At 42.3% G+C, this 53,500-nt stretch overlaps 1 protein-coding gene across 2 annotated transcripts; it reads left to right on the forward strand.

The window, feature by feature from the left end:
• Positions 1-20,880: 20,880 nt before the first annotated feature.
• On the forward strand, positions 20,881-52,312 carry LOC138961909 (ribosomal protein S6 kinase 2 alpha-like). 2 transcript variants are annotated; one of them, XM_070333580.1, is made up of 21 exons: positions 20,881-21,042; positions 22,806-22,841; positions 25,189-25,305; positions 26,692-26,773; positions 27,971-28,051; positions 33,049-33,128; positions 34,224-34,330; positions 34,648-34,828; positions 36,209-36,279; positions 36,659-36,747; positions 37,287-37,454; positions 37,953-38,083; positions 39,127-39,177; positions 39,674-39,748; positions 40,413-40,502; positions 40,963-41,121; positions 41,578-41,739; positions 41,911-41,987; positions 42,330-42,447; positions 43,826-43,963; positions 50,653-52,312. In XM_070333580.1, the coding sequence occupies exons 1-21, from the start codon at positions 20,983-20,985 to the stop codon at positions 50,782-50,784; spliced, it is 2,205 nt and encodes a 734-aa protein (XP_070189681.1). In that variant the 5' UTR covers positions 20,881-20,982; the 3' UTR covers positions 50,785-52,312. The 2 variants fall into 2 exon arrangements, with proteins under 2 accessions (XP_070189681.1, XP_070189682.1); XM_070333581.1 differs by having other exon boundaries at positions 37,296-37,454.
• Positions 52,313-53,500: the final 1,188 nt, after the last annotated feature.

The raw sequence follows: 53,500 nt of genomic DNA on the forward strand, positions 1-53,500 counted from the left end.
CGCATTGTTGTGTATATTACAAAATTTGTCCAAGCTTGGTAATAATAATTTGAAAGTTTATTTAAAATTATTTGATTCTCAGGTTTTGCCAATTGCAATATATGGAGCTGAACTGTGGGGTCTTGAGAAATCTGCATTACAGTCTGAAAAAGTTCATTTATTTGCCCTAAAGAAATTTCTTGGTGTTGGATCACGCACACCCAACGATTTTGTGTACGGCGAGATGAATAGGTATCCCATTTATGTGAATGCTGCAATACGTTGTGTTAAATATTGGTTGAAGTTGTTAAGAATGGACGTAAATAGATTGCCATATAAAGTCTATAAAATGTTGCGTGAACTGGATAAAAGAGGTAAAAGAAACTGGGTGTCTAGCGTACGTTGTAAATTATGTCAGAATGGTTTTGGGTTTGTATGGATGAATCAAGGAGTGCAAGATGAGAACCGTTTTTTGAAAGATTTCAGAGAAAGATTGATTGATTGTAGATGGCAGGAATGAAATTTTCACGTTCAGAACAGTGATAGATTTGCGTTATATAGGACATTTTGCACTGTGCACGAAGTAAAACCTTATTTATTATTGAACATGGATAGCCATTTGAAAATTATTATGGCAAGATTCTGAGGTGGAATAACTGAACTATTTGTGCACGTTAATCGATATAAGAGATACGATGCGGATATGTTGTTATGCCAATTGTGCAGGGAACGTAAGGAAGATGAGTTTCATTTTGTGCTTTGTTGCCCCGCACTTTGTGATTTGCGATGCCAGTTTATTCCTGCTAAGTTTTACAGAAACCCAAGTTTACACAAGTTTTCTATGCTTATGGCATCTGTGAATGAAGGTATTGTTCGAAAGTTGTCAGTTTATGTGTACAAAGCATTTCGGCTACGTAGTGTTGTAATGTCTTAGTTCATGTAAGCCTACGATATATTTTATTTGAAATGTAATGTCTTAGTTCGTGTATGATTTATTTCATTTGATTTGTGTGCAAATGTCATTATGTCATTGTATATATGTTCACCCCCCTCATAAGGGGCTATGGCCTAAATGAGTAAACAATCCAATCCAATCTCTCTCTCTCTCTCTCTCTCTCTCTCTCTCTCTCTCTCTCTCTCTCTCTCTCTCTCTCTCTCTCTCTCTCTCTCTCTTTTTTTTTCACTCTATCACCCCCAAAATAACCGTGTGACTTGGAATAATAGGCCGTGAAAAGTAGGATATGCGCCGAAATGGCTGCGATCTGCTGGCCGATGTGAATGCGTGATGTATTGTGTAAAAAAATTCCATCTCACACGGCATAAATAAATCCCTGCGCCTTGAATATGTGCGCGATATAAATTGCATAAAAAATTATAAAAAAATAAAATAGAAATCCCTGCGCTTAGAACTGTATGGAAAGCCGTTTGGCTCATAACCATTACACGCGTAATAAAACATAAATACACGTGTAATAAATAATTGATACACGTGTAATAAATGATTAATGCACGTGTAATAATCATTTTTTACGCGTGTAATAAATAATTCATACACGTGTAAGAAATGATTAAATACGCGTGTAATAAATATTTCATGCGCGTGTAAGAAATGATTAAATACGCGTGTAATAAATATTTCATGCACGTGTAAGAAATGATTAAATACACGTGCAGGAAATAGTTTATACGCGTGTAAGAAATGATTAAATACACGTGTAGGAAATTATTTAAATACACGTGTATTTAATAATTACATACACCCGTAATAAACTTAAAACTTGAATCGGAAAATATACGACATGCAAAGCAACAACTCTCGTCTATTCTACTTCCGGTTCGCGCGCACAACAACCGACTTCATCTGATAAAACAAGTAACTTACCTTTCCAATGCTGTGCGAGCCTGGGCAAAGGCGTTAAATTGTTCTCGCAAACCTTCTAAGGTGACATTGACGTTTGCCGCTTCCGCCATCTTGAGCTGTAAGCGTGCAAAGCGAGGCGATGAAGACGCATAGAGTGTTTTTCATGTGGATTCCCAGTCCGAGTTTTTAAGTCGCTTAACCACGTGACTCCTGCATTTTTAACGCTTGTATGAAATATTTATTACACGCGTATTTATTCATTTCTTACGCGTGTATGAAAAATGTATTACACGTGTACACGTGGAATAAAAATGTCATACACGTGTACGAAATGATTAAATACACGCGTAATAAATATTTCATGCGCGTGTAAGAAATATTTAATACACGCGTAAGAAATATTTCATGCGCGTGTAAGAAATAATTAATACACGCGCAATAATCATTTCATGCGCGTGTAAAAAATATTTAAATACACGTGTAATAAATAATTACACGTGTATTTAAATATTTCTTACACGCGCATGAAATGTTAATTACACGTGTATTTAATCATTTCTTACACGAGTATGAAATATTTATTACACGTGTATTTAATCATTATGCTATTCCATAGCATGAGAAAAAAGATAAATTACACGTGCAATAAGAAATAAATACACGTGTATTAGTCATTTATTACGCGTGTATTTATGTTTTATTACACGCGTAATGGTTATGAGCCAAACGGCTTTCCATAGAACTGTACCCACGGAATACGCGCGATATAAGCCTCATATTGATTGATTGATTGACCCCCCCCCCCCCCCCCCCCCCCTATCTCTCTCTCTCTCTCTCTCTCTCTCTCTCTCTCTCTCTCTCTCTCTCTCTCTCTCTCTCTCTCTCTCTGAAGCGGAAGGTCTAAAAATATTTTTTGTGGCACACTGCCAATCTGTTATCAATTATGCTTCTACTGTATGGTGCGGTGCGAGCAAAAATCTGCTTAAAAAATTAAATTCCCTGCACAGAAGAGGGGCAAAGCTAATTGTTAATAACCCGTATCTGTCAACGTCAGAAAAGCTTAAAGCTGCTAGTTTACTTTCACTGCAGGAGCAGTTTGACTATAACATTGCAGTGTTAATGTACAAGGCACTCCATGGGCTAGCAACACCATACTTGAATGCATTCATAACCGAGGCTCCTGAGAGATACGGATCTGATAAATATCTACTACCAAGGACCCGTGTAGATCTATATAAAACTAGTTTTGCCTTTGCTGGGCCGTCAAGGTGGAACTCTCTTCCTTCGAATGTTAAAACTAGCAAATCTGTAAATATTTTTAAATCTTCTTTAAAAAAAACCCATCTAAACTGTTCTCTGTAAGTACACACCCGCGGTGACATAATCATGTGAATCTTACAGTTCTGTCTAATGTATACTATATTAATATTACTATATAATTATATTCACGTCATATTACATATTCATAGCATATAGTATTCATATTGTTTTACTTCGCATATTAGATTTTGTGTTTCGTGTGGCCGTGGTGCTTATGCTTATTTGCTGTACATTTACATGTTATGCCTATATGAATTCATTATATTATGTTGTTTATATGCGTGCGGATGTGTTAGTGTGAATGTAAAGGGCACGTTGTAAGATTAGGGCCTTGGCTTAAAATGTTTACCCTTTATGTCAATAAAATGTTCTAAGTCTAAGTCTCTCTCTCTCTCTCTCTCTCTCTCTCTCTCTCTCTCTCTCTCTCTCTCTCTTTCACTCTATCACCCCTCTCTCTCTCTCTCTTTATCTGTGTCTAGGCTGTCTCTCTCTCTCTTCCCCTCTCTCCCTCGTCTTCATTCTCTGTGTCTCTCTCCCTCTATCTCTCTCTCTATCTATCTCTCTCTCTCAGTCTCTGTCTTTCGCTCTCGATCTCTCTACCCCTCTCTCCCAGTCTCTCTCTATGTCTCTCTTTCTCTGTGTCAGTCTGTCTCTCTCTCTCCCTCTTCCCCCTCTCCCTGTCTCTCTTTCACTGCGTCTCTCTCCCTCTCTCTCTCCCTTGCTCTCTCGCTCTCTCTGAGTCAGTCTCTGCGCGTGTGTTGGTGTTGTATATACCGTAAATTACCTCGTAGGCCTAATTAAGCGCCCACTTTAAAGCAAGCGCCCACTAAAACTTTGTTACAAAACAAGTCATCCCCCACCCACCCCCCCACCCCCCCCCCCCCCCCCCCCGCCCCAAGCACAGTATTACGTGCTTGACTTTTCAGTTCGCTGAAAAACAATCAGAAACAACTGGGAGTGGGTCAGCAATCGCCACAGAAATATCTTGTGTGTATCACCGATACCGGTCGCTGCCAGACATGTCCTTCCGTCCAAGTCCCAGCCCTGTGCTGGCTCCACACTTTTCCTCAACTTTCTCATCTACCTTTTCTTGCTTAGCCTGGCGGCAAAATGAAAATAGCTCGCTGTTCAATCTCATTCGGTTCAAAATAGCCGTTATTGGGGGGGGGGGGGGGGGGGGTTCCAGGTAATGAACGAACCCATCCTTCTTTGGCGCACGGCACTTCCTGCATGATTAATAACAAAAAAATACCCTCACGATAATAATGCTGTTATGATCAACAGGAAGCGGGCAATATTTGTTGATATCGGGGGTGGAATAACCCTGGGGGCACGTGACATTTCCCTGTACAGCGCCCCGCCTGTTGTTGTCTCTCCTCGCTCGGTGCGCCGCTTCGGTCCCCGGGCTGCGGGCTGAAAATAGATGTCTCAGTGGCTGAAATCGATGACATAGTTTGTATTCGTGGCGCTGAGAGAGCTGGTTGCACGGGCCGGCCAGGGACTCAGCGCCCTCAGCTAGCAGTCTCCTTGTCGCAATATTGCGTGTTGGTATCGCTTTTCAGGCTCTATACCTATCTACCAACCTTGCCACTGTACGCCAGGATCTACCTACCTACCTAGCTACCCGCTGTTGGTGTATACTACAGCGACCAAAGACTGATATCAGGACGGGGACTGGGGCACGAGGGGGAACCTTCAGTGTCTCTGCCACACCGCGACCTATACTGACACGTACACTCTTAATCTTACACACTGTCGTACAGTGATCACCACCTTCCTCCTGCCTCTGCCACAGTCTTCACATCTGGGCACAACCTTCGTCCATCCCGGGACCTTGGTCTGACAGGTCAACACACCTGGACTAAAGCTGTGACACACTTGGTGACAGGACGGGTGACACTGCCCCTGGCCCGGCAGGTTGGGGCACGTTGTCACAGTCCTGTTGACTCCAAGACACATAGCAAGACTTACCGCCATACCTCGCAAGGCGCTGACACTCTGTGTGATCGGGACTGATCTTCTCTTATGTCGCGTTGTCTCCCTCCACAGAGTGACCAGTGCCACCTTCAGCATCATAACACAGTTCTCAGTGCGGGTCGAGATTTGACCCAGGGTGTGTGATCGTCACAAGGAAGAGACGGAACGAGCAAAGAGACAGTTATGGTCAAGTCAGCGGGAAAAGAACGGCCCCAGGTCAACGCCTCCGCCCAGGAATCCATGGAGTTGCAGGTGAGTCCACACACACACACATGCGCACACACACACACACACACACACACACACACACACACACACACACACACACACACACACACATTGGTATGTTAATCTGTCATAAACTTGTTAAAGCGAAAACACACTTTTCGTATTTCGAATCCAGGCAGGGACGGACACGTGTCAACTTTATATGCAGACTGAGAGACGGTGTCCATGTCCCACCCCCGTGTTACCAAAGTGGCACGTAAAAGACTTTGGTCATTGTGCCATAAATGCAGGTGGCTGATTACACCTAAACACGCACACATCTTGGTAGAACGACTCTGTTGCTGCTATCTTTCCACTGCGGGAGGAAGCGATCCGAATTTCCCAGCATTTGGACAATAGAGTAAATAAAATAAAAAGCCTATCAGTTTGCATTAGGCCAAAAAAAAATTAGGTGTGGTTACGGTAACATAGCCAAAAAAAATAGGGTAGGAAGGTAGGCAATCACTTTTTTTTATTTTTTTTACTTTTTTTCTAATGTGTACAAATTAAACCTACTTGACAGGGAAATAAGTGTGCGACTCGGGCGCTTTCGCTTTCATTGCGTTTTCTGCACGCGTTTTCTTGTTTTTGTGTGTGTTTTTTTGACCAATGTAATAAAAAGTTATAGGGTCGGCCCCTAAAAATAGGGTAAGTCGGGTTACCGTAACCACACCTATTTTTTTTTTTAGGCCTTACACAAAAAACTTTTTACAATTTTCGAGTTATCGTTCTCCAGTTAGAATCAAATTTCATCTGCAACCCCGGCCAAATGTGAACATAAAACTTTATTTTCAAGTCTTGGCACACCTGCCTTACTCACTGTAAAAACTATGTTTGTGAAACTAACATGGAAACCCTGCAGCGGAAGAATCCAATATGAAGGGGTGACCCACACAAAAATGCCACCCATTAAACTGCTAATAACTTTTACATGAGTTGAGCGAATTACATTACTTCACATTTAGTGAACATTAAAGGCTGCCATATTCGTAGCGTTCATAATTAATTCATATTGTTTACATGTGCCAATAATGTTATAAAACTGTTCCTAATGGGATATAATAACGATTGGCTGTAGCTTTCGAACACAGAAAAAAATATTTCAGTATTGCAAAGTGGTGTTGATAGTGTCGAATGTAAACAGAACATATGGTGCGCCAAATTGATATTACTATCGTTAACTGTTATATAGGGTTTTGAAACTATCGTTAACTGTCATACAGAGTTTTGAAACTATCGTTAACTGTTATGTAGAGTTTCGAAACTATCGTTATCTGTTATATAGAGTTTCAGAAACTCTATATAACAGCTGACGATAGTTTTATCAAAACGGCGCGTCGGTATCGTTCCCAAATGGGAAAACCCTGAAACTGCCATTGCAAAACTGTCTTTTTGCTACGAAATGTACATTTTAACTAGAAACACAATTTAAAAAACTACAACATTAGTTATTGACCGTTCTTCTGTTGTCGTCTTCTCAAATCATTGTTGAGTTTGTTTAATATTAGCTTTATCATATCACTGATTTGTACTTTCGGCCGTACCGTTTTCCGCGTCTGCGGTTTGAAGACGGTAGGCCTACTGAATATTCGCGGAAAAGACCATGACAGACGCACTACACAAAACAATGGGTTTTTTTTCAAAACAAACATAAAACAACGTGTTTCCCGAGTGACATCCCCCACTACGCGTTTAGGAAAACACTGCATGCTTTCGCATCGTGTTTTGGGTACTGGACGGGTGACAGTGACCGTTGCCCACTGCATGCATGCCAGCCGTATGTGTACAAACTGACCCGCACACAGCGCGGCGGGTCAACTTGAGCTGACACTGACCAATATTTCTGTGAAAACAGGAAGCGTGCTAGCTGTAACGAAGATTTGATTACTTGATTAAACGAAGCAGCAAAATGATGGACTTATCAGACGACAGTTAGTTGAATATGATCTACTAAATGCTGTAGTAATTTAGTGCAAATTCGCTCCAACGAAACGTTCAGCAGCCATTTTGCCGGCATCGAAACATCCGACCACGCCTTCGCTATTTTTAGAAACTCTATATAACAGTTAACGACAGTAATATCACTTGCGCGCACCATGCCGCCGTTTTGCGAAACCCTTGTTATCTGTTATTCATAGTTTTAGCAATAGCGCGCACAAACGCGCTATTGATATAACTCTAAATAACAGTTAACGATAGTTTCGAAACTCTATTTAACAGTTAACGATAGTTTCGAAACTCTATATAACAGTTAACGATAGTTTCAAAACCCTTTATAACTGTTAACGATAGTAATATCAATTTGGGGCACCATAAGAACAGTCTCAAACGCCATCTTTGGTTTACGAAACGTCACGAAGTGACGTCAACGGTCTAAAAATAGCCCAAGTCCTGGAGAACTGTTGCTAAACAATGCAATAAAGAATTAATTATGTCTCGTAATTGGTAAGGACTTCAAACCTAAAACTTTGCAGGAAGCTTAATTTATACATCCCCGCAACGATGGGAAAAGCCCTGGAAGTAATTAAACTAATTAAATAGGACTATGTCAGCCTTTAAACGTCAGCTTATAATGTATGTACTCTTTCACAAAGTTTCACTTTCGTAGGTCAACTAGTCTGACTTGTGTGTTCTTTTGAACAAATGTTCCAAATTCAGGGATCGATTCAACAGTAGGAGGTTCGACATTGAGCAGTATCCGTTCTCACCGGATTTCAACCTTCCAGACTTTCATCTTTTGGAATATCTGAAAGTCCAAGTATACAAAAGCACGCAAGATCATCGGTGACCTGAAGACAACAATTACAGCCTGGTTCGGCAATGTTCATTTAGAAAAGCGTTCGTGTCATTGACAATTCCGGAGTGGTTATTAGGCACACAATTTGAGGAGAAGATAACAGTCCGACCATTTGACCTGAAGACCGGAAACTGTATGGAAGGATCATGCACAAAGTTTATGCACACCTGCTGTGAAGATATTTGCTGGACTTAAAGGCACAGTAAGCCTCCCGTAAACCATCACAGATACTGTCAGGCTTTTACACACAGTACAAACACCCTTCCATTTGAACGCTCACCAAACGGGAACATCCTAGCTAGGTGCCCTCCGTAAAGAGCGACCAATTTTCAAAGAATTTATTTTTGCGTGGTTTATCTTACCCCTGAGCCATCGTGAACCCGTGTGATCAAGTTTCCCTTTTCACAATGTAGTCGTCAGTTATTAATTTGAATGCGACTCGCTGTGAGCTTATCTGCAATAGCACGTTATTAAGTACCTCGGACTATGCACGAAACAAACGGCTGTGGTTCACAAGAACTCTAGCGATGGCTTTTGACTGTTCAGAGGAACTGGCGATAGGTATAAACCGTCGTCTGCTACGAGAACCACGACCTTGCGTGACCCTAGCTGCTTCCGGGCTTTTCTTTTTTCAAACTTTCAAAACTTCGAATTTTACTGATTTTGTCTTGATGAAAAAGGAATTCTTTTATGATTTAAGAATGTTTGTGTAACAAGCTGTCAATTTATTATTTAGATTTTAAAAGTTAGGTCTAGCGCCAAAACGCACCACGGTCCCCTTGTCTCTGACACAATCCGCAAAATTAATTCTTTGAAAATTGCTCGCTCTTTACGTAGGGCACCTAGGATGTTCCCGTTTGGTGAGCGTTCAAATGGAAGGGTGTTTGTACTGTGTGTAAAAGCCTGACAGTATCTGTGATGGTTTACGGGAGGCTTACTGTGCCTTTAAATTGGCTGAAAAAAGGACCCCCTTCGTGTTAGTCACACGTGCAAGCGGCGCGCAAACATTATCAATGACATGCACGAATTCTTCCATTGGGAATGACCTGATCCTGCCTGTAATTGCTGTATTCAAGTCTCCGATTGTCTAAGGTTGCTTTTTAAGTACTTGTTCCATCAGATAAGCCCAAAGGTAACAATCTAGAGGGTTTAAATCGGGCTACCGACCAATGTCAAACCTTCTACTGTTGAGTCAATCCCGAGTTTTTCGAAAAAGCACTAAAGTGAAAACATTTGGCCTACAAGCTGTGTGAACTGATCATGCATAAGCAGACTTGAAGTTAATGTACAACAAAAATGAAGTAATTCGTTTAAAAGATGCACAAGTTAATAGCAGTTTAATGGATGGCATTTTCTTTTGGTCACCCTGTACATCGTAACATTAAAATGTCAGCACATGTCTCCGGAAAAGTCCAAGTTATAAAGGTTTCAAGATAATGGCAAGACCAAAAGTACATTCTATACAATGGTTGGGTTGTACGCGACCGCTGGAACAAATGAAACATAATGGTCAAACGAAAAATACACCGCGAAGGATAAATGCTGTTAAAAGCCATTTTTTGTGTGCTTAATCATGGCTTTTTTTGTGTGCAAAAAGCTCAGATTATGTTTGGGCGTAATGGGCCTTTAAATCACGCGATATGTTGAGCATGAATAGAAGATATCGATAACAAAAGTGTTCAACGACGATCGATCAGCAGCAGCACATTCCGGCTTTACGTTGTATACTAAGCCAAAGTCTTCTCCTCCAATGTCACTCCTTAGGTCAGTGGCCTTCCTTGCGGAGCGGCGTAGCAGACGAATTCTTGAAATAACTCCGTCGGGTTTGTATGGGTTGCGGAAGAGTGAATACCCTTGCCAAAACTTCTGACAAACATTAGAGGTGCCAAACCGGCACTAGCGAGGGATGTGTCGGAAACACGTGCTCCTGTCCCTGTGTTTCCGACACACTCCTCGCTAGAGATTGGCCCCTCCAACGTTTGTAAGAGGTTTGGCAAGGGTATTAACTCTTCCACATCCCTTACACTAAAACCCGACGGAATTATTTTCAAAATTCGGCGCTCGGGATCGATTGGTCCTGTGTTGGACGCCGGGTCGGGGTGATTTATTGTAATTTTTATTTATACAATGTTTTTTGGTGTTTTTTTGCGTGTATGATCTTCGTGTGTAAAAGGGTTGTATCTGTAGGACATGAAGCGCCATCATCATCATCACCATCACCATCATCATCATATCACCATCATATCATCATCATTTTTTTTTTACAGAAGAATACAGAATACAGAATCATTAATTGCACAAGGTTGGGAATTTGTGATGACATTGCGGTTGAGAAACATTTCAATCCAGCCATATACACCAACACACGCATCATTTATACAAACTGATCAACAACATTAATTTAAAAACAACACTGGACATCATCATATCATCATCTTCATCATCATCATCATCATCATCATCATCATCATCATCATCATCATCATCATCATATCATCATCTTCATCATCATCATCATCATCATCATCATCATCATCGATGCCGATAGTCAACTCTGATCGATGCGCGTGACTTTGAACGAAAAGAGCACTATACTACGTACATGTATTTTGCACACATTGCAGAACACACAGACTGGAGCTGATTCTCACCGGGATGATGTCAGCCGTTCTCATGTCACACATGCACAGCTCGCCGACCAGTGTACAGATACGCTGCTCGCTAGTGACTGACCTACAACTGATGTCTAGTTTAGTTTGCTTCAATGTTTCCAAGAAAAAGCAACTCTTCTACAACCCATAAAAACGCCACAGCAACAGAGTTATTTCCGAGCATCGTCCTATTGCGTTAAACTTTTTTCTCTTATTTTCTTCCTTTCTTTCTTTTTTTTTCAACTCAAACACATCCTTTTTTTTTATTCAAGAAAAATCAGGAATACAGTCAATGAAACCGGTTTTTTTAATTGTTATAGTTTTAATTTTATGCATAAAGACAAACTCGTATAACTAAATAGTCACTGTATCAAGCTTTAAATCTGAAACTGATTCAGCGCCGTAGTCCGGTCAAGGCAAGGATGGTTAGACCAAAGTTTTCATCAATTTCATTTTGTTAAATGTGGTCGCCACAGTGCCGCCTCAACTTTTGTTAAAGAACGGATATGACGTCATCAAAATCATTTATCGGAAAAATGAACAAGTACCTGACGCGTAATTATTCATTCAAATGCGAATGTACTGAAACATACACTCATACACACCATTCTTGATGAGAGAGAGAGAGAGAGAGAGAGAGAGAGAGAGAGAGAGAGAGAGAGAGAGAGAGAGAGAGAAAGAGAGAGAGAGAGAGGAAGCTTTATCATGCTCACAAAAGTACGTTGTTAAGGTGACGTAAGGTCTTTCGCCTTTCAATACTAGGGGAAAGGCTCCTAATATGGACCACTTTTTGTTTCATGCTAATAACTAGCTTGTTTTCTTGCGAAGAAGTTTAATTTTGTGTTTGGTAGTCATTCTCTCTTAGGTTAACGGTTAGGCCTAATTAGAGTGAAATATCTTTGATAGACATTCAGCAAAAATTAAATACAGAAAAAAATCACAAAAGGTCCATATTAGGAGCCTGGGTGCCTAATATGGACCAGTGAAGCGGCCTTCACGAATCACTGTAAAAAGCTCCCTATACTTCAAAATAACATGATACAACTTATTGTACAAGTCAGTCTAATTAAAATATGCTTTAGATTTAGCTGTTTCGGGTTGATGAGAGCATTATTTGAAGCCAAGTCAAGTATTTTATTGTTTTGGGCCCAGAGGGCTTTGAAACAAAGATATAACTTTAACAAAAAAAGGTAACAAATCAGACAGTTAATATATGTATACAAATTGAGCGGACAAATACAACAATACTATATAACCAAAATAAATTGGCAATATACACTTCCATACATACAAACAAAAAGAAAAGAAAAATATGTTTAACAAAATCAGGTAAGAAATCAGACAAATAATATGTATACATTAAGCGGACAACGATAATATACAGCCGAAATAAATTGGCAATACCATTATGCCATGCATCTTTTGTAAAAACACAAAACAAAACAAAAGCATGTATTATATACACATACATACCAATAAAGAAACTAGATGTAACGCAAACATACTAAAATCATAACATGGGCTACAAATCTTGCTAGCTTCATTAGTTTTATCTTAGATTTACAATTCATTAACTGTTCATATTTTAAACAATTTGGGTGAGATTGGTAATAAGGATTAATTAATTTTCTTCTTTCAGACACTATACTTTCGTCAGCACAAATGAACAAATAGTGAAACTCCTCACCTAATTCATTTTTATCGCACATATCACACAATCTTTCATTTCTAGGAGCATTAAAAAATCTGTGCTGATGTATTGGCAACTTATGATTGCTTGTTCTAAATTTTGCTAATTTAACTTGGAATTTCCTAGGCAACCAAAGCAAATACCTTTCCAGACAAAAATCCTTTTTATATATTCTGTAATTAAAACACAAGCTGTTGGCATTCACGTCAGTGTTCCATTCCTGTAGGAATTGATCTCTTAGCCTTTGTTTTACAACGTTTTTAAAACCTGAGACGGCAAGACTCTGAGTTGTCCATAAATATGATAGACCCAACTTTAAACATTGAATTGACATGCGACAACCAGGGCAATTTAACGTTTTGTACATGGTACAATCTCAAATGTAGTTTTAACATTAAACAAGACATCTTATTCGCACCATCGTTCATTTCTTTCATCAGTTTATACCAATACACCAGTAACTGACATTGTACCTCAATTCTAATTGGGTAACGACCAAGCTCTCCGTAAACCATACAAGTGAGTGTAGTTTTATATACATCAAGAAGCATTTTTAAAAATCGCAATTGAAACCTTGACAATATGTCTTATGAATAATATCCCCACACCTCACAACCATACAGCAAAATTGGATGTACACACTTCTCAAAAAGATCCAATTGCACATCAATTGGTAAATTTTGTTTTTTACATTTTCGAATTGACGAGAACATTGCACGGTTACCAATCAAACATTGACGTTTCATGGCATTATGAAATTTGTTATTATAATTAAATAGTACACCTAAGTACACATAGTCCCAAACTACTTGGACAGGTACTCCATTCAAGACAAAATTTGGGATATTCCGTATTTTCCCCCGCGAAAAAACAACTATTTTTGTCTTTTCAATATTTTTGCTTAGTTCCCAGTTTTTACAATAACGATCTAGTCCATCAGCACACCAGGAAACTAAAGAAGCTTATCAAAAACAGAATGAAAATAAGTGAAATTATCAACTTCCACAAAAAGAAGACTTTTTGTTATTTTTTTTAAATCTCGAGTGCTAGTTATAGGTTATTTCCAGCAAGCTTCTTAATGAATTAATGAAAATAGCCTTTAGCTTTTTACATTTAGTCAAGTTTTGACTAAATGTTTTAACATAGAGGGGGAATCGAGACGAGGGTCGTGGTGTATGTGTGTCTGTCTGTCTGTGCGTGCGTGTGTGTAGAGCGATTCAGACCAAACTACTGGACCGATCTTTATGAAATTTGACATGAGAGTTCCTGGGAATGATATCCCCGGACGTTTCTTTCATTTTTTCGATAAATACTTTTGATGACGTCATATCCGGCTTTTTCTAAAAGTTGGATAAATGTAGTAATTTCGCCTTACGCGACTTGTTTTTTCTTCGATTTGTTGAAGGTGGTCCATATTAGGGGACTCGCACATACTTTGAGATTTTGCAAATATTTTCTGTTTGCAGTAGAAACTCGGGGTCAAACCTGCTAAAATGTAACAAATACGGTCTTACCTGTCATATATAGCAATTTTTGTGTGATAAAAGCTTTGGCTGCGGACAGAAACGAGTCCGTTTTAGGCGGCAAATTTACAGTGAACGCTGCCAAAAGTGAGAAAAAAAATAAAAAGCCTAACGGTTTTGAGATTTGTGTTTCTGCAACTGTTTTGACATGTACAAGTTATCCAGAGAGGGTGAATACAGCGAATAAAACTTTTTTGAGCGCTCTAGCGCCGTTAGTTTGTCAGAACAGGAGGTGGTCCATATTAGGAGCCGGTCCATATTAGGAGCCCTTCCCCTATATGACGTCACATTTGTGTTCCAAACTGAAAAGGAGGTTCTAAGAAGCTTGTGTGGTCGTAAGAGCGGGATTTTCATTCAATGGATTTTTTTTTAAACTGAGCTCATTTTCAACGACAAACACAATAAAGCAATGTGTTTGGTTTTTTCGTAATCAGTAAATGATAAGGAATAGAGGAGTTTTGATGTGTTCAATATTATGAGTCTTGTTTTAAAGTAGCGCAAAATCGGGCAGTTTTATTAAGCATAGTTGGAATCAAACACTATCAAACTGTATATTTTGGATTCAAGAAGTTATAAGGAATCCAACAATTAATATAAACTTGATTTTGTGGATTAAATTCAAATAAAAAAAGCCAAACAAATTAAGGTACCAAGCTGAAATACAGCCCCATACGGCAATGTATGTCTCTGCCCATACTGAGTCCGGACAGAACCAAAGACTGGTAAACAAATCGATGAAATAGCTTTTATAATGCAGTTGTAACAGTGCCGCCTCAACTTTCAGTAAAACGAAAATATGACGTCATCAAACAAATACTTCAAAACATCGGAGAAAAACGGCACACACACACACACACTAACACACACACCTAGGGAGACAAACCTGCCCGCCGCCCTCGTTAACTCATTCAGTCAAGTACATTGTATTAACTGAATGTAAAACAACTGAGGATCGAACCGACACCGACCCTATAATTGTTTTGGCCTTGTCATTGGAAACAAACATTTCACTTATTTGTATTTTTTCAGTTACTGATGTTTGACTGAGATGTAGGGGGGGGGGGGGGGGGGGGGGCGGGGGCTAAAGACACTGAGAGCACACTCCATTGGAAATAATAGTGGCCGCTACGTCAGTATTTCAGTTCCTACATGGCAATATTTTACGTTTTGCGTTTGAGTCTTTCTCGACCCCTGATGATGTCACTGAGTTTTCGGAAGCCGTCAGTTTCGCAAAAATCGTAATCCCTGACCTTAGGCTTTGCTGATGACCATGACGCGACGCGATTTTTGTGGACAGGTGAGGCTGATTTCAGAAGACTGTACTATGGCAAACGTCCTCATGTCTAGGTGGCTAATGTTATGCAATCGCCGGAGCCGGGCATGATCAGTCCTGAGTGTCATGCGGGATCATAGAGGCAAATCATATGACGGTGTGCATGGATTGCACTGTAACGTACCTTATTACTTCCAAGGTACACCGCGGCATATCGCATATATGAGGGCCCCAAAGGGTTTAAAATCGTGATCGTGATTGGCGTTTTTTGACCTTTCTGTGACCGTGATTGCCGAAATTTCCATTTCTGTGATCGTGATGGGACTTTGCCCGTGATCCGTGATGACAAAAAAATCAAGTCTCGTGATCGTGATCGTCATTTGTTTTCGTGATCGTGATGAGCATTATTGCAAAGCATTTTATTTTCAACGTACATTTTTCACAGCTGTATCACTCTATGATCCTCTATTCGTCAAGGAGCCAATCCCAATTGAAGGGAAGCAACAACACATTCAGAAATATGATTTTGACAGCGATTGCTTCCCTTTAAGAGAACCAATCACACAAAAAAGAGATCCAATCAGAAGGCAAATTGCAAAAGTCTGCCAAACTTCATCCAATGGAAGGGCTTCGTGCAAAAGTTTTGAGTGCATTCAGTCAAATTCGAAGATCAAAAAAGGCGTGCAGCGGTACTGTCATCGAACTTCTGTTATATTTTGTGGATTCAAGCCAGACTAAAGCAGGCGGCGAGAATGCCTTCCTTGGTGGAAAGGTCAGGCTACGGGTCGGTCTTTCCGAAGACGAAATATCAAGGTATGTTGATCTATGTTGCTCTATGACTGTTCTGAATGTGGGCAAAGATCTTGAAATTTGTTCAAGATCTTTGAGTTTGAGTGAGATCATTGACAATGTCGACATTGCCACGTCCGGCTGTCACTCGCTCAGTGTGACATCGACTGGCTCGAGATCGAGTCTGCGTGTAGCCAAAACCGTCCGAAACTATAAATGTGTTTTTCATCCCAGCAACGTGGACACGCTTGGCATAGATTCTAATTGTCGCTTCTTTGCATTAAAGGCCAACATCCAAAAGAATTTTTCTCCTGGAGCGACCTAAACTTGAACCCGTCGCTCTTCTTGCATGTCTGTTTACTTCGTGTTGCACGCAAAAATTGCGCGACTTCCTTGCCGCGTGGATTGACGAAGCTGTTTTATTCTCGTGACTGAAAACACTGCAGTGCGTGCAGTTTTATTCTGTGGGTTCGACAGATCGGTCCAGTAGTTTGGTCTCAATTGCTCTACACACACGCGCACACACACACACACACACACACATACACATACACACACTGGCACACACACACACACACACTCACACACACACAGGCACACACTAGCACACACTAGCACACACACACACACACACACCACACACCCGCTCGGCTTTTTGTCCCCTCTGCCTCACTGATTTGGTTTTGTGTTTATTTCGTAATTATTTTGTTAGTAAATAGTGAACATTGCTTCAATGCCGAAGCAAAAAACATCATTATTGGTTGTAATTTGCTACCAATTTTAAAACCCGAATATCGTATTACATAGTAATTTTGACAGCAGTTCAAATGTGTACATTTACCAGTTCCATTCAGCAGACCGTTTCAGGTCTTTGTGACTGATTTCTGGCCAGGAATTCATCACGCTTTCTGTTGTTCATTCGTTTCCTGTGACATTGATCAGCAAAGTGTGTGTGTGTGTGTGTGTGTGTGTGTGTGTGTGTGTGTGTGTGTGTGTGTGTGTGTGCCTTTGGTTATATCGGTTTTTGTTGTTGTTGATGAGTACGTAACAAAATGTAGTCAGTATAATTATATACGTTTGCACCATACCTCATCTCCCGTGAAATATCAACAGAGTTCGAAGTTTCAGTTTGTCAATCTGTATAGTATGATTTGTTTTCAAATACGTTTTGTCTTTCTTTCCTTGTCCTGGTTTGTTTACAGATCATCGTCATTTTTTAATCTCGGAAGATCTAACTAGTGTTCTGAGCATCGCCTAAGTAGACATCAACAAGCATGTACATACTTGAATGATCTTGCCGTTGTCTATCTTTTGCGATATCATGTCCATTTGTGAAAAAAACATGAAAAAGTATCCAAATAATTATTTGACAAACGGAATGCCATACATTTCCACATCGCAACATTATTGAATATTTGTACCAGTTTCAATTTGTCTGATAGATGTTGAATGACACAGAAATAAAACGATTTCTTCGTGAACTTCCATTTAATATATCAGGTGTACGATACATCTACACAGTTGTGTGTGTGTGTGTGTGTGTGTGTGTGTGTGTGTGTGTGTGTGTGTGTATGTGTGTGTGTGTGTGTGTGTGTGAGTGTGTGTGTGTGTGTGTTCTTGAACATAACTACACCCATGTGTTTATGAGTTACATAATTATATATATGCGTTCAGTCAGTCTGCATGTTTCCTTTCACAAAATAAGACACAACATCAAAAATGAATACAGATTTGATCTGCAAGGAGGAAATATCAAACCAACCCACACCCCAAACCTAAAGCAGCTCATGACAAACTTTTGAAACACACTTTGCAAAATAATACTCTAATTTCTAACCAGCTGCATTACACGCTGCCAACAGAGAGAGAACAAGTCGCGTAAGGCGAAATTACAACATTTAGTTAATCTGTCGAACCCACAGAATACAAGAAACTAAGTCCATCTCACGATGAACACGAGCCGAAATCATATGCACTCGACTTGTGAAATAGAAAGAAATCAAATACGACGAAGAGAAGAAAAAGTTTGAAAGTACCATTGAACTTCCATGTCGGCGTGTGGCTGAGCTTAAAATAGGAATGTTGTTGCAATCTGTTAGGCACTTTCCCTTTTGACAGGTAGTTTTTGCATGTACAGCAAAACACGGCCTTTTTTACAAATCCTAAAGACTGTCGGAAACTTCGCATGCTCTCTTGTGAACGCCATGTGAAACATTGATTCTGAAACAAAAATCTATGGCATGAATGACAATGGAAAGACGGTCTCTCTCTGATTCCAAGTTCATAATGACAGTTATAAAGTGCTGAATTTAAAAAATCTGTAGATGAAGTAAAATCATTTGAATGTTGGCTTGTTGAAACTTCATAACAAACAGCCACCTCGTCTATATCATTATCTGAAAGAATGCCAACTTCCTTTGAAACACCAACATTTGTATGGAAAACTTCTGTTTCTGTCATCTTTGATATCATTTGACAACTTGGACTGATGGCATCTTCCAGAGATATATCCATTACTTTCAACTTGCGCCTCTTTGTATTCCTGTAAGCCTGCCACTTATTTATAAAAAGAAACGTTTGATACTTTTACCAAACAGTTAGTATAATGCACGATTTACCTGTATTCGTCTTTAAATTCTGCAAGACTGAAGCGAAAGAGGTCTGTCTCAGTTTTGTCGTCAGTTTGTTGTGTACATTTACACACGCACAACGAACAACACATGCACAGGCCCGGGGGAAGCTCTCCTTTCTTATGTCCGACGATAGACGTATACATGTAGTTTACATGTTTATTAGTCATCTATTTGATAGATTGCGTGTATGATATGACGGAGAGTCGCATCGGTTTGATGCCGTGAACCCAACCGTGGCTGTGGCTGTCGTTTGAAGTAGCCTACTTCTTTATAAAGATTCATTTACATTCTACTTCTGACCAAGGCATGTTTGGTACCTACTGAATCCTTGTTGCGTGTAGTTTTACGTGGCACGTTGCCCAAAGTTGTATTCTTGAGGAGCATAAAATAAAACGTGTTACAAAGTTATCTCAAAACTCTGCAGTGACTGCTCGCGCAGCAGGTCAGCTAATTATAGCACGCAGCCTCCACAGACAGCTTTCGAGCCGAGACCGTATGAGTCGCCGCTCCTGCGGCTCGTCAAAAACTACACGCACTGCAGTGTTTTCAGTCACGAGAATAAAATAGCTTCGTCAATCCACGCGGCAAGGAAGTCGCTCGATTTTTGCGTGCAGCACGAAGTAAACAGACATGCAAGAATAGCGACGGGTTCAAGTATAGGTCGCTCCAGGAGAAAAATTCTTTTGGATGTTGGCCTTTAAGCTTGGATTTATTTTAGCGCCTGTAAACTTTGATATCAACAATGAGTTAACTTCAGAAACAATGGCGGGGAGACGTGCCAGTTTGGGTCACTTGATCCTCATGTCAAAGACGATCAAAGTCATGTTCGTTGGGGATTTTGTCAGGCATGCTACTTTTCCGGTAATTGCCGGAAATCCGATAAAGCCGTTTTCAAAATCCAGTAAAGTCAAATTTATTCCGGTGAAGTTGAAACATTTCCGCAAAAACGATCCGTGTGAATATCGCGCAACGCGACCGGGCGCCGGTCTCAATGAAGCCATCGCACAGTAGTGTTGTTTTCACCAGTTTGGAGGTGTGTTGAATGGTGGTGGGGGGAGCCTAAAATGGGATTTTTAACAAGATCACAACACTATTACAGCCCTGAAAATGATGCCCAGAATGCACCAGATTGCACAGATTTTAACCGGGTTTTTTTTTTAATCCTGGGGGGCATGCCCCCGGATCCCCCTAGTTGGCTCGCCTGCTTCGCAGGCTCAGGCTTGTGGCTTCGAGAGAGAGAGAGAGAGAGAGAGAGAGAGAGAGAGAGAGAGAGAGAGAGAGAGAGAGAGAGAGAGAGAAAACAATGAAAACAACATTCTTGTTACCGATTACAAATCATATGTATTTCTATGTGTGTATGAAAGAGAATTAAAAAAAATAATAATAAAAAAGTTCTCACTTTGTGTTGGATAAACAATAGATCCAGAGGAGCGTGTGGTTGTGTTTACTTTGACACGTGCTTTCTGTACATGCAACTTTTACCGTGACCGTGATTTGCCACTGGTGTTCGTGATCGTGAAAACAAAAATCAAGGTAACTGTGATCGTGAAAGCTAAAATTTCCCTTCCCGTGATCGTGATGATACTTTGGGGCCCTCATATATAGGCCTAGATGCCAAGCACTGACACACCTACACGCGCACACGTTCTCAAGACCACCTACCCTGACGCACCCGCGGCGTTCTCAAGGACACACATACACGCGCACACACATTATGAAACAGTAACTTGACACACACACACACCGCACGCATTGTGTAATGGGGCCAAGGCCACCCACGATCGCGGCGTAGGAAAGCAGGAACCGAGACTATCAGTGGCAAGGTGCACAAAACACTTGTTTTGCCTCGCTTTCACCTGGCAAGCCACACTGCAGCCTAACAACTTGTTCGCACGCCCACGCACTCCATCAATGATCAATGCAGCACGAGTGTGTATTTGTACGGAGCGCGGAGTTCATTCAATAATCCACGAGACGCAGTGCCTTACCCGACAAGAGTTTGTCACGAGGTGCACTGCGTCGCGTCTCCTGCAGGGGGGGTTGTGGAATGCTGCTTGGCGCGGGAAAGCACGCCAGGAATTTTTGGCGAGCTATTTTACGTCACAGGAAGTGAGACACGAGCCTCTCATTCGCCTCAAGTCGCCATCTTGTATCACGGAGGCTTCGGGTTTAGGAACTAAACCTCACGGAAACCTGTCAAAATTCCGCTCTTTTCTCCAAACATGCCTCTGGCACAGCTCGCAGACCCATGGCAGCGCATGGAAATGGCCAAGGAATCGGAGGTAAGGCGGACTATCGTCTGCTTCCTTATGGACTACATTCGATGCGGAAATGTCGCTAGGACTCAGCAAGTGTCTGTGCAAGTGTCCGAAGTCTGGGTTGCTAATGTGACTACCGGCTACAGGTCTGCGGGAGAACGCAAAACAAAAACAAACATTCGTGAAATTACGGCTCTCTTCAACTTACGACAACGCTCTCTTATGTTAGCATGTTGTGCGGGCAAGCAAAGTAATTGATTTGGAGCAAAAGTTTTTGGAACTGCGATTGGGATGTAAGGTCACGATTGCCCCGATTTCAACAGTTGCTAAAAAAAATAAATAAAAAAAAATAATGTAAATGTTGCAAGTCACAGTGTAACCTTTGTGCTGTTGTAGTTCCTTTTGGCGTTTGCCTTCATATTGAAAGTTGACACGAAGCCTTCACTGCAGCTTCCTCAATCGTTTCCGTCAAATCAGTTGTATCCCTTGTTGGGAACTGAAAATGAAATGTGACTCGCTCGAGTCACTGACTGACTGTGAAGCAAGTGAGAAATCACTGAGTTTAATTCGACACACTTGACAGCAAGAGGCCTCTTCCTTAGCCTTTATAGAGTGGCTTATATGTACATACAAATCATAACCAGACCAACACTGTTTTGTTGTTGTGTTCTCCCTGAAACGTTTTTTTTGGCATAGTCCTGAAATTAACCCCGTGAAAGTGATGTCCCATACTAAAAGAAGAGAGCTCTATCATTTGAGATTCACTCAGGGTAACAGTAAACTCGCACTGGCTTAAATCATCACTGGGCAAAGAGTACCATTGAGTATGATTGACAGGGCATTGCAAATGTACTGGAGCTGTTAAAGTGTTAGAATTCCTCTCAGTCTCATAAGATCTTTCAAACGTGGTCTTACTCCACTAAATAAAGAATTGTCATTGCCCGCTTAGCATTCATTGCCAAGAAACCTGTTGTGAACTACAAACTGTTGTCAGTCGTACATGAGTGGACACATTCTGAGTGACACTGACAGCAGAAACATATTTTGCTGATTGAGTCACACACTTTTGAAAGTTTGCCCAAGCAGATGTTTAATTGTTGTCTTGTTCAGGCCTGGGAATGATACACCTTTTGTCGTATTTACGACGAAGTCCTTTTTTAATTGTGTAAGAAAAGAGCCTCCGTGTGCCCTTAAAAATGCTTAAAACGCAAAATGTTCCCGTCAGTACGCCCAAACCACTTTCACTCATTCCCAGGCCTGCTTGTTGTGTGAGGCTGTGACAACTGAAATGGAATGTTTCTTTCTTCACTACTGCAGGATTTGTATTGCCGAGAGACATGTTGTAATGCATTACAATGACACCCGCTATTTGGGGGGGGGGGGGGGGGGGGGGGGGTACATTTGTGATTGTGTTGGTTATAAATCATGTGTGTTTGTGATGTTGTTAGTTGTAAATGTGTGTTTGTGGTGGTGTTGTTAGTTATACTTATAGATGTGTGGGTCTGTGATGTTGTTAATGTTAGTTATAAATGTGTGTGGGTCTGTGATGTTGTTAGTTATGAATGTGTGTTTGTGTGATGTTCTTAGTTATAAATGTGTGCGTCTGTGCTGTTTTTAGTTATAATAAATGTCTGTGATGTGGGTAGTTATAAATGTGTGTGATGTTGTTAGTTATAAATGTGTGTGTCTGGGATGTTGTTAGTTATAGATGTGTTTGTCTGTGGTGTTGTTAGTTATAGATGTGTTTGTCTGTGGTGTTGACTTATAGATGTGTTTGTGTGTTTCAGGCGGGCAGCACAGAGGATATGCTGGTAGATGACCAGGTGAGTCTTTAAACAGCACTTTAATGGCATAAACTGAGCAGTAAATTACAACAATGTTGAGAAATATGAATTATGATGTAGATATATTATAATTTTTATAATATAAATTATAATGAAATAAAGTAAAATATATTTTATTTTTCAGATCAATTCAACTTAAACATTGTGGAAGACCTGTCATAGTGTCAAACAATTGTTCATTGTTATTGTTACCTTGATATTTTTATGACCAGATGTTTAAACTCATTTTACTAAATTACTGATGGTGATAACTGAATGTATTCCTGTTTTAACTAAACTACTCTCCGACCCCAACCCCAATCAGCTAGCTAGTACAGTCTAACCTGCCCTAGCGACCACCTCTTGAGAATGACCACTTGCCCAAAACGACCACCTCAAGTTCCACTGTACTGTAGCTGCACAGATGTGGCAGGGATGGTATTAACTAGTAAATTTCCGGTGCTTGTAAATTTTATATAAAATGCAGTGCCGTTCCCTAACTAAAAGAACAATAGGTATACAGGGATGCAAAATAGCCGCCAAACGGCGAAAAAATAGCCGTTTTTACTTTTTGAAATCGCCGTTTTTCATGCACAATCGCCGAAAAAAAAGAAGAGGAAAAGTGTAAACCGAGCATGCCTCTCGGTGTTTATTCTCAAGCGGGCGAATCCGAAAGCCGTATTCTTAAACGGGCGAAGCTGTAAACCGTTTGTCATTTCCAAACACGTGAGCGCGGGCGCGTTAACTTGTGCCTTCCCGAAAAATGGATTCGTGCATGAAGTTCGTTGAACGCGGGTTTGAAAAGAAAATCAAGGAAAACGCAAAGAACGAGTGGAAATGGGAGTGGTTGGACAGAAACGTCAACGAGCAAAGAGTAGGCGATGTCATCCGCAAAATTGAAAAAGCCGGAAACGCATTTTGTGTGGCGTGTTCAAAACCAGTGGTGTATGGCAGCCGCGGCTTTGTGGCATGACTGCTAAGACACAACCATTTTTTTAATTGTCTGTCAGAGACAAAGTTTTAAAGTTTCAAATACATCCAAAGCAAAGGGATTTTTACAGTTGCCATTACAGGCTTTGTGACTTGCCAATGCCTTCTTGTCAGTGCCATGGATTGATACAGCTTGCAGAAACGAGTGAGTCAACATATCTCTGTCTCCCTGTCCCTCTCTCTCCAAGTAATGTCATGTGGCTGCTTTGTACAAGTATATGATTGTCCATATTTTCAATGATCAGTAGACAGAACACTCCAGTCTAATGACTGTTCATTTGGTACAAATATTAGTGGTACTAAACTCTATAGTCTATAAGCAGTAATTTTTCTAAAGTAAATTTAGTAAAACAGTAAGTATTGTACATTATTTTAGACACTGAATATAAGGTTTTTTTTAGGGTAATATTGCCGTTTATGCATGTTTTTGGTCATTAATTTGTTCATAATGCTTCAGCTTCAGGGGGCGTTGCCCCTGGACCCCACTGGGGGCCTTCAGCGGCCCCCAGACCCCCGCCACTTTTCCTCTTTTTTTTTTTTTTTTTTTTTGCATCCCTGGTATAAGGTCAGTTGGAACAGGACTGAATACATATACTGTGGGTTCAAATTTCCTCAATACAAAACAAAAAAGTTCAGTCTGAAGGGCAGACAACCATCCTGGGGTCAGAACAATGCATTAGATGCAGACAGTATATTGGGACAGGTATTGGTAATACCCTGAAGATAATTATGGTGTGATACATTGACTCCAACAAGCCACCATTGGGTTTGTCTCGTCAAAGTATCGAAATACGATCATGATAATCAGAGATGAGAGATCATGCGTGTTTTCCAAGCCCTGAGACTTTTCGATGTGAACTTGGGATCTTTTTCATGCGTATGTGTGCACATGGGGGTGTTCCGACACCGAAGAGAGTCTGCACAAAGTTGACTCCAAGAAATAAATCTCTTGCCGAACATGGGGATCGAACCCACGTTGATAGCGACCAACTGGCTACAAACCCAGTGCGCTACCAACTGAGCTACGACCCCCGCCTTCATCAGATTTAAAGAGTATGTGTCAGTGAGGGAAGAACAACACAAATAGGATAATGCAGCACAGCATTGTTCTCAGCCTTTTGGCTTTAGTCACTGATGCATATGTTTTTGACCTGTTTTGATTGTTCTGGCTGGTAGACCACCTCATAGTTTTGACAAGCAGAAAATCTTGAACTTTTTCGTATCCAGGACATTTGGACCTATACATGTTAAATCCAGGTCCTGGTGAACTATTGTCCTTGAACTGTGGGCACTACGCTGACACTGAAAGCAGTGAAGGGTAACTTGTGACGTGACATTTGCTGTTGTGATGTTTCAGGGCGATGACTCGACCAATGAGGTGGAGATCACCAACCTGGCCAACAAGCTCGGGGAGAAGGCCGACCCCTCGCAGTTTGAGCTGCTCAAGGTGCTGGGCCAGGGCTCCTTCGGCAAGGTACAGTACGCTGATCCACACACTTGCTCAAGTTGCTGTGCTCTCTCTCTTTATACGCCTGCTCACCAATACCATACTGTGTGTGACATTGACTACATGCACACTTTGGCAAGGTATACTACTCTGCTCCACACTCTCACTGCTCTCTCTCTCTCTCTCTCTCTCTCTCTCTCTCTCTCTCTCTCTCTCTCTATTTATACACCTGCTTACCAATACCAGGGATGGCCAAATCTCAAAATTTTAACTCGCCAGACGGATGAGTAACTTTCAGAAAGTCACTAGCCTGCCAGAAATTTTGCTGGCCCAGTACATACCACACAACTATTTATGACTGTTATATATTTCTTCACACAATTAAAACAGCAGTGACACGCACAGGAGCCTAATTTTTGTTTCACTAGAACACGGCCATGATGTTGCAGACGACAGAAGTTCCTGCAGTGTTTATGTGGCTTTAAAACTTGATAGTAGTTAGGCCAACAACAAAAAATAGTCTGTTTACGGTATCCCGACCGACCCTATTTTTTCGCCCGACCCTAGACATTTTTTTGGCATTTGGGAAAAAAAAATTAAAAACATAAAAAGTGTTTTTTTGGCAAAATAACTTAAAAATATGTTTTTATGGGGGGGGGGGGGGGGGGGGAAATCCCGACCTACCGACCCTATTTTTTTTGCCTTTGACTAGAATTTTCACTGGCCAGCCGAGCGAGCTGCCAGGCGGTTTCTACTAAGCGAAAGTTGAAGACAATAAGAAAGCATGATAAGCTTTGTCATGTAAGACTCCTGCAGTTGCTTGCTTGTGGTCTCACACAGCCTGTGGTCTTGTACAAAACAGACTATGGTCTTATACCAAACAGACTATGGTCTCGGGCAAGTAGTGATGATGGGTGTGTGCTTGCTTGTGGTCTCACACAGGCTATTGTCTCGCACAAAACAGACTATGGCCTTGGTCAGACAGTGGTGATGTGTGTGTGCTTGTTGTGGTCTTACACAAGCCTGTGGCCTTGAACAAAACAGACTATGTTCTCGTACAAAACAGACTATGGTCTCGGTCAGACAGTGATGGTGTATGTGTGCTTGCTTGTGGTCTCACACAGCCTATGGTCTTACACCAAACAGACTATGGTCTCACACAAAACAGACTATGGTCTTAGGCAGATCGTGATAATGTGCGTGTGTTTGCTTGTGGTCTCACATGGCCTATGGTCTCGTACCAAACGGACTATGGACTCATACAGAACAGACTATGGTCTCAAACCAATCAGACTATGGTCTCACACAGCCTATGGTCTCATACAGAACAGACTATGGTCTCATACAAAATGGACTATGGTGTAGGGCAGACAGTGATGATGTGCAGACAGTGATGGTGTTTTGGTCTTGCAGGTGTTCCTGGTGCGTAAGATCACGGCAGAAGACGCCGGCACCCTCTACGCCATGAAGGTGCTCAAGAAAGCCACTCTCAAAGGTCAGTCGGCATGCTCATGTTAATCAAATTGTATGTGTGCTGAAACTGCAAGGACGAGTGTGTACACAAGGTTCATGCTCACATTTAGGTTTAAAGTAGATATGAAAACACCTGTCAAGCTGTGCCAAGCGAGTACTTCACACAGTGCAACACTGGTTTTAGATACAACTCTTTTCATAATGACTAAATGAGTCTGATTCTTAGTAACTTTGTTACATGGTAAATGCTTGAGTGAGTTAAAGCTTGAAGAGAGTTTGTGCAAGTTGCATGCATTGTTTCAGTTCAAGATTGTCTAAAAGATGAAGAAATAACAGATAACATTGACATTTTAACAGAGTTATAGATTGCAATCAGGGCTTGCCAAATCCCATTTCCCGTAACCCGGGGAAAGGTAAAAATTGGCCGGGAAGTACACATTCCCCAGGTTGCTTTCCCGCGGGAAAGACAACAATCGTATCTCTCAAAATGCACATTGGATGATTTTTGTTTACCTTAAACACGTTCCGCAAAGCCTGTCCATTCACAGATAAAAGAAAACAGTATTTGCGATGTCTGCTTCGTTGCCGAGTCTTTGGTTTTGTCGTCTGCTGTGAAACAAGAGAGTTGCTTCCCTTCCTGACAAATCGAAAATGTATTTTGATTCGCGAAATTTGATTGGTCCGTACTTGGAATTTAGCCAATGAATGAGCTGTTTACAATTATACATCCGGAAGGAGGTCAAATGTGTTGTTTGCAAGAGACACGTTTGCAAGGATTTTTATGTGATCGTCTTTCTGTTTTTTAGTGCGTCGTGTGATTGTAATGTCGTTAATAGAAAGGTTCGGATTCATGAAAACGAACAGAGGGAGTAGTGACTGTAGTGCAAAAGAAGAACCCTGCAAAAAACTGAAAAAAGATGAAGTGTACGACCGAGAGAAGCGATCGAGGCAGTTTCTCCCTTCATGGAAGGATGAGTTTTCAAGGTGATTTTTTTCGAAATGTACGGGAAACCTAAATATTTGGGGGGAAATGTAGAAATTGGATTTACATTTCCCTGGGAAATACAGAAATTTTAAAATTTGGCAAGCCCTGGCAATGGGTTGAGTTATACACACTGATTTCAGTTCAAGATTGTTCAAAGGTGGAGATGAAGAAATACCAGATAACATTGACATATTAACAGAGTGGGTTGATGCAAGTTGTACAAACTGTTTTCAGTGCGTGATCGCCAGAGAACCAAGATGGAGAGGGACATTCTGGCCGATGTCAACCACCCCTTCATTGTTCGACTTCACTATGGTAAGCCTGCAACATTGATGTCTCTACCTGGCCCTAGTTTCTGTCTTGTGTTGTAGTTTCAGCTCAGTAAGTGAGCCTGAGGCTTTCTGTGTCAACATGTGTATCTTTGTTATTTTTGATGCCCTTTTCTTTGTCACTGAATTAACTTCCTGGCTTTGTACAACTGTGTGAGTGGAGAGGAGCATTGTGGTGTGATGTTTGTGTGTTTGTATGCACATGTGAACTGAACAGAGAGATAGTTGAGCCATGAAAGGACTGTCAAAATGCATTTGTGGCGTGCTCTAGCAACAGCAGACATGTTTCACTTTCAATATTTGCTGGCTTCTTTCCATGCTGTTGTCTTTGGTGTTGTGGTTTTTCTGCGATTGAAGCTTTGGATAATAGAATTTATGTTAATTGTTATGGTATGTTATTTTTTTGATAACCTCCCCCGTGCAAAAAACCCATCTCACTTACCACCCACACCCCCTCCCCCATATGTACTGTTGAGTCAAGTTGTGGGGGAGGAAGGAAGAAGTGATTGTTTGCTGCTAGACAATGAAGAGGCCCCAACACACCCACACCTCCCCCCCCTCACACCCACACCCACACACAACCCAACCCCCCCCCCCCCCCCCCCCCCCCCCCCCCATATGTACGGTTGAGTCAAGTTGTGGGGGAGGCCAGGAAGGAGTAAGTGATTGTTTGCTGCCGGACAATGAAGCTCCCCCAAGGCATTCCTCCCGCTAAGTCTGGTATTGATTTGTTCAGCGCCAACAGACAACCGTTCAGCTAAGCAGAAAATGAAGTTGACAGCAAACCTTTAGTGGCTGGCCTTTGTGGGGAGGAGGATGAAAGGAAATTGAAACACTTGATCTCTTTACCTTGTTACTGCAGACAAGGACACTTGCTTTGATGGGCTCTAAAATCTGTAGAGCAGATTTGATTTTTGAACGTCTGTTTTGATGGATTGAGAGAGGCAGACTCGTTGTCTCTACCTTATTACTGCTGTAGTAACCCTTGTTGCCGGGTTGTATAAGGAAAACTTGATCTCTAGTTACTGCTGTAGTAACACTTGTTGCTGGGTTGTATATCACTATATGACAGACTTGGTCTCTAGTTACTGCTGTAGTAACACTTGTTGCTGGGTTGTATAAGACAGACTTGGTCTCTAGTTACTGCTGTAGGAACACTTGTTGCTGGGTTGTATAAGACAGACTTGTTCTCTAGTTACTGCTGTAGTAACACTTGTTGCTGGGTTGTATATGACAGACTTGGTCTCTAGTTACTGCTGTAGTAACACTTGTTGCTGGGTTGTATAAGACAGACTTGGTCTCTAGTTACTGCTGTAGGAACACTTGTTGCCGGGTTGTATAAGACAGACTTGGTCTCTAGTTACTGCTGTAGTAACACTTGTTGCTGGATTGTATAAGACAGACTTGATCTCTAGTTACTGCTGTAGTAACACTTGTTGCTGGGTTGTATAAGACAGACTTGGTCTCTAGTTACTGCTGTAGGAACACTTGTTGCCGGGTTGTATAAGACAGACTTGGTCTCTAGTTACTGCTGTAGTAACACTTGTTGCTGGGTTGTATAAGACAGACTTGATCTCTAGTTGAGTCACTTGAGAAAAAGTGACTCTATGTAATCGGTCAGTGTTAGTCTGTCCGGCCGGCCGTCCGGCCGGCCGTCCGGCCGGCCGTCCGTAGACACCACCTTAACGTTGGACTTTTCTCGGAAACTATCAAAGCGATCCGGCTCATATTTTGTTTAGTCGTGACCTCCAATGACCTCTACACTTTAACGATGGTTTCGTTGACCTTTGACCTTTTTCAAGGTCACAGGTCAGCGTCAAAGGAAAAATTAGACATTTTATATCTTTGACAAAGTTCATCGGATGTGATTGAAACTTTGTAGGATTATTCTTTACATCAAAGTATTTACATCTGTAGCCTTTTACGAACGTTATCAGAAAAACAAGGGAGATAACTAGCCTTTTCTGTTCGGCAACACACAACTTAACGTTGGGCTTTTCTCGGAAACTATAAAAGTGACCGGGCTCAAATTTTATGTGAACGTGACTCCCAGTGACCTCTACACTTTGACGTCTGCTTTGGTGACCTTTGACCTTTTTCAAGGTCACAGGTATGTCTTGAAGGAAAAAAATTGAAATATCATATCTCTGAAACTATTCATCGGATTTGATTCAAACTTTATAGGATTATTCTTTACATCAAATTATTTACATCTGTATTGTGTTGTGAATAGCAATTTCTTCCTGTCCATCTGATGCCTCATATAATATTCAGAACTGCGAAAGTGACTCGATCGAGCGTTTGCTCTTCTTGTTACTGCTGTAGTAACACTTGTTGCTGGGTTGTATAAGACAGACTTGGTCTCTAGTTACTGCTGTAGTAACACTTGTTGCTGGGTTGTATAAGACAGACTTGATCTCTAGTTACTGCTGTAGGAACACTTGTTGCCGGGTTGTATAAGACAGACTTGGTCTCTAGTTACTGCTGTAGTAACACTTGTTGCTGGGTTGTATAAGACAGACTTGATCTCTAGTTACTGCTGTAGTAACACTTGTTGCTGGGTTGTATAAGACAGACTTGGTCTCCAGTTACTGCTGTAGGAACACTTGTTGCCGGGTTGTATAAGACAGACTTGGTCTCTGGTAACTGCTGTAGTAACACTTGTTGCTGGGTTGTATAAGAGTTAAGACAGACTTGATCTCTAGTTACTGCTGTGGGAACACTTGTTGCCGGGTTGTATAAGACAGACTTGGTCTCTAGTTACTGCTGTAGTAACACTTGTTGCTAGGTTGTATAAGACAGACTTGATCTCTAGTTACTGCTGTAGTAACACTTGTTGCTGGGTTGTATATGACAGACTTGGTCTCTAGTTACTGCTGTAGTAACACTTGTTGATGGGTTGTATAAGATAGACTTGGTCTATAGTTACTGCTGTAGGAACACTTGTTGCCGGGTTGTATAAGACAGACTTGGTCTCTAGTCACTGCTGTAGTAACACTTGTTGCTGGGTTGTATAAGACAGACTTGGTCTCTAGTTACTGCTGTAGTAACACTTGTTGCCGGGTTGTATAAGACAGACTTGGTCTCTAGTTACTGCTGTAGTAACACTTGTTGCTGGGTTGTATGAGACAGACTCGATCTCTAGTTACTGCTGTAGGAACACTTGTTGCTGAGTGTATAAGACACACTTAATCTCTAGTTACTGATGTACGAATGCTTGTGGCTAGATTGTATAAGGAAGACTTGATTCTGTGTTAATGCTGTTGGAACACTTGTTTCCGGGTTGTATAAGGAATACTTGATGTCTTGTTACTGCTGCAGTAAAGTTTGTTGCTGGGTTGTATAAGAAAGACTTGATCTCAAGTTACTGTTCTAGGAAGACTTGTTGCCGGGTTCTGGTAGGGATGGGCAGTGCTTCAGACAATATCATAAGAACGTGCAGAGCCGTCGAGTGTAACTAATATTGTAAGAAATTGATAAAAGCTTTGTCATAGCAGCTGCAAAAGTCACATCCACTCCTATAAATCAAATGTGTAGGGAGGCTCTCAAATTAACCTTGGGCTAATGCTGAAGACATATGTCGGTATGAGTGTTCTGTCAATGAAGGCAACGCTGTAGTTGTCTGAATCATTAACTGAAAGGGTGATAACACGAACACTCATGAACGAATTGGTCTTGCAACAAGCTTGGCTAATTTGCGCTGTTGAGGTGCACAGTATTTTCTCAAAACACTTGGACATGATGCTAAAAGCGAGCGGTTGTTAACTGCTATCACATCTGGTCAGGGTGGCGGTTGCTGGTTCTGACTTTCTCCCAAGTCTTACTCGGTAATGGTGGAATTGTATTTTCACACTGCACCAGTTTGCATGGGGATTGTTGTCACAGTGCAGTCAGTCTCTGTGTGAATAGAGGCGATAACGTACTGCCAACTCGACTGCTGTTGTTGCTGGTTCTTCCTTTCACCCTCGTCTCATTAACGGTGCTAAATTTGAATTGTATTTTCACACTAGGCCAGTTTACAGGAGGTTTGTTGTCACGGTGCAGTCAGTCTCTGTGTGAATAGAGGCGATAACTTACTGCCAGTTCCACACCGTTCTCCACACTGCGTCCAGTTCACTGGATTGCTTCCCCCTGCTTGATTGATCCCCGCCTTTTTTCTCCTTGGGGAAATTGTTTCCCCGCTTCAGACAATTGGGTGTGCAGTCCAGGGGGACCACCTCCCTTGATTGGTTGCTGTGAACTAGTGGTACTTGATGACTGGTGCTCAAATAGTGGGACTTGATGACCGGTGCTCAAATAGTGGGAAATCGTCAGCTTGCATGTCACTTGCACTTTACTTTCACAGTTTTCATCAGTCGGCCAAATGGAAACAAGATGAAAGCACAGCAGTTTGGGTAAAGGAAAGATGAAGAAGGAACTGATAAGAGTATGGTGTGTTGTCGAGTGTTCCCCTCTGCAGTCATGCTTCCTACTGTATACCTCCCAAAACTAGGGTGGGGGGGGGGGGTCTTATGAGGGGGGTTCCACTTTAGCTTGTTGATATCAGCTGTGTGTGTTGTGGAGAGTTGTGTAACTGTAAGGCTGCCATTCAACTGGGCAAGAGCTCTTGTATTTTATGTTAGCTGCTTCCTTGTGGGTAGTGCACCCGGCACTTTTCACTTATCAACTATGAGAGAGAGTGTGATCGTTGTGTGTGTAATACATTTCCTGTGTACGCTTTCAAGGACGAGGTGTCCTGAATGAGTGCTTTGTAGCTGCAGGTTCTGAGCTTGTTGTGTTTCGTTAGTCACCATGAACAACATATTGTGCCGTGTTCCTTGTGGAATGCAGTGTACTTTGTAGGACACAAGAACATGAGATAGCTGGGGGGTGGGGATATGGGGTGGTTCCTTGCTTGAATGAGGTACACAACTGATACATAAAGTTGTGTCAAACGCTTTGTTGAAAAGACCATGCTGACTGTCTTGTTGGTGTGATGTGCAGCATTTCAGACGGAGGGCAAGTTGTACCTGATCCTGGAGTTCCTGAGGGGTGGTGATCTCTTCACTCGTCTTTCCAAGGAGGTGAGTGGTCACTCATAGTTACTTATATTTTCTCACTATTCCTATGGTGGTGGTGGGGGGGGGGGGGGTGGTTAAGTCAAGGGGTGGTGATCTCTTCACTCGTCTTTCCAAGGAGGTGAGTGGTCAGTCTTATTTGTTCTGTTAGAGGGTAGAAGTTGTCAAGCGTTGTGAGTATTAATGGGTCTCTGAAGCCATGAGCTAAGCCCTCCATCTGGTGACGAGCCATTGTGTGGGTCAGAATCGGAAAGTAGGGGGGGGGGGGGGGGGGGTGAGGTGAGTAGATTTTACGAGGGATGTGTGTGAAAGTCTGTCCGGCCAACACACTCCACAACAGTAACGGGGGGGGGGGGGGGGGGGGGGGGGGGGTCTCAAGACAGCTGTCCCATCAATTGACAGCAGCTGTGTGAGGGGTGCCTGGTGTGTGTCCAACACAGGGTGTGCCAGCACTGTGACAGGCTGCATGGTAATGAATGCACCGCCCTGAATGCACCGCCCTTTGTTGACCAAGGCTTACACACCCCCCTGGGTGCCTTGACCCTGTCACAGGGCACCATGGCCATTGTTTCTGGGCTGTGGCTGCACGGCAGGGGTTCAGGGCTGGACTGTGCACAGCTATGCTGCCATTGTGCAATGGTAAAGATGCAGTCCTTGTCCAGCTATTTGTTTAAAGAGATTAACTGCTGTGTATGAAGCTTGAACAGCATGAACAATTTCTGCAGTTTACAGCACTTGCAGATATTTTTTGCTGACAGGTTGAGTGAGAAGGAGAGCGGGTTCAAAAATTTCCAATGATCAGATGAACACACACACACCACACACACACCACACACACACACACACACACACAGACACACACACAAACACACACACACACACACACACACACACACACACAGCTGTTTCACCCAGTCTGTGAGTTACACTATCAAAAGGACATCAAGCGTCATTGTTGTTTGGTAATGTTGCGTGACTTTTAAACATGTTGTAGTGCTGACTGTCTGGGCATTTACTGTCATTGCTGTGTACTAATATTGCGTGACCTGTAGCCATGTTGTACATGTAGTGCTGACTGTTGTGTGTGTGTGTGTGTTACAGGTGATGTTCACGGAGGAGGACGTCAAGTTTTACCTGGCCGAGCTGGCTCTGGCCCTCGACCACCTGCACAGTCTGGGTATCATCTACCGCGACCTCAAACCTGAAAAGTGAGTCGCCCACCTTCACTGTGAGACAGTGGTGTGAGATGTGTGATAGATTGCTGAAAGTGGATGATGTGGATACCACAGCCAGTATTACTGTACTGTGGTACCCCCCTTTTAAGACATCCAAAGGCGAGAAAATCAGGTCTTAAAAAGGAGGGAGTCTTTGAATGGGTGTAAAGTTGCTGAGGTTATGAGCAGAAAATCTTAAAAGGGAGGGTGTCTTAAATTAGGAGATCTTAACAGGGGGGTTCTGCTGTAACAGAAATAATGCCATCATGCTGAAGACTACATGTGTCTGCGTGTGTGTGTGTGTTTGACAGCATTCTGCTGGACTCTGAGGGTCACATCAAGCTGACGGACTTCGGGCTGAGCAAGGAGTCCATCTTCGACGAGAAGAAGACTTACTCATTCTGCGGCACCGTGGAGTACATGGCACCGGAGGTGGTCAACAGGAAAGGTCACAGCACCGCTGCGGACTGGTGGTCCTACGGTGTACTCATGGTCAGTATCCTGCCACACTGCTTGTTGGGCTTTGGTCATAGGGGCATAAATGTGTGTATCTGGGCAGGTATAGAGTTTTGAGACGAGCATTTGGCTTTGCCTTAGCTGCTAGGGTTGGTGTAACTTACCACTCTTCGTATTAGTCTGCCTTGTAGGTGAGGACAGATGTCCAGAACAGCGCGGTGCAGTTTCCTTGAATGAGTGTGCAGTGTTTGATATAGAACTGCCGCAACGGTGTCTGAGCTAAACGTTGGCGGGTACTGCTCACGACACAGCACTGTAAGCACTCATCCTCCCTTCACCTCTCTCGCCACCATCCGACCTACCCTTGGTCTCCTAACTATATAGCTACCGGAAGTGATGTCTCATACTGAACGGATTTTTGGCTCACGTAAGTGTAGCCTATGCGATCGTAACTTTGTCTGTCTGTGCGTGCGTGCGTATGTGCGTGCGTGCGTGTGTATGTCTGTGGTAGAAACTCTAACATTTGAAGACGTCACATTACATTGACGTCACATTATGACGTAAGAGGGTTAGACATCACGCGAAGGAAGTACTGAAAGTCTCGGTCATTATTATTTTGAGCGGGCCGAGACTAGTTGGCAGTCGTGTCCCTGTAAGTAGGCTACATGCAGACAGACAGATCTAGATCTAGTGTCTCGCTTTCTTGCACAGTTTCACCTCTGCTCTTTCTGTGTGTGTGTGTGTGTGTGTGTGTGCGTGTGCGTGTGTGTGTGTGTGTGTTACTGTTTGTCGATTTCTTACGTGAGCCTTGATGGCTTCGCCTCTTGTTGAGTTTCATTCAGTGTAAGGACAAAGCTCGCGCAGCGCTAAATCTGGATGTTGCTTGTATACGACTGCTTTCTAATGTCTTTGCCGTTAGCTATCTGGGCAGATATAGTTAGTGGAAGCTCCTGTCACATGCTGACAGGAGAGTGAACATTTTGAGATTCACCAACTCTGGATGTTGCCTGCAGGTGACTGCCTTCTATCCCTACTGCATGATGTTCAAATTTGATACACACAAAACGTTATGACTTTGTATTCTCATTTTTGTGTGTAGAGCATTTGTTGTTGATTTTGTGTAGTGCATTGGTGAAGGTATGGTGTTTTAGTTTGAGATGCTGACTTTGTGTTGCTGTCTTGGTGTAGTATTTGTTGTTGATTTTGTGTGGTGCATTGGTGAAGGTATGGTGTTTTAGTTTGAGATGCTGACTTTGTGTTGCTGTCTTGGTGTAGTATTTGTTGTTGATTTTGTGTGGTGCATTGGTGAAGGTATGGTGTTTCAGTTTGAGATGCTGACTTTGTGTTGCTGTCTTGGTGTAGAGTATTTGTTGTTGATTTTGTGTGGTGTGTTGACCAAGGCGTTTGGTGTTTCAGTTTGAGATGCTGACAGGCGCCTTGCCCTTCCAGGGAGCCAACCGGAAGGAGACCATGACACAGATTCTCAAGTGAGTGCACACACCAACTTCTTGTTCGCTAACCTTTGGACAGCCTGTGCAAGTGGAAATCTGCTTGTTTTGTCTCTGTACATGCTGTGATACGGAGACAAATTCATACTGGAGATGATCTTTCTTAATGATCACACTTATAAAAATGATTTGTGCCTTTGCCTGGCATGCAAGTCACAGTGAGCGTGTATTTCAATGTCTAATGTGTGCTCTTTGTCTCTGCCTTGTATTCTGTTGCGCACTCTTTCTCTATTCCCATCGCCTTGATCCCATTTTTGGTTGGAAAAGACAGTATGATTATATGTTGATGAAAAAAGACAGTATGATTGTAAATCAAAGAGAGAAAAGACGGTATGACTGACAGCGTTCTATGTTACAGGGCCAAGCTGGGCATGCCGCAGTTCCTGAGTCCTGAGGCCCAGAGTCTGCTGAGAGCTCTCTTCAAACGCAACCCTGTCAACCGTCTGGGTAGGTCATTTTTTTCCAACCCTGTGATTGCTTCAGCTGCTTTTCACTCTCTGTTGTCATTCTCTGCTTGATTGGAAATATCAGGTTTTAGTTTGTTTTAATGATCAACAAAATCAGTGTGTGACATGCTCTTACAGTTTTATTAATATTACTTCCCTAAAAAAATGTGTTTTCTCCTTTTGTTGTTTGTGCAAAAAGATCTCATTACTGTTTGCATATGTGCACACATACACAAATTCATTCACGCAAATTCATTCACGCAAGCACATACACACACTCAGACACAAAGACAAACACACACACTCACGCACACACATACACTCGCACGTATATACATACACACAAAATCACAAACACAAACACACACACACATACACACACACACACACACACACACACACACACACACACACAAACACAAACACACACACACATACACACACACACATGAACAAACAAAAGCATAAACATAAAGGAAGAAAAAGTGTTAACTGATCAAATTGCTGATGTGTGGCGGACTGGTTTCTACCTTCCCCCAGGATCTTCAGCTAATGGGATCGAAGACATCAAGGCTCACCCGTTCTTCTCCACCATTGACTGGGACAAGCTGTTTGGACGCGAGCAGCCCCCACCCTTCAAGCCCGCCGTGGTGCAGACTGACGAGGTCTTCTACTTCGATCACGAGTTCACCTCTAAGACTCCCAAGGGTAAGCTACACAGCTAGCACTGTGTGTGTGTGTGTGTCGTGCAGACTGACGAGGTCTTCTACTTCGATCACGAGTTCACCTCTAAGACTCCCAAGGGTAAGCTACACAGCTAGCACTGCGTGTGTGTGTGTGTGTCGTGCAGAATGACGAGGTCTTCTACTCTGACCACGAGTTCACCTCTAAGACTCTCAAGGGTAAGCTAGACAGCTAGCACTGCGTGTGTGTGTGTGTGTCGTGCAGAATGACGAGGTCTTCTACTCTGACCACGAGTTCACCTCTAAGACTCTCAAGGGTAAGCTAGACAGCTAGCACTGTATTGTGTAACCCTGAAATATGTACTGAATGAGATGCGGTTTAAAGCTGGCCCTAAAAAAGTTGAGATCTCAAACATCTCGGTCCCTTTCGATCAAATATGGTTATGGGAATGCCTTTACCTTTACGGTGCAACCATAGATGGGTGTGGGTGTCACATTGCTACCATAGTTGTGTGTGTTACAGACTCGCCAGGCATTCCGGCCAGTGCCACAGCGCACGAGTTGTTCCGTGGATTCAGCTTCATCGCCCCTGCACTGCTGGGCGAGACCCCGGCGCCCGACGAACCCCTCGACAACCAGATCAGCCTGGCCAAGGTCAGTCCCGCAGTTATCGCTGTCACGATCTGCTTTAGCACACTTTGTGGCAGCAAAATACAGTGGAACCTCCCTTTTTACACCTCAAAAAAGACGCGGTGGCCTAGTGGGTTTCCTACCCCTGCCGCGTCTGTGGGGTTAAAGGTGGAGATTTTTCCCATCTCCCGTGTCAACTTTTGTTTGGATAACTGCTAGTTCCTTATCCCTCTGCGTGTGTACCAAGTGCGCGCCGAAAAGATCCTGTTATCCCTGTCAGAGTTCGGTGGGTTGTAGAAACACAAAAAGCGTCGTATGGCTGCCTAAATGGTGGGGTAAAAACGGTCATACACGTAAAATCCCTCTCGTGCAAAAAACATGAGTACGTGGGAGTTTCAGCCTCCCTCCAAAAATAGGAGAAAAACAGGTCTTGAAAAGGAGGGAGTCTTAAAATGAGTACATTTATGCAGAGAAAATCTGATAAAACAGGGTCTCAAGCAGGAGAAAGTCGGGTGTTCCACTGTAATACTGTTTCATTCAGTCAGCCGGAGAGCAGTGAGGTATGCTTTCGCACAAACCACACGTGTAAAGCTTCTGCCCCAAACTGAAGACTGGCGGCCTTCCTTATACAAACCTTGTTTACTTGTAGTGTTCATTTACTGTTTATGTCACAATACTTATACAAACCTTGTTTACTTGTAGTGTTCATTTACTGTTTGTCACAATATACAAACCTTGTTTACTTGTAGTGTTCATTTACTGTTTATGTCACAAAATTTATTTAATCCAAACACAACCTGTACTCATTTCCTTCAAAACTTCATTTTCAAACAGATTTGTTTTAGATTGTGTGTGATTAAACTGCCGTGAAAAAGTTCTGTGAGAAAACCTGTGAACATAAGGTTTACTTTGTGTCAATAATTAAGCGTTCCCTGTTTTTTTATTTGGAAAACCTGAGAATACCTTCAAATCTAATCAAGTTTTGGCAGCCTTTAGCGGGAGGGCAATATAAGGTGTGCATGTCATTGATGAACAGTCAGGGTCAAGAGTCATGTTTTTTGTCACAGCTTCCAGGAGTCAAGGTTTCAAGCTTCACAGATGACTATGAAATGAAAGAGGTATGTGCTCCCCTGAATGTGTGGGGGGGGGGGGGGGTTGTGTGTGTGTGTGTTTGTTTCTGTTTTTCTGTGTGTGTGTCTTTGTCCATGTGCTTGTTTCTGTGTGTGTGTCTGTCTATGTGCTTGTTTCTGTCTGTGTGTGTCTATGTGTTTGTGTGTGTGTCTCTGTCTGTGTGTGTGACTATGTCTCAGCATTTGTGTGTTGTCTATGTCTCTGTGTTTGTGTGTGTGTCTCTGCCTGTGTGTGTCTCTGTGCTTGTTTCTGTCCATGTGTGTCTATGTCTTGGTTTGTGTGTGTGTCTCAGTTTTTATGTTTCCTCTGTCAGTGTTGCTGTGGTGATACTTGGCTATAACTATCTGTGTGAACATTCCAAATGTAGATGTTAAGTGTACAGTGTTTTCATCAACACTAATTTGCGTCTAATCACCTTCATTTACTGCGGATGATGTTAAAACTATAAAAGGAAACTGTTAAAGCTGTGTGTGTGTGTTTCAGGACATAGGCATCGGATCATACTCTGTGTGCAAACGCTGTGTGCACAGGGCGTCAGGAATCAGCTACGCTGTTAAGGTGAGACTAGTACCACCATCTTGATACCTTCTTGTCCCACCCCTGTCCTCTCAATCTCTCTCACATGTATCTCTCAGTGTTGTACACAGGGCGTCGGGAATCAGCTATGCTGTCAAGGTGAGACCCACCATCTTGATGTCTCTTCTTGTCCCAGCCCTGTTCTCTCTCAATCTCTTCCACATTTATCCTTCAGCTTTGCCCCACATGCAATAGTTATGGTGAATGTTTATTGCTTGCAATTCTATTTTTTTGAAACAATTGGATTGTGGTGTATAACAAATTGACCAAGTGAATAGATCAGTCTCGGTGCACATGAAGTTAACTGTAGCAGCAATGTTGGCCAACTTGACTGTGTTTTCATTTGACGCACGTGGTACACAGAACAGCACTGTGGTTACACAGTGAAGGCCAGGCTATGTAGGTGTGTGAAGTGTCTGTGCTAGGTTGGAATGAGACAGACTCATGTCAGTGACTTTTGCAGAAGCTTATTGAGAATTGTGCATACACTGTGCACGAATGGAATCCAGTAAAAGATCATGAGTGATCAGGGGATGCAAAGGGGTAAATTTTTCTGCAGACAGTGTAGTGTGCATGTCTGTGTCTGTGTTCGTGATTGTGTGTGTTGTGGATGTTTGTTTCTCTAACAAGTGTGTGTGTGTTCCAGATCATGGACAAGGAGAAGCGCGACCCGTCAGAAGAGGTGGAGATCCTGCTACGATTCGGTCATCACCCCAACGTTATAACATTACGAGACGTGAGTCAACCTTTCTTGTACCGCTTGATTTATGCTTATAGTATTTGGCTACTGTCTCCTCTTTTGTTTCTCATTTTATGAATAGTACTTTGCTCACATCATTGTGAAAACAAACCTTTAACATGGTAACAGACTGACATTTCACACATGTCATGGACAATGGGGGAATGAACATTTACAAGTTTGATTGAACATAAGAGTGTGTGTTGGATGTGCATGCATGAAAGAGTGGGTATGTGTCTGCATTGCAAGTGTTTGTGTGTGTGTTGCATTTAAATGTCCTATTTACCTGTGACTCTGTGCTATTTACCTGTGACTACCTGTCCTATTTACTTGTGACTACCTGTGCTATTTACCTGACTACCTGTGCCAAATACCTGTGACTACCTGTCCTATTTACTTGTGACAACCTGTACTATTTACCTATGACTACCTGTACCATATACCTGTGGCGTGGCAGGTGTACGACAACGGCAGCAAGGTGTACATGGTGACGGAGCTGATGAAGGGGGGAGAACTGCTGGACAAGATAATGCGACAGAAGTTTTTCTCTGAGCGTGAAGCCAGCGCGGTGCTGGAGGTGGTGGCTAAGACAGTGGAGTACCTTCACTCTAACGGGGTGAGTAGCAGTCTACCCTTGCCATGCCATTTGCCTACTTTAAGCTCTCTTTTATACAGAAACCACGCTTGTAAAATGAAACGTATTCCTGTAACTGAAATAACGAGAGGAAGTATGTGCGGAAGGCTAATAAACATTTGGAGCGGTATTGACTTTGTATGCATCCTCTCACCATATGATTCACGGATAATTATGAAAGGAGAAAACACATGATTTTTTTCTTTAAAATTATTTCTTTGTTATATTTTGTTTACTTCACATCAAAAATCTACAACTATCCAGTGAGACAGCATTTTGCATGATTTACCTGTGTTTACCAGCAAGGTGTGTCTGTGTGTACCTGTAAGGTGTGTCTATGTCTGTGTGTGTATCTGCAAGGTGTGTACCTGTGTGTACCTGCAAGGTGTTTATGTGTGTACCTGCAAGGTATGTCTATGTGTATACCTGTGTGTGCAGGTGGTGCACCGTGACCTGAAGCCCTCCAACATCCTGTACTCGGACGACAGCGGCTCACCCGACAGTCTGCGCATCTGTGACTTTGGGTTCGCCAAGCAGCTCAGGGCAGAGAACGGTCTGCTCATGACACCTTGCTACACAGCTAACTTTGTCGCCCCTGAGGTGGGTTACTGTGTGTGTGTGTGTGTGTGTGTGTGTCTGTCGGTCTGTTTGTGTGTGTGTTAATGTGTCTGTATGTGTGTGTCTGTTTTTGTGTGTGTGTGTCGGGGAAGGGGGTAGTCATGTAATTTGTGTTAGACTGAAGTGTGTAACATGTGTGCTTGTTGTCACCAGGTGTTGAAGCGACAGGGTTATGATGCGTCGTGCGATGTTTGGAGTATGGGTGTTCTGCTCTACACTATGTTGGCTGGGTGAGTCTTGTGTTCTTGGTCTCCATGGCCACTAACTGCCTTTCTACCTTTTGTACAAGATGATATTCTGCAAGCGAAGTGCGAACTTTCTCATACCTAGCTTGTTTTTCTTAAAGGCTTTGTGCATGGTGCGGTAAAGTAATTCGCTAAATACATTTAGGGGTTATTAGCATTTTAGAGGGTGGCATTATTTTGGGTCACCCTGTATATTCCAGCACCAAAGAAAAGGCCAAGATATAAGATTCAGCAAGAACACAATTCAATCAAATTGCAATGTCCATGCTTGTGTTACTGGTGACTGCAAGACAAGAAGAGTGGTGACGGGTGAGGTGTGTGTTTCAGCCACACACCCTTTGCCAACGGCCCCAAGGACACGCCCAAGGACATCCTGGCGCGCATCGAGGAGGGCAAGTTCACGCTGGTCGGGGGCAACTGGGACTCTGTGTCACCCGCCGCCAAGGTAACACCAACACTGCTTCACAGCTTCTGTCTTTTGTCGTTGTGTGGTCTTTGTACCCCTGAGAATTACAGGAACAGTGTGACAGTTTTAGCAGCCATAATGGTGTTGCACCATGGTCAAAGTTAAGCATATCGGCCCATTGCGAAAAAGTGTAAAGCCACAATAGAGATTTTCTTAGGAATAGCTAAAAAACAAAAATTGATAACATGATGACGAAATAAGTAAATGTTTGGTGAGTGATACTGTAGCCATTTTATTGTGTGTTGTCGGTGAAGAGTGTCTGAAATACAAGTAGGGAATTCTGCATGGTTGATAAGGATCTGGTTCGTTACTCAACTCTTGCTCTTATAGTTATACTATCAGCGTGTCATAAAGGCTGCCTGTTTGATAAGGATCTGGTTTGTAACTCAACCCTTGCTCTTATAGTTATACTATTAGCGTGTCATAAAGGCTGCGTGTTTGATAAGGATCTGGTTTGTTGCTCAACCCTTGCTCTTATAGTTATACTATCAGCGTGTCATAAAGGCTGCGTGTTTGATAAGGATCTGGTTTGTTGCTCAACCCTTGCTCTTATAGTTATACTATCAGCGTGTCATAAAGGCTGCGTGTTTGATAAGGATCTGGTTTGTTACTCAACCCTTGCTCTTATAGTTATACTATCAGCGTGTCATAAAGGCTGCGTGTTTGATAAGGATCTGGTTTGTTACTCAACCCTTGCTCTTATAGTTATACTATCAGCGTGTCATAAAGGCTGCGTGTTTGATAAGGATCTGGTTTGTTACTCAACCCTTGCTCTTATAGTTATACTATCAGCGTGTCATAAAGGCTGCGTGTTTGCCTCCCTTATGATGAAACTCTATCAACAAATTTCCAATAAAGACCCCTCCATTTTACTACCAATTTGTTGGGACATGTTCAAGGTTGCTAGTGGGAGGTTTTACTGTATCAGTGGAAGGATTGTGGTTGTACTGTGGTGTTACAATTGGTATGAATGGTGTGTTCTGGAAGGATTGTGGTTGTACTGTGGTGTTACAATTGGTATGAATGGTGTGTTCTGGAAGGATTGTGCTTGTACTGTGGTGTTGCAATTGGTATGAATGGTGTGTTCTGGAAGGATTGTGGTTGTACTGTGGTGTTACAATTGGTATGAATGGTGTGTTCTGGAAGGATTGTGGTTGTACTGTGGTGTTACAATTGGTATGAATGGTGTGTTCTGGAAGGATTGTGGTTGTACTGTGGTGTTACAATTGGTATGAATGGTGTGTTCTGGAAGGATTGTGGTTGTACTGTGGTGTTACAATTTGTATGAATGGTGTGTTCTGGAAGGATTGTGGTTGTACTGTGGTGTTACAATTGGTATGAATGGTGTGTTCCACAGGACCTGGTGAAGCGCATGCTGCACATCGACCCACACACACGTCTGACGGCCACCCAGGTCTTGAAACACCAGTGGGTCTCCAAGAGACAGCAGCTACCCCAAAACCCTCTCAACATACAAGATGCACAGCTCGTTAAGGTGATTGTCTGTCTGTCTGTCTATCTGTCTGTGCGTTGAAACACCAGTGGGTCTCCATGAGACAGCAGCTACCCCAAAACCCTCTCACCATACAGGATGCACAGCTCGTTAAGGTGATTGTCTGTCTGTCTGTCTCGGTCTTCTTTTTCTTCAAGAACTCATGAAAAGTGAACTGAGGTAAACTATCTTTCCATAAAAGATTGGTCTAAGTGTTGTTCCAGTACATGAGTCTGTACAACTATTATCTTCAAACAACATGAATGATGTGTGTACTGTGTAACTACCTTCAAACAACATGAATGACTTGTGTACTGTGTAACTACCTTCAAACAACATGAATGACGTGTGTACTGTGTAACCACCTTCAAACAACATGAATGACATGTGTACTGTGTAACCACCTTCAAACAACATGAATGACATGTGTACTGTGTAACTACCTTCAAACAACATGAATGACTTGTGTACTGTGTAACTACCTTCAAACAACATGAATGACATGTGTACTGTGTAACTACCTTCAAACAACATGAATGACTTGTGTACTGTGTAACTACCTTCAAACAACATGAATGACATGTGTACTGTGTAACTACCTTCAAACAAAATGAATGACGTGTGTATTGTGTACAGTCGAGACCGGATGTAAGAAAGTCGTCGGGACCCACTTTTTGTCTTTCATACATCCGGTCTTTACTAAATCCGGTTAACCGGATGTATGAAAATATTGTGGATTGACTTTCATACATCCGGCCACGCGTCTGTTACTTGATAAAAGTAGGGTTTTTTTCATATCATTTTTGCATTTATTTGTTTTTTTTATGTTTAAATGTTTTGATACATATCCTTGTTAGAAGAAAAGGTTTGTGAATAACAAGTGGAAAAGTGCATGTACTTACATACACTGACACAGTCAGGACAACCGATACTGAGAAAGAGCAACTGTTTGTGTAAGGAACTGTTCTGCTTTACATAAGGCCGTGCACTCAGTCTCCGCCCCCCCCCCCCCCCCCCCCCGTCCCTCTGTGTGTGTGTGTGCGCGTACGTGCGTGCGCTCGCGCGCACGTGTGTGTGTGTGTGTGTGTGTGTGTGTGGCTCAACTGTATTGTGTGTGTTCCCTCCACAACCCTTTTGCGCTTTTGACAATGTTTTTGGGCGTGGAAGCTTTGTAATGACCGTTGGCGTAGCAAATAACATTTTCTGAGTTCTCTCTCTCCCTCTCTCTCTCTCTCTCTCTCTCTCTCTCTCTCTCTCTTCAAAACGCACACATTTATAACACACACACACACACGCGCGCGCACTGAATACAAACAAGTCGCGTAAGGCGAAATTACTACATTTAGTCAAGCTGTGGAACTCACAGAATGAAACTGAACGTAGTCCGCCGCTAGTGCTAAAGGCAGTGAAAATGACGAGCCTGTTTGGTGCGGTAGCGATTGCGCTGTGCTTCATTGCACGCTTTACTGTACCTCTCTTCGTTTTAACTTTCTGAGCGTGTTTTTAATCCAAACATATCATATCTATATGTTTTTGGAATCAGGAACCGACAAGGAATAAGATGAAATAGTTTTTAAAACGATTTCGGAAATTTAATTTTGATCATAATTTTTATATTTTTAATTTTCAGAGCTTGTTTTTAATCCAAATGTGCACGTCCTAGATACTGGGAAATACTATGGGTTGTCAACTTTGAATGACTGTCACAATATCTCTGAGCAATGGATGACAAAGGGGATGCTTTGATGTCAAAGGGGATGGATTTGACTTACTGTAACAACCAAGTTTGGGTTTCCAAACATTGCTGTGGGTTTTAAACGATTTAATTTTTAGCCAAAATGCCCCCAAAACAGCACCTAAAACTGGGACAAAAATACACCAGTCTGTGTTGCAGCTGTACATAATGGAGAATAAAGCTCTGTGAATTTTATTGTGATGTTTATGGGTCAGCTGAAGGATTATTCTCGACATACACACTCAAGAATTACATCTATTTTTCTTCTTCTGGGAGTTTGATCGGCAAAGAAAACACGTAATCGTGGGTTACCGTCGTTTCCGGTTTCAACTTCATCAAAAAATGCGATCTGCTGAACAAAGGAAACCTCAAAGTTATTCAAAGTCATTATTTATTTATTTCAACAACATTTAGGTTTTCAAAACACAGCACTACGGTAGGAAACAAATTTATTTCAGCTTATAATCGTGCTTGAATGTACCCCACCCTTGTTTCGTTTCCATCTGTAATGCACGAAAGCATGGCCACAGCAGACGACAAATCCCGCATTGCCTATCACACACGCGTTGTGAGATCGCGGGAACACCGTGGAAAGTTCCATTCATGACGTTTGACCCGGTCATGTGAATAGACAATGAGAATTTATCCACCCAATCGTATTCGTTTCCGGTTTTTGAGACGTAACTCACGACAGACCACGCTGTATCTTCACTGTTTGAGACCTGTAAAATCTTTTTTGACAATTGTAGCATATATTCATCGACGAATTTTGCGATATTTTGCTGATTAAAGCTTGATCTGGTGCAAAGTTTGAGCAGCACATGTGTTCTCATGATCGGCGCCATTATGAAATTTTCGATTCTTCTGCAACGCACGATCGACAATCGATTAATTCTCTCATTTAGGATTGTCGCTTATGGAAACTTGAAAATTTCAAACTTTCATGTATGCATAGTTATTTATCTATGTAGTCCACATGCAATAATCAAGTTTTAGTTCTTTTCTTTGGAAATAAAAGACATTACGAACTATGGTTTCCATGAAACTCACGACAGTATTATCTCTATACACATAAACCCAGTGAGCACAGATCGAAAACTTTTTGCTCACTTAAATCTTTCTATCATGTATTAAAACCCAAAAGGGTGCCCAAAAGGCTAGTTGCTACATTTGACCTACAAAAAAAACTTTTGCGCCTGGAAATTGCGTGGGTTACGGTTTCCACTTTCTACTTCGATCTAGTTAACTTATGGAAACTTGTAATTTCAAACTTTCATGTTTGCATATTTATTTATCAATGTTGTCCACATGCAAATTGCAATAATCAAGTTTTAGTTCTTTTCTTTGGAAATAAAAGACATTACAAACTATGGTTTCCATGTAACTCACGACAGTATTATCTCTATACACATAAACCCAGTGAGCACAGATCGAAAACTTTTTGCTCACTTAAATCTTTCTATCATGTATTAAAACCCAAAAGGGTGCCCAAAAGGCTAGTTGCTACATTTGACCTACAAGAAAAACTTTTGCACCTGGAAATTGCGTGGGTTACGGTTTCCACTTTCTACTTCGATCTAGTTAACTTATGGAAACTTGTAATTTCAAACTTTCATGTTTGCATATTTATTTATCAATGTTGTCCACATGCCACATATGCAATAACTGAGCTAAAGTTCTTTCCTGTGGGATATTGAAGCCTAAAGTGGAAACCATGTAACCCACGACATAGAGCGTACTGCATGTGTCTAATTGTCATTTCTAAAGAAACCCCGATATGAAAGGTCCTCTCTTTGACAGAAAAAGATACAGGCATATCTTTTGCACTTAAAAAAGAGTATTTCACTCAATTCAGTCCTACTTTTTTTCCTGGTGTCCATGTCCCATAGTTGTGACCCAGTATCTAGGATGTGCACATATGTATATGTTTATGGAATCAGAAAATGACGACAAATAAGATGAAATTGTTTTTGGATCGTTTAATAAAAAAAATAATTTTAATTACAAGTTTCAGATTTTTAATGACCAAACTCACTCATTCGTTTTTAAGCCACCAAGCTGAAATGCAATACCAAACGCCGGGCTTCGTCGAAGATTGCTTTGCCAAAATTTCAATCAATTTGATTGAAAAATGAGGGTGTGACAGTGCCGCCTCAACTTTTACAAAAAGCCGGATATGACGTCATTAAAGGTATTTATCGAAAAAATGAAAAAAACGTCCGGGGATATCATACCCAGGAACTCTCATGTCAAATTTCATAAAGATCGGCCCAGTAGTTTAGTCTGAATCGCTCTACACACACACACACAGACAGACACACACACACACACACACACACACACACACACACACACACACACACACACACACACATACACCACGACCCTCGTCTCGATTCCCCCCTCTATGTTAAAAGTCGCGTAAGGCGAAAATACAACATTTAGTCATGTAGCTGTCGAACTCACAGAATGAAACTGAACGCAATGCAACGCAGCAAGACCGTATACTCGTAGCATCGTCAGTCCACCGCGCACGGCAAAGGCAGTGAAATTGACAAGAAGAGCGGGGTAGTACTTGCGCTGAGAAGGATAGCAGGCTTTTCTTTACCTCTCTTCGTTTTAACTTTCTGAGCGTGTTTTTAATCCAAACATATCATATCTATATGTTTTTGGAATCAGGAACCGACAACGAATAAGATGAAGGTGTTTTTAAATTAATTTGGACAATTTAATTTTGATAATAATTTTTATATTTTTAATTTTCAGAGCTTGTTTTTAATCAAAATATAACATATTTATATATTTTTGGAATCAGAAAAGGATAAAGAATAAGATGTACGTAAATTTGGATCGTTTTATAAAAAATTTTTTTTTTACAATTTTCAGATTTTTAATGACCAAACTCACTCATTAGTTTTTAAGCCACCAAGCTGAAATGCAATACCAAACCCCGGCCTTCGTCGAAGATTACTTGACCAAAATTTCAACCAATTTGGTTGAAAAATGAGAGCGTGACAGTGCCGCCTCAACTTTCACGAAAAGCCGGATATGACGTCATCAAAGACATTTATCAAAAAAATGAAAAAAACGTATGGGGATTTCATACCCAGGAACTCTCATGTCAAATTTCATAAAGATCGGTCCAGTAGTTTAGTCTGAATCGCTCTACACACACACACACACACACACACAGACAGACACACACACACACACACACACACACACACATACACCACGACACTCGTCTCGATTCCCCCCTCTACGTTAAAATATTTAGTCAACACTTGACTAAATATAAAAAGTGAGTTAAACTTAAAACCAGTTTAATGGATTAAAACAACAACAACAACAACAACAACAAGTCGCGTAAGGCGAAAATACAATATTTAGTCAAGTAGCTGTCGAACTCACAGAATGAAACTGAACGCAACGCAACGCAGCAAGACCGTATACTCGTAGCATCGTCACTCCACCACCCGTGGCAAAGGCAGTGCACGTGGAATTGACAAGAAGAGCGGGGTATTCGTTGCGCTGAGAAGGATAGCACGCTTTTCTGTACCTCTCTTTGTTTTAACTTTCTGAGCGTGTTTTAATCCAAACATATCATATCTATATATTTTTGGAATCAGGAACCGACAAGGAATAAGATGAAAGTGTTTTTAAATTGATTTCGAAAAAAAAATTTTGATAATAATTTTTATATATTTAATTTTCAGAGCTTGTTTTTAATCCGAATATAACATATTTATATGTTTTTGGAATCAGCAAATGATGGAGAATAAGATAAACGTAAATTTGGATCGTTTTATAAATTTTTATTTTTTTTTACAATTTTCAGATTTTTAATGACCAAAGTCATTAATTAATTTTTAAGCCACCAAGCTGAAATGCAACACCGAACCCCGGGCTTCGTCGAAGAGTACTTGACCAAAATTTCAACCAATTTGGTTGAAAAATGAGGGCGTGACAGTGCCGCCTCAACTTTCACGAAAAGCCGGATGTGACGTCATCAAAGACATTTATCCAAAAAATGAAAAAAACGTTCGGGGATTTCATACCCAGGAACTCTCATGTCAAATTTCATAAAGATCGGTCCAGTAGTTTAGTCTGAATCGCTCTACACACACACACACACACACAGACACACACACGCACACACACACGCACATACACCACGACCCTCGTTTCGATTCCCCCTCGATGTTAAAATATTTAGTCAAAACTTGACTAAATATAAAAACCTGAGTCACACCCACGACCAATGCCTCTGGTTCTAATTGTACCAAAAAATGCCTTCCATTATTATGGCTCTTCAGTCCAGTCCAGCAGCGCTTTGTCCACAGACGGCAGCTGAGACCTCCGTGTCCGCTTGCTCGTCGTCACAGTATCGCCGCTTCTTGCCTGACGGCAAGATATTTGTTCTTGTCTTTCATTATGTTCGACAGCGTTGGCAGGGGGACACCTAAATCAATGGCCATCTGTGTTCGGGATTTGTGTGGACTGTCCTCTACTGCCTTTATGATTTTAAGGCGCCCAGACAATGTCAACACTCTACGTTTGCCTGTAGCTTTCGCTTTGCGGTCCGCCATTTTGCAAATTCGAGTCGCTATGGAAGGGAAATTACTCTTACCACACTTTGGTGACTTGGGTCTACTTTCGTTTTTTTACAACCGGTCTTGCAACAACGCATTTGTGCTGCTCGGGACCAGAGATTTGATTTCATACAACCGGACTTTTATACATCCGATTTTCATACAACCGGAAAATTCTAAGTAATAACAAAGAGTAGCTTCTGCCGGGACCCTGCCTACCCCTTTCATACATCCAGACTTTCATACATCCGGTGTTTTATACATCCGGTCTATACTGTAACTACCTTCAAACAACATGAATGACGTGTGTACTGTGTAACTACCTTCAAACAAAATGAATGACGTGTGTATTGTGTGGTGTGCAGGGCTCGCTGGCAGCAACGTTCAAGGCGTTCAACGCACAGAACATCAAGCAGGCCGCCCTGGAACCCGTTGGGGCCTCACGTCTCGCCCAGCGCCGCGGCAAGGCTCGACCCAAGTCATCCACCGCTTTGTAACCACCACACCACATTGCCCCCTCACCACCCACACCACAACCAGTCAACGATGCGGCAAGGTCCAACCCAAATCATCCACCGCTTTGTAACCACGACAACACATTGCCCCCACTCACCACACATCTTTCAACCAGCCAGCACTAGGGATATCAAACAACTGCTCCCCCTCCCCCTCCCCCTCCCCCTGCCTGACTGTGGACCACCAGTTGGTCTGACGGATTACTGTAGCTGACTGGACGACACTGCACACGCCATGCTGTCGGCAGAACAAAAAGAACATGCTACGCTGTAGCTTGTGCCACACAAAGCGTGTCATCTGACTCAGGCCAGAAATGCTGTGGTGTGCTGGTGAAAAATCAACACAATGCCATGTTGTAAGGGTGTCAGATCAACACGATGCCATGTTGTAAGGGTGTCGGATCAACACGATGCCATGTTGTAAGGGTGTCAGATCAACACGATGCCATGTTGTAAGGGTGTGACACCAACACGATGCCATGTTGTAAGGGTGTCAGATCAACACGATGCCATGTTGTAAGGGTGTCAGATCAACACTATGCCATGTTGTAAGGGTGTCAGATCAACACGATGCCATGTTGTAAGGGTGTGACACCAACACGATGCCATGTTGTAAGGGTGTGACACCAACACGATGCCATGTTGTAAGGGTGTCAGATCAACACGATGCCATGTTGTAAGGGGAGACACCAACACGATGCCATGTTGTAAGGGTGTCAGATCAACACGATGCCATGTTGTAAGGGTGTCAGATCAACACGAAGCCATGTTGTAAGGGTGTCATAAAAAGATTGATCTCGGGGGGGGGGGGGGGGGGGGGGAGTTTGCTGTTGCGGTGCCGGTCCCCGTAACACTCCTGCAAGGCCTGCTTACCGCACTACGTACCTGACACCTGGCGTACTGTACTGGGCTTCAGCCTCCTACACACACTTCTCTCTGCTCACCTCTTCCAGCTGGGCTGCTGTGGGCGTAGAGGATGAACAGCACCTAGACATGTATTTGATGTGTCGGGGAAGTGGCCGTCTGGTTCCATTCTTCTTCTCCCTGTAGACTGCCGCTCGCACAGTGTACTCTTCTATCACATACACTGTATCCTGGCTTTGTGGGGCCTGTTTGTAGCTGGTTATCGTGCTACCACACTACTACCAATGACTTGTGTCGGATGCATGGGTCGGATTCTTCCGCTAGTATATGCTGGAAATCCAGATTCAATTATGACCTTTTTTTTCTTTTTTTGTTGTTTTTTTGTTCGGTTCAGGATTCATGAAATTGTTCAGTCCCACCCATGGAGATGTATAAACTATAATGCAGTCACAAAAATAACAATGACTTGTGCGAGATGAGTAATACTGTCACACTAATACCGAGAACTTGTGCCGCATTTATCAGTGTTGGCTGCCAATGTTCTCTCTGACCTGACATAGCCAACAGACTGCAAGCTTTCATTTCTATCCTCCACCAGATCTAAGGCATTCACCGTTGAAATGGGGGGGGGGGGGGGGGGGGGGGGATGGGATGGGATGTGCTGCAACCATTTGGTCCGTTAAAATGAACAAGCTCAGCATGAATGTTGTGTGTCACTGAGGTCATTACACGCAAGCTGTTGACCCACATACTTAATATCAGACCATCTACATATAAACATTAATTACTTGTCTCTTTCGCATTGCAAGGTGTGTTGGTGTCTGCATACAGATTACCTGACCTGCTACATAATCGTACATTTATTACTTGTCTCTTTTGAATTTCAAGGTGTGTGTGTGTGTGTGTGTGAAAAGTTCAACTGAGTTACACAGTGCTGGGGGTTCCAGAGCTGTGGGGAGGGGGGGGGGGGGAGGGGTGTGTTGGGGGGGGGTGTTTTCAGGGAGGGAATTAGTTTGGGTGCCTATGCAACACAAGTAGACTCCCAAGTGTTGTTGATGGAGTGTGTGTGTGTGCGAAGCCTAAAGGGAGACGATGTGAGCGTGGTGTATGATACTGGTGGGGTGACTGGTTCCTGTACTAGGGGCTTGGCCACACACTCTTGTGTGTCTGTGTGAGAGAGAAGATGGTGCCATAAAATCACAGAACACTGTCAGTGTGTGCATGTTGGTGTGTGTGTGAGAGAGATAGAATGCTGCCATGAAATGAAGTAGACTGACCCTGCAGGGCCCTACTACTCAGTTCTACACAGTACTGCATGAATGCTGGGCCACCACACCATGTTTGATAACAAACTTCCATTCAACTTCCCCCCTCACATGTTTGATTATTCGATGACTTCCTTCTCTCTTTGTCATGGAGTGGTTCCTTTGTTGTGTGTTGAGAACTCTTGTGTCAATGTGGCTGTGTGAGGAAATCAAATGTCGCTGCTTGGCTTGGTGGCTTTGGAGGCGTTGCCATAGCGACAGCAGCTTGTTGTGGGGTGGATGTTGAAATCACCTTTCTATTACTGTGTGCGTGACTCATCATGGCCGTGTGTTGTGGGCGAGTGTTGAATGTGAGCATAATCAGCGTGTTATAACCGTTCCCGATCGCCCAGTCTGGCCGGTCATCATATCATGGTGCTCTTTAACCCGGGATGCAGTGTTGACCTTTTCGATTTGACACTGCGTACACTGTGTACTTTGCTCACTGACCATGGGTCAACCGCCCCTCTCTTCTCTCCCCGCCTCCTATCCAACCTTCTTTCTCGGCGTCTAGTAGGATGGTTTGTGGC

Source organism: Littorina saxatilis, linkage group LG3 (assembly GCF_037325665.1).
Source record: "Littorina saxatilis isolate snail1 linkage group LG3, US_GU_Lsax_2.0, whole genome shotgun sequence".
Classification (NCBI taxonomy): domain Eukaryota; kingdom Metazoa; phylum Mollusca; class Gastropoda; order Littorinimorpha; family Littorinidae; genus Littorina; species Littorina saxatilis.

Coding starts and splice junctions, on each gene's coding strand:
- LOC138961909 (XM_070333580.1), top strand. CDS start 20,983: ATGCCTCTGGCACAGCTCGCAGACCCATGGCAGCGCATGGAAATGGCC. Junction 22,842..25,188: donor ATATGCTGGTAGATGACCAG/GTGAGTCTTTAA, acceptor GTGATGTTTCAG/GGCGATGACTCGACCAATGA. Junction 40,503..40,962: donor ACGTTATAACATTACGAGAC/GTGAGTCAACCT, acceptor GTGGCGTGGCAG/GTGTACGACAACGGCAGCAA.